Here is a 72089-nt window from a genome sequence, read left to right as displayed (position 1 = left end):
GCTTGCCTCACACTCCATAGCCACAGGCGAGCACCTGGGCATCAGCCAAACAGTGATAAACACTGACTGACCGTGATTGAACGTGATCATGTTGATAGAAGGCTGGAAAATAAATTATTGTTATTTAGAATAACGTTACTATCCGCAGTGTTCCTATTTCATTTGGGCCACTGGCTAAATGATACTAAACGGCACATTTTTTGCAAATTAGGCTACTTCATCAGCTACTAAGCAACCAACGGCAGATCCATGTAGATTAGCAAAGTTACAGCTAGCTGGCTAACCCCAGCTCAGGTTACAGTTAGCTCATTAGCTGCTCCTGCATTGCTCTTGGCGAGTAGAAAAAGATTCGTAAATTTTTTTTTATTGTTGGCTAAATCGATATTGTTGGTGATAGAAAGACAGATACTTCATTGTGATTGCATATTTAAACACAACAAAACTTAGCTGGCAGCAGTCCTCTCCATTGAGAAGCATGATTTAATTATTGTACTATAAAAGGACATTTAAAAAATAGTTGTATATACATTAGAAGAATACAAATAACAGTTACTGCACTTATTTCATGGCAGCAGCAGAGCCGTATCATTGCATTCGTGGCCTGAGTACTACTTGTTTTCAAGGTGAGGTGGGGGGGCGAGGGTTATGGGTTATAGGATTATAGGAAAAAACAGTTCTTCAGTCTGTTGGTTTGTGTGTGTATGATTCTAAGTCTGTCTGAGGGGAGGGTGGAAAACTGGCGGTGTTGAGGATGTGAGGGCGGGTCTCCTCTGATGTTACAGGCCCTAATAATAATACGTAGCTTAGTATCATGGATCACATTAGCTTGTGAAGTAATTTTACAAGTTAGACAACTGAAACATCCACTCAAATAGTATTCTGCTGGCGATAAGATTAACGAGCAGGCAAGCTAAGGACAGGCAGCTAGCTTTATCTAAGCTTTGCTGCATGGATCTGGCGTGGGATGCTCCGTTATATTCCTGATAAAGTAATTTGTAGGAGCAAGACAGCCAAGTCACCAGCCAGATCAGCCTTGGCTTCTGAATTAGCATGAATCACTCAAGACATTATTTTGTCTTGTGGTGCGTTCAATGTGTACTGGGAAGTCGGAATTTCTGAGTTCCCAGGTGGAAATTTCAGCTGGAACACCCCCTGAAGTTGGATTCCCAACTTGGAAAGCCGGAGAAACCTCACTGACCCTGACCTCAAGATTCAATATGTCTGTTCTGTGCATCGTGAAAGCTGTAGTAATATACTGTTTATTAGTACTTCTGTCTTATTTGTCTTATTAAAACAGTCACATACACAGTACTGTCCAACTTCTATCTGGACATGTTGCTATGCTTGTTGTCAGCTAGTATTGCTAACAACAGCTAACCTGGCTTGAACTGGTATTGCGAACAACATCTTGATTTTCTGACTAGTTGTAGTTACTGGAATGCAATCAACTTGGGTATGATGTCATTCCCAGCTCCGACCTCAGCCTTCCAAGGATTTACCAATTAGCTAGTAATCAGGAGTAGAGCAGATGGCAGCTTGGACCTTAGCTGCTGCAGCAACTCATATTTAGCTAGTGTAAACTCCAGCTCCGGGGTTCACAGCGAGCTCGTGGCCAGAGGCAGTGCTGGATCTAACGCCGGAATTCCACTGGATGCGTAGTTTCTATAAACAGAACCACAAAACCAGAGGAGTAGTAGGAAGACATCTCGGTGCACCTCCATGATCAGTATCTCCTCATCCATGGTGTCAACAAGGTGAAATGACGTCTGAAAACCTCTGACCTGTTGACTTCAGGCCTGTCTCCACCCATTATGACGTTTTCAAGGTGTAGTGCAGGGAAATATGATCCGCCGTGAACACTGTGTATTTTTTTTGGAAAATTAACCGGATGTTTTATTGTGTATCTGTGCACGACTTCCTGCCCCGCATGATCTGCTCTGTGCTGAATTGCTGCGTTGTGCTCCGGCGTCCGGCAAAAATGGAAGTCCTGTGTATCTGTTGTGGAGGGCTCCGGAGCGCTGCAGCTGTGACAGAGCCGGAACGCAGCACAGCCGCAGCCGGTGGAAGCACACACATTGACTAGAATTGAAACGTATCGGCTCTGCTGCCGTTGCGGAGCGCAGACGCAACCAACAGGCATCTGGTGGAATTTGAGGGTAACCCATGCAACAGCAGCAACAGAAAGTTTGCTGATTTGGTGGGGACTCAAGGTGGTCGAGAGGGTGGTTCGGAATCAGACCCTCGATTTTGCTATGTCTGAATTCTGGTTGCTACAGGGCCCTAAGTGAAGGTCCTTCTTCACCGGGCCGCAGCTGCATAAAGTATACGAAACACAGCATGTGTGTACTCCTTGCACTGCTTGTGGTGGGTGCCATTTGTTTGCTGGTGTTAGCGGACTCCATTTCTTAGCTAACTCCAGCTAGTGTTGCAAACTATTGGTGCTGTAGCAGAGCTGAAGAGAGTCGAGGCACTCAGGAGCGTGCATAATGTCACATTCTTTGAATTAAAAAAAAATAATGTCTTGAGTCCTTTACATAGAAGTCAGTCCACAGGCTGCTGGAAGCAACAGAGAAAGTCAGGGAAGGTCTCAGTTTTTAAGTTACTTTACAACTTGTTCGCCTCTTCACAATAAAGATCGATTAATACATGTAGAAATTGACATCCAGTACCTTTAACTATGTGACCAAGTGGCACCAGATGTTCTGTGATACGTTTATTATCACCTTTTACCGTCTTCCTCTTGCATCCATTTTAAGAGTCAGTTGATGCACAGCATCATTAGTCCCATCATTGATCTCCCTGCTCACTGCAGCCGAGGCCTGAGGACTGTCTGCTGTCACTGCTGGCACTGACATGTCCCCTTTAAAAGTCAAGGTGAAGCGTCAGTGTCTTGTGTGGGAGGAGAACAAGCTGCTGATCACGAAGCCTGCAATCTCTAAACTGCCTTCAACAGCAGAGGTAAAGCGCGCACGGCTCTCACTTCAATCCCATTTCCCCTGAGAAAGCTTAAGGAGGAAGATTCACATAACAGTTGGAGAAGAAAAGAGGCGATCCAAGTCTGTCATTGAGCACAGTAGAAGTCACTCTGTCCCTGTTTTTACTTTTCCCCACTTGCTGCATCTTAATGTTGAAAGTGACACTAACTTAACCTGTAGATTGTGATGTAAACAGGATTGTTTCTCTATAACTTTCTGCAATATCAAAATGTATCATCTCTGAAATGCTTTTCTCTTTGATTGTTAACAGTGATGATGATTCAGCCAGCAGGGACAGTGAGTTCATTTCAATAACGCTGTGACTTAAAATAATAACCGATAATCCTGATCAGTCATGGACATTCTGTTTATATCCTGTCCATGTATTTGCTCTCATCAGCAAACTAATTAACACTTACCACATCTTTCAAAACTATATGACTTAGTAACTAGTTGATTTGTTTCAGCGTCATGCGACGTAGGCAGCCAGCCAACGTACAACTGCTTACATCACGTTGTGCCTAATAATGACACTCCTGAAAGCAATGGCAGGGAAGTTTAATATTGTGTTGATTTTGGCGCCCCCTGTGGACAAAAGCAACAGTATTTCCTGGATTGAAGACTGCACTTCTTGTGAGCACCACAGCCATGTGTCATAAAGATCTTGATCTGGCATATTTTCAGAAGCAAGTGAAAGAAATAGGCAACTTACAAACTTGTAAACACAGCTGTTTGCAGGATGCATAGTGATAAGATAATGTATCTATTTGAAGTCATGTAAGATAAAGAACTGTAATATGATGATAGTGAACCAAGGTTAACTATGTTTTGGCACTTCATACAAACTTTATACAAACTGCTGGTGCAAGTTTGTCATCGCATTCAATCACAGAAAGCTTTGTGGTGCTTGCTTTGCTCGACAAATGCAGCAAATGTTAGCTACATTCATCGTTAGTCAAAGCATTGGCTAGCTTTGTTTTAGCCGCCAACATTAAGTCATATATTAATGTAAAGATAAAATGGACATATTACAAACCTGTCCAGGAGGAAGAGGGCCAAATCAGGATCAGTTTTGAATCCTTTCAAATCCCGCAATTCTCTCTGTTGAATGACCGACCAAGGTTGACCTTTGTTTTCCGCTGCTCTATCACCGTCCCTGTTAACTGTTTGTTTTTACCTTTAGTTCTTTAGTAAATAATTGTCTTTTTCTTTTGTCTTTTTTTGTATTCTGCCCAATTAGAGCTTTAATTCTCTGCCAGAGCCCGACTAGGCTCAACCCGACCTGCAGGGTTCAGGCCAGACCGGGCTGTAATTTCTCAATATTTCCTCGGGCTTGAATTAGGTCAGGTTCTCACCAATTTACAAATGAACCTATCAGTTCTTGTGCATAAATGGCAGGAGGTGCATTGGACTGAATCATGAGGGAAAGAGGAACTACAAAAGAGAGGGAGAGAAAACTAGAGGCATGAAAAATGAGAGACAAAATGGCTGCAAGGCGCCTTGGTTGGCAGCTGTGAGTGATTTTACAGTAGAAATTTGTGTTTTTAATTGGGCTCGAGCCCAAAATTGCTGCCATGGTTCAGGCTGAGGTCGGCCTTGTAAGGAAACTACAAGTTCATTTAAATTCTGGCTGTTTTTAGGCCTAATCATAGCCTCAGCCCCGGTTTCAGCCATAACCACAAAATATGTAAAAGTAAAATGTTCTAAAGAATGCTCTCCTTCCTTTCAAATGGCTAATGTGAAACACTGTGAAACTTTGCCTGGGAAAATGTAAATATAGGGTCTTCCAGTCTGTGTGCTGTTAATCGTTTTTTCCGATCTTGTGGGGAATGGTACCCAGCGATGGTTTCATTTGCTTGTGTAGGTCATATATCAGGCATCAGAGAATTGAGTCAGTTTCATAATTAGTTAAAAACTCTTTGTAGCTGCTTTAAGAAACTCATAGAAACTATAAACTAGTGTTTATGAAGTTTTACACATAAATTGTGTCTCTGTTGTATATTCTAAAAACTTTCTCGAGTAGAAATCACCTGTCATCATCATCCTATCAGGAAAAATATTCAGAGGTAGATGAGAACATTTTATGTATTCATTAGAGAGTATAGAGGTAACAGGAATTGAAGGGAAAGAGGGACGGGAACTGAAAAGTAACAAAGGTCCCCAGTCAGCTCATACCAGGGATGGTGCGAGTACATGGTCAGCAACTTAAACCCTTAGGCCACCAAACTGCATGTTTGTAACACATCATTTTTACATTATCATCAAGTGTTTTCGTCTATGACAGACTGGAGTTGCTGGAAGCCACACTTATATATAAACCAAATATCAAGAAAGAGTTCCTCTTCATTAAAATACCTGCTCTTCTTATAAAACAATATCCATTATAGTCTTTTATTTTAGATTAATTATAAAGCACTTACAAAGAATGGAGTCTGTTGAGATCCAGGACAGATTAACTCAATCAAGAACGCTACCTAAAATACACATAAAAGTAGGAACACAGTGACCTCTGTCTACTGCTTTCTATGATCAGGCTGGTGAACAAGCCTTCAACAGATTACCGTAATGATTTTCCATGATGAAATTAATTTCATATATTAAATGTATTCATTTAATATAAATGAATATCAGTGAAATCTCTTTTATTAGATTCTGGGACAAACCCAGAATTTTAAAGCAGAGACAAAGATAGATTGTGCTCCAGAAGTAATGAGAGGTTCTTGAAGAAGATCTCACTGTGTGTCCTCAGGATGCAGTTTGAACCTGTATTTTCTTTTATAGCTTACTGTACTACGGAGAGATGTCTTGCTCTGGAGCACGGTTGTTTTTGTTTTGATGGGTGTGACAACATTCAATAACAGTGTCTATTTTTGATGGGTGTGACAACATTCAATAACAGTGTCTATTTTTAAGTATCTAATACTGTAAAAAAAAAAAAGAAAAAAAAAAAAGAAACTGGTGGCACATTCATTATAGTGCTACGACACCACTGAAGACACAAGGATTTTTTATTTTGTTTTATTTTGGAGTGTCGCTGTTTGAAGTGACAGACTGTAACTCTGCTGGGTGATGGATAGTTACTAAAACTTTCCACATGAGTTAGTGAGCCTGTGGTTGGGCATATTTACGACTCTACAGCACCCAGAATCCTAATTTTAAATCTATAGAGAGCTGTAGCAGACAAGGAGTTGTGTGCATCCTGTGAGGTTTACATTATTTATTGGAAATGCCAAATGTTTTTCACGAGTCAAGTGAACTAGCTACTAAACTAGTGTTTGTAAGATTATCAAGTGTGTTTGTATGATGTTTAACTTATTTAAAACTACTCACAAGAAGTGGATAAGAATTTTAAATTAGAGGAATCTGTCTCTTTTTATTATGCAGTATGTCATATATAGCGCAGTAAGTTAATCAGTATAATTATTTAAAAGTAAGTGCAAGAAAGCAATCTATGAAATTAAAAATAGAAATGATTATTATTCATTAGTAATTCATCGCTTATTAAATGTCAATTGCGAAAAGTCTGCTTTTCATTTTCACTGACATAAATACAAAAATGATGATGATTGGATTTTCGCTGGTGTCTGTACTAAACAAGCACATTCCCCTACATCTAGAATATGATTTCTAGGCTGAGGGATCTCTGTAGCACCACAATGCACACTGAATAAATGAGTACATGTGAATCAAGTTCATTATTTTTAGATTTTCTTCATAGAAAATGTCTGATTTTTGTTTTCACCTCTGGTGTGTCCCTGTCCCAGCTGCATTGTCTTTCCTGTTGAAGGACAGCCTGCACTCCTCTCAGCTGAGGGAGATAATGGAAGATGGAGGGAAGCTGCAGGAGTTTTTACTGCCGCTCACAATCCACAACTTCACCCGCCTGTCCTCTGAAAACAGGAAAAAGAGACCAGGTGAGACCAGGTCAGACTGGACTGAAGCCAGATTATACCACACTGGACCAGTTTAGAGTCCTTGTTTGCCAGGCTAGTCCTGGTAAACAAAACACAACAATCTGCTGTTCACTGACTGGAGAGGCTGCTCCAGGTGCTGCTGATGTCTTTCAGTGTCTGTTTCCCAGCGATGGCCCTCTTAATCTCCTCGGGGACCAGAGTCAGCTCTGCTGGGCTGAGTGGAGGCGCTACCTCAATGCCAAAAACTCCCTAAGGTAGATATATCCACCGCATTTCCTGCAGAGAGACAAGGTTATTATGGATTTACTAGCATTTGGATGCAGTTTTAGGCCATGTTTACAGAATAGGTACAACCCCCAAACTTTTTTTTCCAATTGGAAAACAGCAAATGTTTCAAAACTTACAAACAAAGTCACATTCTGACACTACAAATGAATTATTCTTTAGAACCCATGAAAAGACAGCAAGAAGAATAAAATATCTTTCTACACAAATCCCTGTATGTATTTACAAACAGGGATTGTGTGTGTATCAAAGCCTGACATATCTCCTTCCTATAGAGCTCCACTGACGTCCAAAACTATTAAAAACACAACGGTGAGTCACACTGTGGCACTACATGACAGTTTCCTTCATTACTATTAATACACACTTATTTTGACGCAATCCCTCATACACCATCCTGCTGCCGTAAATACTCAGTAAGGCAGCAAATATGGATTAATCTGTAGGTAAAAATAGTAGAAAAACAATGAAAAAAAAACATATTTACTAATATATATTTATACTTTTGTTTATGTTGCAGGCTGCACCAGTTTTCTTTGGCTTCTGCTTGCGCTGAAATTTGATATTTTTTGTCTGGAACTGAAGATGGTGGAGAGCAACAGTGCAGCAGCAACTTTGCTCCACACACTAAAAATAATCGACGTAATAACCGTCACATCACCCATTCATTCGTGGACTCCTGTTTTGAAGCATTTGGGCCGACGCCATCTTGTATTTTAGAACCCGAAGGGACCATATTTGGGTGAGAGGCCGGCACTGTGGAGGAGTGAGGGGTGGATCTGACGGAGGAGCCAAGGATGCTCTCTGCAGACAGCCTGTCACTCAAAGCAGCCCGCCTAATTATGCATAACTTTAAGCCTTAATAAAATGCAAACAGGTGCGTCATGTAAAAATTCACCCCTGTACAGTTGTCATGAATGCTGAAATTAACTAATGAGACCAAAATATTTTTGTACCAGGCGGTAAACGTCTTTATTTCTGCTGTAAAGTTGGGCATTTAATCCCTTTCTTATTAAATCATAATAAAGAGAAAATCCAATTGCCCACTCCTCCGTGAAAAGGACAAAGTCAGAATTAGACATGCTCACTTAATACAGCTCTCCCAGCCCTGCACATTTCTTTTTCAATTTCTATAACTACATAGCTGACAGCCTGCAAGCTTTTGTCTTTGTTTCTTTAACCTGTGGGGTTTGCTTCTTTTGTTACTGTATGTTTTATTTAATCACTATGTCCTGTTTTTCTTGTCTTTATTGTGTACTGTGTCACTGAATAGATCATACAGCACTCTGGTACTCTGGTGGCTTCTGGAGCCAGCTTCAAGCGGTCATTCAAAGAACTGCAAGTTTTGTCATCTGCGTGTTGTCTTCATTTTTCCACCCCCGAGGTTGCCAGTTGCTTTGCTCACTATCAGTGGTGTCAGATTTAATAACAGTTATTATCCACAAGCTGTCAGCCTCATTACCAACTCTACTATCATTGACCCGTTTACACTGTGACTATAGATTGACGCAAGTGGGTTGGTAGTTTAACCACTGACCTCTTAAGTCTCCATAATTTGACTCGCCATGGCTTCCTGTTTGTGTACAGACTCAAAAACTAACACACAGTGTTTTAATTAGTGGGCTATTACCTGCACTGGTCAGTGATCTAATTCTAGTAAAGAATTAAAGCCCTAACTGTCCACAGTTTTCAAAGACAAGTTTGCAATTTAAGTGTTTTAAAAGTGAGTTTTTAATGATGCATTTCAAGGCATCTTTCAGAAAGAGGCTGAGTAAAAGGTGGAGGGAGGGTGGAAGAGGAACTATTGTTGTCCAACCTGAGCAGAACAACCAGCAGCCTCCTCCACCACCTCACTGTCATCGTCACACTTCTTTTTGTGCATCCAGCTGAAAAAACCCTTCTTCTTTTTTTGTCTCCATCTTCTCCTCCTGTGCCTTCGTCTTCATCTCAGCCTTCTCCTCTTTCTCTTTCATCTCCTTCTCACACATTTTGCTTCTCATTTTCTGCAGCTCTGTCTGTCTCTCTTTGGTCCTCTTCCGAAACAAGAAGCCTCTCCTCTTTTTGTTCATTTTCAGACAGAGCTCCTCCAGTTCTGTCTTCTCGTCCTCCATATGGTTTAACTTTGTCCCCCAGCTCTGTTCTTTTTGAGAAAAGTCATTTCTGAACTTCTCCAGTTCCTCCCTCTCGTCATCAATCAGTTTTACTTTTGTCCCCCAGCTCTGTTCTTTTTGAGCCAGGTCATTTCTGAACTTCTCCTCAAGTTCCTCCTTCTCGTCCTCCATTTGTTTAACTTTCATCCCCCAGCCCTGTTGTTTCTCAGCCAGGCCCTTTAAGAACTTCTCCTCCAGTTCCTTCTTCTCATCCTCCATCTCTTCTACTTGTATCTCCATCTATTTAACTTTTGTCCCCCAGCTTTGGCGTTTCTCTGTCAGGTCCTTTGCAAACTCCTCCACAATGTTGTATTTCGTCTGCCACTCTCTCTCGATGTGGAGGAGTTCACATCTTTTGCTCTGCAGCAGGTTTCTGAGCTTCTGACAGAGACTATCATTGTCCTTGCTGAGATCTTGGATTTTAGTGTCCCTCTGGTGGATCTGCTCCTCCATCAGGTTCACTTTCGTTCGTCTATCCATGGCACTGGTCTGTAGCAGACTGTAGTTGTGCTTATAGAAGACTGGAAGTTGTGTCAGTAGCAGGCCGTTGGCTGTCTGTAGCCAAAAACACACTACACAAGGATTTCTTAATTTTTGTTTCATTTTTGAGTGTTGCTATTTGAACTGAGAGACTCTGATGGGTGATGGAAAGTTACTAAAAGTTTCCAAGTGAGTAAGTGAGCCTGTGCTCTGGCATATTTACAACTCTACAGAGACGACGAGTTGTGTATGTCTGTACTGTGGATTTTCCATTATCTATTGGAGATCCCAAATGTTTGTCATGAGACAAATTAAACTAACTCTCCACATCTGGTCTATAAGCCTCATTGACTTTAAAGTCTTCGCATGGTAACCTACAATTTAATTCATTAATTAAACAAGTGTGTTTATGTGGTATTTCACTTAATGAAATGAATAAATTATTGAAAGTGAATAAGATTTTTAAATTAGAGGAATATGCCTCTCTTTATGATATAATACATCACATACAGTACAGTAATTAAGTTGGTAAAATCCTGTACAAGTAAGTATAATTAAGTCATGTTCTGAGGGTTATTATTATCATAATCAATCTGTTGGTTATGTTTTAAATTTCAAAAGCAGTGAGATTTCCCATTGCAAGATCTCAAAAATCCAAGGTCATGGATTTTTTCTTTTATCAACTGTCTAAAACCCCAGAATATTCAAGTTACAATCATATTAAACAAAGAAAAGCAACAAATCCTCACATTTGAGAAACGGAAGCAAAATATTTTTGTCAGTTTTCTTTGCAAATAATTTGTTTAATTTAGCAGTAATTCAGATTGTTGTTAATTTATTTCTGTCAGTTATTAAACAATTGATTTACCAATCACTTCAGCACTAACAATGAGATTTTAAAATAGAATCAGCATTATAGAAACAGTAACAAACTGAAGTGTACGTGCAGATCAAAAGTAATATTGAACTTAGTTCCGGTAGGTGAACCAATCTGTAATAACACAGCGAAGAAGAAAACCTGTAGGTGCAGGTGCTGCATATCAGCAGAGTGCTGTTTGAGTGCCATAGTTTATAATAAATATATTGTTGGTAGTGTCCAGTGGGCTTTGAATGGTCTTGAAAATCGGCAAGTGGAAAACAAATCATGTTCTGCCTCTCAGTTCAGCATCGGGGCACTCGGGTGTTTGGTTTTATTGGTCCTGAATCAATCTGATGTAGCAGGAGTGACCTTGACTTCACAGCTTCATGGTGCAGATCCTCATAAAGGACAGTTTACACGAAGTGGGCGTGAGCACGGGGAGCCGAGATATTGGACGACAACTGCCCCTCTTGTAGGTTAATACCCCCTCAACACTACAGCTGCCCCGTCATTAATTCCCTCTCTCCTGTGACGACTTCTCCTCCATCCAGTCAGACGTGCAACAACGTTGTCTCTGGGGCTTTTCTGCTGTCAACCTTGTTTAAAACAACCACTCGCAGCCTTGTCCTGCAGTGGAATATTAAATTTTAATCACACCAATACAGCCTCATAATTGCATTATGATTGCAAATCACCTAGCGCTATTGTTAGACAGCCATTGATGAATATGTGAAAGTAAGAGCTGCTGGGAGAGTGACAAATGACAGAACTAATGACACTACAGGCTGACTGCAGATTAGCTGCGCGGCCTTATAAGGTCAGGAGGAACTGCAGCAAACTGACGTGACTCACACACACACACACACACACACACACACACTGAACACTGCAAATATCCACAGTGGTAATAGACTGTTTCGTCCTATTTGTACTTGTACACAAGCATGCATTTTGCACATGTGCACGAGCTCTTCCTGGCACTACTGTGTGACCCGCTGCTGGCCTGAGCACAATGACTGGACCCAATACACTGACAGGGGGATAAGTAATAGCTCCACCGTGGCCGCCAGCCTATACAATAATCCCTGCTATTGCCTCCACTGATTTATTGAAAGACAACGACCTTTGGTTCCACTGAGCCCGCTGCCTGGCCCAGCTCCCAATACATGTATTGTTTTCCATTTCAGAGCCACATATTGCCATGGGGAGCCTCTGCGGCCCTGAGCTAGAGTCCCTGTCTTTTCTAAAGATGCTGCTGTGTTAGCTCTTAATATGGTGGTCGCAATATATTACACGACACCTTTGCATTGCTGAGACCTTAATTTGAATTTTGTCAAAACAGTCCAGGAATTACAACACAGTGTAATGTTATTTACAACACACAACCTCAGTGAAAGACACTAATATCCCACAATGGTATTCCATCAAAATTATTGTCGGATGGATTTCCTTTGATTGATGGATAATGTTTTAATTAAAATACGTTTCAATTATCCGAGTTGATGGAGTACAGATATAGTGCCGTGGTAAATCACACAGACGGTGAACTGGACTGATCTCGAGACGAAACTAAATCACCTCGCGGCCGTATTTTGCATCTCAGAGTGTTTGTTAATTTATATTCCATTTCACTTTGTCTGGACAAAATGCTTTATGGAAAGGCAAATATTTCCACCTAAGCCAAAAGTTGCTTCCTGTGCACAGTCCTTCATCAATTGCTTCACGGTGGGTGAAAGTGCTGCCAGGAGCAACCATGCTGATAAAGTAATGTGGCTTCAAGCAGACCTTGATATTAATACTGCAAATATGAGAGTCTGGTGTTGAAATACAAAAGAACGACAAAGCAAGATGTGGAGAAACTGAAATTCTGGCTTAGTCAGTGTGATTTCTGCTCAATTACCTACTTTATTCAAACAGATGAGATTTTGTTGTCGATGAGGTTAAAAGGACACGGAGAGAAAGAGGAGAGTAGAGCTGATAAATGGAAGAAGAAGTACTAACCACTGTGCCACATTGAAAATGTGTCTTAATGATTTACTCAGTATTAATCACAGGACTCTCCTGAACAATTTAACAATATTACAGGTTTATGTTGTGTCTGGCTTTTGAGAAACCATGTCTTTTGTTTGGTGTGGTAGACAGCTTATAATGGCTCTCTTTATGTATTAGTTTGTCATATGAATTCCATTTTTTTCCCCATTAAAGGGTTTTTTGGGGAGTTTTTCCTTATCTGGGTCCAAGGACAGAGGGATGTCGTATGCTGTAAAGCCCTCTGAGGCAAATTGTGACTTGTAATATTGGGCTTTATAAATAATTATATTCAAATGACAGTGAGAGCTTCTTTAGGTTCTGTAACGTGACACATTTCCTGGGGAATCGTGAATACATAGGTCCGTAATAATTCCAAAAGGGACTGAAACTAATCATTCAGATTTGACTGAACTACTTAGACAACAAAAACATTCTTTGAAAACACCACGTTCTTGAGGTCCAATCATGTACCTCCTGCTATGATATCACCCTGCAAGACGAGACATTGAAAATGTTTAAACTTTTACAGACATTTTGCTACAAAAATTCTCAAAAATATTTTTTGACATATATTTAGCGTAAATAAGATAAAACCGAACTACTGGTACAGGGTGACATTTAAAATGTATGTATTTTTTCTGTCAGCGTCTCTACATACCACGAGTCATAGACCCATGAGCCTCAGCCACTGTCGCTACTGTGAAGAAGTAAGTCTGAAGTGTAATTCGGACCTCTAGCATATTCATAATGTTTCATTATCACAACTGTGAACCCAACATCACATCACAGTTGTTAATTTCAAACAAAACTGACTAAAACTCTAAAGGGGAATTAATTTAAGCTGCTGAGTGTTTCATCAGGTTTCCACAAAGCCTTATCTTTAGCTTAAGCTCGCCATTAGCAGCCAGCTCAACACAATTTAAGCTCAGTAACTGGATTTTCTTTTTTTACAGAAATGCCGAGACTGTCCACAAGAGAAATCTCAGTCCTTCCATCTTTCTCTCCCTCATTTCTGTTAACTGTCTAACAAAGGCATTAAATGTCCAAAAACTTATAATACCTAAAAAAGAAAATGGTAGCTTGGTGAAATATCTACAATGATTTATGTTTGTTTTACTAACGAGGACCTCTTTATAGCCATGCAAATAATAACTGTTGTAGTTTTGGTCCACTCATCCCTCTCTTCCTCATATAAAAGCAAAAAGTAACTGCTATCTCTGGCAGATTTGTATCAATTTTGATGGACAATTGCATCAATGTAGGTGCCGGGCCCCTGATGAAGCTATTCTAAAGCCCAGCTACACTGATCCATCACAAAACAGAGAGAAAACAGAAGGAAGATATTTTTGTCTTTTAATTAATTTTCAGATTAACCTGTAATCGTGGATTTGTCCGTCAAAATGGACATAAATCTGGACAGTGGAGTGCTCAATGGTTAAAGACAAACTTTTTAAATTTAAAATAAAAATGATAAAAAATGAACTTTTCAAAAAAGTCTTTGGCAATTAATTTATTATTTCAGTATCTTCATTTAAAATATAATGTTTCCCAATGTGCAAATAGGCCCTTTTTACATTTTTCTTTAACCTCTAACACAAATGTACATATCTTTACAAAATGTAATTCATGTTCAGCTAATCTGAACATCGAGAAGACAAGAAGACGATCAAGCTTGACGATCTAGAGGATGTAAAAGTTGTAACAAGGTTTGCCTAGTAGAACCTGCCGAAGGATCATTGCCAAAGACGGCAGATTTAACGACCAGGTAAGGTAACGTGGAGTTTTAGAAATATTTCAGACCATTAGTCAGAGACGGTCTAAAGTGAAGCCTTTGTTTCTTTACAACAGAGCTATATCAGATCAAATATATATTAGCTATGTATTCCTTTCATTCTCAGTGCATAGCTGCACCGCTATCATTATTATTATTATTTTGTGGCCTGGTCTGCAGCTACTTACTCTTGATGTAGCATAGACTTGCTTTTGTGTTTCACTTGCAAGTTGTTTTAAAGAGCATTGTACAAGAAGACGAGTGTTATGATAGCTTTATTGGTAGTGTAATGAGCGTCTTGTGGGTGTGGTTTAGGCAGGTGGTCGGAGGCAGGGTCAACACTGACGCCACACTTGGGGGTTGGTGGTAATGACACATTAGCCGTTATTAGCCACACCTGGAGGGAGAGCTGAGAGGCCCTTGGGCTGAGCGGACACGCCATGATGGAGACGCCAGAAAGCGTTTGACACCACATATTATCCATGTAAATACACATTCACTCTGAACAACCACAAAGAAGAGCGAGCTGGCCAGCTGAGTGGTCCAATGGAACGGCACCTGAGGGGTGTCCAGCGGAGCTCTCCAGTCTGAGCGAGCTGGTCATGAGGAGCAAGAGCAGTGGCTTGGTGGTGAGTCAACCACACGCACCCCCCCAGATAAGAGAGGTCACAGTCACCCAGAGAAGTCCAGGCACATTTCTCACGTCTAATGCAACACGTAGGGGGAGGCACTACGTTACGCTTGCTAGCCTTGGATGATGAGGTTTCACGAGCCAGGTTTAGCAGCGTATCAATGAGGAACGAGTTTTGTTGGTGAAATAAAATGCTGGAAATAATAAAATGTCACTTTCCTTTGATTATCAATATAGTTGTTAGTGGTCGCTCTTTTCAGAAGTTATTCTCATTTAAAGCCAATGATCATGACTGAACAGAGACAAAGAGCTCCCCCCGATGTACAACTCGCACTAGAGAACATGTTGTGTTGATCAGGTCACAGTGTCAGAAAACACTTGGCAATAGCAAGAATTTTTGTTGTTCAGTTTGGCGGACTTGTTTGAATACCTGACTTCTCTCTTTGTGTTTGTGCATACAGAAGGTTGTACCTTTAACTTTTTATCAAAGAACCAGATATTTTCTGACACAGCTGCTCAAATTTTTACTGATGATTCAACCAGAAGAGTTTTATGTCCATCCGAGCTTTGGAAGCGCTCCAACTGCCAGTCACCTAACATTATTTATGCGAGGGAATGAATATGACTTTACTTCCAGAACCCTGGGCACCTGAAATAACCTCCCCTTCTTTGCCACTCTATGGGAATTATTTAAGGTTTTATGGCTCACCAAAAAAAAGTGGAATGAAAAAGAGAGAGAATATGGAGGAAGAAAGATGGAGTGAGAGTGAAAATCCTCTGTCAGCTTACATATCGAGGTTGTGTTCTCCATCAGTGGGTTTGAGGGATTGAGGAAGGAGAGAGATCCAGTCTGCTGGGCACAAGACCTCAGAGGGGTGACACAGGAGAGCACACACACACACACATACACACACCTCATCTACCTCTATCAACTCACACCTGCAGCTTCTTCGTATATTTGCCCCTTTGCTCTTACTTTCCTGCTGCATCCCTCTACTGCTTTCCTCACTTTGCCTCTCACTCACTCAACTGTTTTGTACTCTTGACTGACTCCGTATTTCCCGACTGTTATTTTAAAATTCATGCACTTCATACAACCAGTTAGGCCGACCCAGGTAGCATACGAAATGTGTTGTTGTTTGTCTGCAGACAGACAACACTTCTGATGCTTAATGCTGAATACTGAACACTGCTTCTGTTTCTCTATGCGGTTGGTAAAGAATGACTGGGTGACTGGGTGACAGGTGAGCAGAGCGCAGCCTCACAGGTTCATTACCGGCTGGCAGAGTGGAGCACTCCAGGGCACGGCGGTTGGAGGTAACGCTTCGGGCCTCCTCATCAACATCCTGTCACCTCCATTTTCATACTCTCAGGCTTGGCACGGCGGCTGACCTGGTTCCCCCCCTCCCCGGGGAAAACTGTCTTCCTGAGCAATAAGCCAGCACCTGGTGGCAAGAAAAACAGTGCGTTTGTTTTGTCACTGAGAAAATAAAGGTGACGTCAGCTGACCTTCACGTGAATTTCATACGCAGTTTGTAATGAACAGCAGGGTACACTGTCTTTCATTGTCTGTTTGTTTGTGCCAAAGGATGTTTCAGCACATTCCAACAGTGAAATGAACCATTTTCAGCCACAGAATAAGTGACACTGCTGGTGTTGTGTATCTGTTATGGCTTTCAGTTTTCATATTGAAAGGTCTCCCTTATATAACTGCTCTATAATGGCTGTAGTCAAATGTTAGAAGATTATTATGAATAGAGCTGCGATGCTTGCATGATATTTGGCACCTGGTACGTAGGAGGGAGAGTTCTGTCACAGTCAGCATCACCGGTGGATTTCAAAACTTATCTTGAAGTTAGAAGAAAAAAAAAAAGTTTTTCTGTTATTTAACTGACCAACATGAACTTGAGGGACACTCACCCCCTTCTTTTCTCAAACCTATATATGTAATACATTTCCTAATTAGATAGATTTTAGTCTTCTGGTGTCTACTTAATGAAGTCAAACAGCGCCAAATCATGGTTAAAAATAAAAAGATATAACGATGTGACTCTTGTTTAATTCCTACTGTATTTGCTCTCATGTTATATGTGAGGTCGTCTGCTGGATATTCATACTAATTAGCGTGGATGACACCAAAATTAGAATTTAGGGAGACTGACAGTTTTTTTTGTCTGTTGCTTTTACACTGCAGGAAAAAAACATGGGAAGTAGGATTTAATTAATCATTTATTGTTTTGACATTGCATTTAGGGATGAAACTGAAAATAATCGATGCAAATTATCTGCATCGAAGCTTCATTCAATCCACATAACTATCCAGCACACTGTTTTCCATGAATGATTATGTCTGTTGCACAATGTGTTTACGCTGTGTACACGTGACCTGCAGAAGTCTCCTCAAAATCATACATACATGATTTGATGACTCCGATTGCAAAATGACAGAGGAGAGAGAAAATAGCAAGGGGTGAAGAGAAGAGACGACAGGAAGTGTCCAAAGTTTGGGATAATTTAAAGGCGAAACAAAACAAAAACTCTGTGCAGTGAGTCTGTGGTTAAACCAAACTAGCCTACCATAATAACATCATGTCAATATTTCAGCACCTCAAGAGAAAGCATCTCGTCAATGGAGCAGACCCGACAGAAGGTATTATTAATGTTAGCCTCCCTCTGGGCTGTCAGCACCTGGAGCTCCCTGCTCAGCCACCAGCTAAAGTCTACCAGATGACGGGAAACACAGGGACCCCCACCAGCGAATTTGCACAAACTGCGGTGACACAAAGCTGTTTTACAGCAGTAAAATGTTGATTTTATTTGAAAAAGAAAACCAATTCCAGTAGTTGTTCATTTCAGAGACCTGTCTTATTTTCTCTTTAATATATTTACTATTGCACTTAAACAAAGCAGAAGTATTTCTTATCCAATTACTGGATTAATTGGTAGAACACTTGATTGTTAAAATAACTGATAGCTGCAGCCCCACAATAGTAAAATTTTAAAATAACTCGTAGAATCCATTTTTACAATCTAATTTAGCGATTGTTTCTGAAATTAACGTCACACAGATCAGGACAGCAGAACCAACAGCACTCAATTTATTTGCGGCCGGGATCCTCAGAGCAGAGGATCCACTGTCTGCTGTGCTAGATGTGACAGTACCCTGAGGGGCATAGGGAAGTAATAATTCAATGAAAATTGGCTATTTAACCAAGATTTGGCAGCATGAGGCACCCACTAGCTCACCTGGTAGAGCAGGCGCCCCATGTACAAAGGCTGTGTCCTTGCCACTCTCTCTTCCCTTTCACACTATAGCTGTCCTATCAAATAAAGGCACAAAGACACAGAAAAAGAGATTTTTCAGCATGGCTGACACCTGTGCAAGGCAATTCATACCAGGCTCAGTGTATTTTATGCACAAAGTTTTCAAACTCTGCATGATGGGAATTAAGGCAGTGAAATCCCACATGCAGAGTGAGAAACACAAAATCGCCAATAAAAACCAGTCAACCAACGCCAGATATTTCCCAGTTCTGTTTTACCCTCATTGCCACCACAAGACAATAAAGTCATGTTTTATGTTACCATAAACATTTGGGCAAATTGTTCCTAAGCCTAAATAAACTAAGCTCAGCGTAACTTAAATCAGGAAGACTTTCTTTATGCTATATCCACTCACAATTCTCTCTCTATCCCACTCCCACCACTTCCACCAATCAGCTGACTATGGGTGTTCCCTCTCCAGGTTAGCCAATCAAACTTTGCCACCGTCTCCTTCAGCCATTCATATTGCTGTTGCCTAACTTTAAATCTGCTGTCCTCTGTAATTCTCTCAGCTGAAATTTTAGATGGAAGCCTCACGTCCTCCTCCACCCCATTCACCTCCAGTCACCTTCTCCAGAGCCCAGGACCAGCTCATCAAAATCCCTAATCTACTAAGTCTTTGCCACCCTCCTGGAATAGATGACGTCACGATGGGGTCTAATTGCCAAAGACTTTTCACCTTTCTCGTACTTACAGTATGTGCACATGTAAATAAATATTCTTCCCTCTCAGAATGAGTCTCTCCTGATTGAACTGATGTCAGTTCATTTTCTTTTTTTCTATTTTAGTTACTGTAAATCTGGTCTTAAATTTAATTCCCATTGGCGTTAAAAAACGTCTTACAAAAGCTTAAATCTAACTTGCCTTAAGCTGTAAGAACCCTGGTAGACTTTTGTAGTGTTTTATCTCTGGATTATACTCTGTCTCTGCACTGTAGCCAGAAAACCTTTTTGTGGAGGGGTAATTTTATATATGGTTTGTGGTCGGCGCCTAACTCCTAGGCCACTGGGTAGACCAATGAAAGCTTACTTTTGTAGACTGTCCTGTCATGAGAAGACACTCCAATTCACAGTATTTTGTGGCTTATTACAAACTGATTTCGTCTCTTGTGGATAAAAGATGATGATAAAGTGATAGATTTATGACAGTGCTCCTCTTAGACCTCTGTTTACTCAACTCTATGCTGTTGTTGGCGTGACAGCATTCAGTTCAGACTTGTGCTGTGTTGGCAGTGTTACATAATGCCTGACTTTGTAAAACTGACTCAGGTACTTATGCAAAAGGACAACAAAATTACCTGCACATTTAAGTAATAAAGTGTATGTTTGAAAGTTGTTATAGTCTCTTCTGTAATCCTATTAACTTTCCCATTACTAGCACGGCCTGATTTTCTTCTTATTGTCCACACAGACTGCAGTTAGGCCTCTTAATTTCAAACTGCAATCAAAGGGAGGTTTTCCAAAGGCTTAACTTCAGAGGCGAAGTCTTTGAGAAGTTCCCCAGACAATTTCACTGCAGTATGAGTGTACTTTTCACTGTTATCTTTGGTTAGAAGAGGTAGGAGAAGGAAGTCATGCAATATCAGTCTGCAATATGTTTAGCTGAGGGTAAGAAATAGCCAGGCTTGTAATTGCTTTGGGACAAGCTAGGATGGTTCCTCTGGCAGTAGGAGATTTTCTTTTGGTCAACCATGAGGGCAATAAGACAGATAAGAAAGAAGGGAGAGAGAGACAGACTTAAGAGGGAGGGAGATTTTCAGATTTTCTGAAGTGTTCAGATGAAATAGAGGCATTATCGTCCCGCGAGGTTACAATGAAAAGCCCACAGTTGGTTGCCCTTCTAAAACTCGGAGGTTTAGGAGAGGAAAACACATACAAGGCTGGGAAGGAAAAAGCGTTTCGATTTCTGAGTGCATTTCTGCTCATGAGCATCCTTTACAACTGTTTGTCCCCAGCTTGTGGCGACTGTCAGACAGCCCTCAGAGGAATCGTGTCGCAGGTTTTTTAGTGTTACTATCAACAGCTTTTCTCTAAACGACTGCACTTCTGTTTCATTACCACTTCTCTACAAGATAAAACCTGCTAAGAGATACAGGAAGAGAGAGTGGGGCACCTGCAGGCACTGATGTGGTCGACTGTCTCCTACAGTGGTTAATGTACGTCACTTGAACTGTCAGGACAGAGCTTGTTTACTGTCTCTAAGGTGTGTCTTTTAATTAATAGCTGTAGGGTGTTCTGTGAGTTTAGCTGTCTGAAGTGGGAATGAGTTTATAAAGGAGGATCAGTAGAAAAGACTCTCTAACTCTGCAGTGGAGATGTGAGTTAGAGCTGAAACAAGCAGTCAATTAATACATTAGCTGATGGCCAGAAAATAATGGATAACTATTTTAATAATTGATTAATCGCTAGTCATTTTTCTACGCAAAATTTGCAAACACTCTTAAGTTTCGGCGTCTTAATTGCAAGTGTTTCCTGCTTGTTTTTCTCCCATGTGATAGTAAACTGAAAAATTTTAGGTTTGAAGCTTTTGGAAATTGTTATGGGTATTTCTCGCTAATTTCTGACATAGCCTTATAGGCTACAAATAATCATCAGATCAATTGATAGGCAGCTAGATCCTGCTCCAAAACAAATATCAGCACATAACAAGACAAGGAGCTGGTAGAAGCCAAAGCAGCTTCCCATTATTCAGATTTGTGAATTTGTAAACAAATGAGCTACAAATAGTCAGAAATCTGACAAGGTTCATCCGCCTTTCAACAGATTCGTTGTGCAGTGAAAAATAAAGCTTGACTGATGTTGCACAGGTGTTATTTTTACCTCACGATCTGATATTGAAGCCTGGCATCTTCCCTGAGATGCAGCGGAGAGAAACTGACGAGCTGAAGTTTGGAGTTGTCTCAAAAGTGTTTGCAAGTTGTCCAAGAGAGCTTTGTCAATAACTTTCTCCTATTTACAAAACTGTATAATCATCTGGACCTCCTCCTGTTGCATGCAAAACCTCCTTTTTAAAAAAAATGATGCAATATGCACCAATGAGACACTTCAGATAAACTTTCCATTCATATGGGCCTCATTCCATTACAACCTCGTGTTTTTGAACAGCAACTCCACCCAGTTGAACAACATGCCTTTGCCTGCCGACTCGTGGTGACTGACAACATGCTTCTTCCACAACCTGTGCAGCGTGGTATCATAGTGCCGTGCTACATCACAGCTGGGTGTGGTCACAAGTACTTCAGAGTGCACCAAACCCAACCCAGCTGTGATGCTGGATCAGTGCAGCTCTGCTGTAGACTTACTCTTTAAAGAAAAATCATGCAATAAGACCCAATAAGCTCCTCTGACATGTAGCCACAGTTAAAACCTCCTGATGCATTTCAATTTTTCATTTCCACCTGTACAGTTGTACCCAGCTTTTGATTAGTCTCAGTTTAGACTTACATTTTAAAGTTTGTGTTCAAATACAATATCATGGTAAAATGAATACTGTATGTCAATTACTCACCTGTGTTACACTGAAAAACTTCTCGCATACCTTCACCATGAGTGAAGAATCCCAAAACAGAGAAAATTCTTGATGAATTGAAGTAAAAGGGGCCACGTTTCACAGCAAGACATCAAAATATTCATTTACAAACTCTCACACAACTCGTGCAGTATAATCCAAGTCTCATCTATCCAGTTGAATGCTCAAACACATTCATTGTCACTAAAACCTTACTATTTGAAACACTTTCACATAAACAGTTGCATCCACTGACGAGTGATACACCTGGATAAGCATGTGTCTTTAAAGTCTGCTCAATGGAACTGGCGAGTAGAGCTCAAATGCACAAGCTTGCTCAGATGCCCAAGTCATTTAAATAGTAAGGTTTTAATAAAGATGCATGTGTTTTACTGATTATACGACTGGATAAATGAGACTTGGACAACACTGCACGAGTTGTGTGAGAGTTTGTAAACTGATTTTTTAAAATAGTTTTGCTGTTGTTTAATGTAGCCCCCTTTACTTCAATTCAGCATGAATTTTCTTTTTTGGATTATTCATTTACAGTGGAGGCATGCAAGAAAAACATTTTCCTCATGAATTCAACGTAACACAGGGTGAGTAAACTGATATAAAAATGATCAGCCTTATTGGCCAACTACAATATGAGAACACATACAAGGAGCTTGACTCAGGATTTAATTTTTTCTAAATGTACAGTGTCCAGAATAATTCACAAGAAGATAGAAATAAACAAACAGTTGAAAAAAAAAAAAACAACGTCAACAAAGCGAAACACAGGTAGGTAAAAATAAACTATAGTGTAAATGACCTGGCATACACTCTTATCGTGTAATATATGGTGTGCGTGACTGGATATAGACTTGTTCTCCTCAAGTGGCGGCAGGTAAATGATCTGGTATGATTCAGGGCAAATTTGGGTTTGTTAGGAGAAGCAACTGTTAATGGGGCTGGTTTGCTAATTAACAGGAAAACAGTAGCTTAAATGACAGGAAACACCTTTTAATGTGTATTGGAAAGCTGTAGGTGTGTCTGATACTGCTTGTAATAGCATAATATAGAATAGAATTTGGTTACATGGTTAAAATATGATATTATTTTGTTGAAAATTATACATAAATACACACACATTAGGAGCTTAATTAGCAGCAGCAAACTATTTAAGAGAATAAGCAATATAGATAATTTCAACAAATTTGAGGATGCTTCTTTTTCCATGTCCAATATAAATCTTATTACATACAGTATTTTTGATCAATAAACTGACAGCAGCACTGCTACACTTGCTTCCCTGTAGATACCAGAGAACTTTATATCTAGAGAGAAGCTTGTTGTAACCCATCTGGTGATTCATTTGTGTTACTCAAAATGTTCTCTTTTTGTTTGGCAGTGTTCCTGGATGCATAATATCCTAATGAGATACAACAATCTTATTAAACCGAACATATTGCTGCCTAGAGGCATCGACTCGACACACTTTTTCATCTCTTTGTTTTAATCTCTTATTTTGTTGTTTTGTTGAGAGTTGGGCAACATATAGAGCAGGTATTTCCATTCTCATATTGAACTCTATTATGTTGTTCTCCAGCTTTCCACATTATAACCGAATGCCCTGAACACCTCCTGTTGCAAAACATTTACTCGGCCCGCTGCTGTGCTCCAGCAAATCATAACAAATGTGCACGACCACATCATCTATAGTAATGCTCCCATTTCTTTGTCTCCTTGTTCTGTGCTTTATTTCCCCAAACACTCATTTTCCAGTTGGGCAGTTAATTGAATTCGGTGCTGGGTGTAAAGTAGTGGGTCCTTAGCCACAGTTGCCTGCTCGCAATGCATGAGGTAGCTGAGGTTAGATTAACTAAAGCTGGGCTCAGATAGAGGAGCCAATGGTGCATAGATACACCCACTGAGTAACTGATCATGATATTTCATGCTGGATGCTCAGAGTTGCTACTGGCTCTTAACATTGATACAGGAGTAAATCAGCTGCTGTGATGTACAAAAGGAGAGTTTAATTCTCATAACTCAGTGAGATGCTTGATTTGCTTGTGGCTATAGTGAAAGAGGATGAATACATGCAGCACGTACAGATGCTTGATAGTCTTAATACACTAAATAATCCTGCTGGGAAGACGGTATGGCTGGAACAAATGTCCCTGACTATCTGCTATGTAGCATCTTCAAAAAAAAAAAAGTCTGCAGCACAGTATTATAGCCAGAATAATCTTGTTCGTCTTTTCAGAGCACCACTTAAAACTTTAAAGTAGTCCATCCCTGACAGATCCGGCCCTGCACGTCCCTTTTCAGTGCAGCACAGTCCTTTTCAAATATTCATCTATATGCATTTTATTTTCATCATCCGAGCTCACGACTAAAACCACAGTGGTGCAAAGAAAACTTAGACAACCCTCCTAGAAGTCAGCAGGCACGCAGAAAGATGCTACATCCGTGCCGACCTTACCGATGGCTCCGATAGTGGCTTTAAAAATAGCCCTGGCTGTCCGCCTCTCCCTCCTCACTTCTCACAACACGCCACTGTCAGTGTGTCGCACCTGCTGTGGTGAGACCATTGCATAACCATCTCCGCTCATGCAGAAGATCAGCGTTTCTCTCCAGCGACACACAGAGCGTGTGTTCTCTAAAGCCTCTAACAGAGACCAGTAAAGGACACCGAAGGTCAACACACACATCAGACGGGACCAAATGCACTTTTTCTGCACAAATGCAGCTATGTAGGGCCCTAAGATCTTTTATCACGCTGTGTTTTATCATGTTTACAAATTTATCTCACTCTTCCAACACTGTGTGACGTCCTCAGCTAAAGGTTAGGATGTCCTGTCGCAGGACAGAGTGCTTTCAGCGAGTACATTTATAGTATCAACATTAAGGGTTTCATGGTGACATAACTTCAGACTTTCTTTCTGGGAAATCAGTAACATCTAAAGCCTGAATTGAAAAGAGATAAAAACCTGACTCCATCTGTGAATGATTGATTTCTTAACTAAATTTACACTTTGATACATTTGATACAACTTATTGTAATGACAGTTCACTCTTTTTCCTTGTGAGCTGCTGATTGTTGAACTAAAACTGAAAAAGAAGATTCATGCCTGTCTTCCAAGGTGTCTACAGGTGTAAGACACTTAAATTTAGTGCTTTTTATGACATTTTCAGGATAACTTTCACCAAATTTGAGATTGATTTTTGGACAAATCATCTATTTCTTATTCAAGCATTGCAGGTAAGTATAAAGGTAAGTAGCAGGGCTGCCCCCAGAAAGTTGGAGATTCAATTCATTAGACATTTTGGTCCCCAGATTTTGCTGCAGAGTGACTACTCCTCACCTTCACACTGCTCTTTGGCACAGACAGCTGCGGACACAGAGGCAGCTGTCTGGAGGAGGACAGACTTTACGCTGTCAGGCTCTGACATAACATTGTCTCCTGCCTTCTGCATAGAAGTGGTAAATTTAGAGCTCACAGCAACTTGTTGTTGCATATTTCCAATCCGTTGTTAGCACAGTTAGCTTGTTTACTATATTACGCGAACGTCACTGTCACACTGAACGTCTTGATGATCCTGGTTTAAACTCTCAAACTCTCTATAACTGAAAGGACAATTCGTCAAATATTTGCATTGAACAGCCAAATCTGTTTCAACTGACATAACTCTGAGTCGATTAGGGTACAGCCCTAGTAAGTAGTATACATGTAGTCCCATGCAGAGGTAGGTTTTATGTAGGAATATTTCATTTATGTTTTTTATCAGGGACCATGTACAGAGAACATTGCTTATTTGAGTGAGATAGAGTTAGATTGGGCTACATTTTACGAACAGGTTTGTGCAAGTATTAAGTAAAAGGTCTAGGCTCAGAGGGAGGAGCGTGAACTCCAATGCAGAAGAAATTAACTTGTTTTGACAAAAATGAACCAAAAAGGGAGAAATAAAGTTAGATGAACTATTTGTGGCAATTCAGACCTCTAAATTTTGAATTTAATAATATTTAATGACTCTGAAGACATGACTTTTATGAACTGAATTCAACACATTTTAAGACTATAAGGATCCTCAGACATCCTGGATGTTTGCCTCTCTAGAGGCAAAGGGTCTACAGTTGAGATTGCAGAGTTGTTATGGAGAGTTGCAGGCAGGCAAGAAAAACAAGCTGAGGATGGTGGCCAGCTGAGTGCTGAATATCTTCATCTTCTTTGACAGTAGGCAGTGAGAGTGCTGTTAAAAGGATGACATTTAGGAGGATAGAGGAAGAATCTGAATATTTATACCAAGCAGCAGCCTCCAGGACTGAAAAACAAAGCTGAAAACTGCAGTTCCTCGAATGGGCCACCTAATGGGCTACTTCCCCGGGCTGGCTCCAAAAGTGAGTCAACCCTCATAGAGCCCCATGTTCAAATGGCCAACATTAGACAGCAAATATTGAGCATAGTGTTAGTTCAGGCAGGACACGATGTCAAGCTCAGCTCACATCCCAGCTACATCAGCTGATCTCAAACCAATCAACTGATGGAGCAGCTGACTCATGAAGGAAGTCAGCTGATAGATCACATGATTCCTTTCTATGTAACCAATTGGTGAATTTCATTCAGGGCGCCCTATTTAAACTGCTCTGGTCTGCCTACTGTTGCTGCTTCCTCTGCAAACTGCTTTGCAACCCGCCTCCACCCCAGCTCCTCCTTTTCCTGCTGTCTGACTTATCTATGTCATTTCTGTTTATCATTGATGCTGCTCTGTTCTGTTCCCGGGGGTCTTTACTGCTGCTCTCCCTGCCTTAAATGCAACACACACCGCCACCATACGCCGCACGTCAAAACGCCCGCCTCCATTATATTCTATGAACAAACCCACACCGGCGCCGGCCGATGCGCCGCGCCGCTCTGCTTCAGCCCACTGCTCTATTTCCAGTGCGGCCAGCGCTGCGAGAAAAGCCTTTTATGTACATCTCCGCCGCCGTAGTATCAACTCCGGTTGTTTTTTTTAAATATTAATAATAATAATAAGACGATTTTGATAAGAATCTCACCCATGAAATCCAAGTTGTTGTTGCCTCAAAGTTTTTCCTCTTCTTCTTCCGTTACTAGCAGTTGGCAACCGTTGGCAACTAGTGTAGGTACAGCCACCTAGCGGGCTGGGGTGGGAAATACACTTTAGTGTTGACGGTGCCGCTGTGCACCGCTGCCAATGTGTGTTGGGGGGTGGCACTTGACGGCCACAGCGCCGTGCTGGCGGCGGTGTGTGTTGCACTTTAGGCTTTCCACGTAGGCGCATGGAAGGGCAGGGAGGTTTGCACTTTCTGCCTCAGGCTTTCCTTATTTGCACGTGGAAGGGCAGAGAGGTTTGTTCTTTCCACCTTAGGCTTTCCACAAAGGTGAGTCAAAGAAGATTTCTGCGTAGGTCTGAGGAAACGTAGAGAGGCCCCAGAACAGAGCCATACCGCCAAATATAATACTGCAAATGGAAATAAAGTTTTCTTTGACTAAAGTGGTTCTGACTGAAATAAACATGGCTGTGAGGTGTCATCATATTCTATGAGTGAGATGCACCACTTACTCCTCCACAGCTCCACCCTCTCATTCAAATAAAGTCACTTCTGGCTCCATAAAACCAAGATGTGAAGAGCTGAATGGCAGTCCACAAACCATTGGATGTAGTCATGCTATGTCGATTATTTTATATGATCAATGCTAGTATGCTTGATCCCACCGCATGAGGATAATACAAAAAGATGCAGGTATCACAGTGTTATACTTTAGATATTAGTTATGGAGAGCATCTCATCAGGTTTTTCCCCCACTGCATTTCAGTGGACCACCTCGGCTGAAAAAAAAGAGCACCTCTAGTAACGGAGGAAATTATTACATTTCAATGAAATATGAAATTAGGCTTGTTAAGTTTGAGGGAAACGAGCAGTGACTCTACATCCCACAGCAGACGCCACACATTTAATGAGTCAGGCGGATGTTTTAACTGTCATCTAGTAACTCTGATAACAAGATGAGGTGCTGATGTATGTCAACTAATGTGGGAGGCAAACTGGTACAAACACACACAGAACACACAAACACGCGCTCCTCGCTTGCTCGTGTGTTCTTGTGGGGTAATAAGAAACCACGGCAACAGCGACTTAAACTAACAATGTACAATTCAACAAGATTTACAAGAAGGGCTTTTCAGCATTCATCAAGAAAAATAAGTCAAATTCTCCGTGCTTTATAGGGAGAACCTGTAATAAAACAGGAAATAATAAATAGCACTTGTGCTTGGATAGCCTGCCTTGAGTTTTAATACTGACTTTAATTGCTCTGATTTACTGAGTTAACTCATCTATAAACTGCCCTAATGTGGCGTTCACACCAACCATTAGCTCTGTCCATTTTAATATGACTGTAAAACATTTTAAATGGTTTAACACTCTCTTACTAAGATCTGGAGAAACACGCTCGACTGTCGAGTCATGAGTAAGCTTTTACTAACAGCTAGTGATGGTATCCTTGTAAATGTCTGTGCAGAGACTGTGATAATAGTATGTTTTGGTAAATCTGAGCATCCACAGAGATTTCTGAGTGGAGTTTATCCACCATAACTGTATAATATGTCATAAGTTTTATTTAAGGGTAGGCCTCACTATTTTATCTGATGAAATATAAAAGTAGCTGGTGAAGAAAAGAACTAAGTACTTACTGAAGAATCTAAAGAATAGTTTTTCACCATTTTTGTCAACATAATCTCACTCTGTGTCAGCTCACTTTCAATTTAGAGGAGCTGCCTCTAAATTGAGTTAAATGACCTTTTTCTCTTCAAACATTTCTTTAAATGCTAACTTTTAATAGGTTTTTAGTCACAGACCAAGGTTTTACTGCAGACCATGAAACCATGAACTTCTCCTTTTACCAGCTTTTTTTATATATCCCTTTTTTCTTTAATTTGACAGTAATTTTAAATTTCTTTTTGGGCTACATAATATTCCTTTTAATGCACACTGAATAACAACTTTCAGAGGGTGTGTCTCATTCAACGCAACAGAGAGCTGTGGAGAGGATTTTGTATGCTGTAAGAACAAACACAATGCACTCAACTGGTTTGATGTGTGACTGTCTGAAATGAGATGGATTTGAAATTGCGATCCAAGACGTCTGCTGCGGATTGTGTGAGCCGTGTTTGCTGTGAGGTGTAGCGAGTCAATTATAGCAGGAGTGCCGGGCACCAGCGCTCAATTTCAATTACTGTTATCACCTGCCTTTTAAGATGTGAGCATCAAGAGGCAACGCGGCCTTCAACCAAACAGAATGGCTTTGTAGGTCGATGCACAGATAGAAAAATGAATGGCTTCGATAGCGAATGGAGCTCTGAAGTGAAGTTAGGAATAAAGGTGGAAGCTTCAAAACCTTTTGTGATCCTTTGCAGTGAGGCTATTAAATTGACTCAAAGTTCAACTCAAACTTTTAGAATGTACTCTCCAAGTTTTGTTTTTACTGTACGCATACATTGAACCTTTCCATTGATGCCCTGCAGAGGAGGACCTGCAGAGAATATTGACTCTGTGGGATGGTAGGTATGGCTGATAGTTTTCTGGGAATGTCATGACCAGAGCCTCTGTATAGCAGTAGCAGGAGTAGCAGCAGTTGCAGTGGCTGAAAGGGTTTATTTAGGAAGAATAAAAATCAGCAATCAGCAAGGTTTTTTCATTTATCTTTGATTTCTGGAGAGATGGGATGGAAATCAGTCACTATATCCTTCAACAGGGCTGCAACTAATCATTGTCGATTAATCTGTCTACCATCTTCTCAAATGAATCGACCAGTTTGGTCTATAAATGTCAGCAAATGGTGGAAAATGTCGATTAGTGTTTCCCAAAAAGATCTAAAATTAAAAATGAGTATCCGTCTATGAATTTAAGGGCATCATAAAGAATGTGGTGATAAAGACATGTTTTTGAATAGTTTGAATAGTTGTTGTTTTATTGTGGCTCTTTGAATTATATGTTGTATATGTTGCATTTTAAATGTGTTTTCATTGGCTCCTACATCGGCCAGGTCTCTCTTGTTAATGAGATTTTCAAGCTCAATGGAACTTTCTAGTTAAATAAAGGTTAAATAAAATAAAATGGGGTATATGAATAACCCGATTTCTCTGTGCTCATGTCAACACCATATCCCAGATATGATTACAACCAGGATAAGTCTCATAAACGGGTTTTTCCTGTAGATGTAAACACACTCATTGGCTTAAATTCCAGGAGGGAATCATCAGGAATCAGACCAGTAAGCAGAACTGACAATGTCACCGGCCTCTATCAATCCTTATCAATTCTTATCCCTAAACTTGAGTTGAGAACTTCTTTGTCACGATGTCTGTAACTATTTTCATGTCCGTTTTTCATTTTAAAACATGCACTGATTCAGACACAAGTTTCAGGAAACCTTTCTGACTGGAGGAGACGACATATCCAAGAGTTCCAAGACCAACAACTCAGCAGTCAGGGATGAAGGTACAGAGTAAGGATGTAGTCAAGAGTGTGGAAAAGAGTGGGGAAGGAGAAATTTAAGGTATTTTATGATATTTCATGGAACCATGTAAAATTTCAACAGGGTCACCGGGATGTCACTATCCATAATTCAGATTCCTCTAAGAGGCAGTGCACAGTGTGAGGGAGAGTTATTGCCGACCAGTTTGCTAACCACAAGCACCATTTTTAATCCATTCTGCTGCTGTTTGAGTTAAACTAGTTGTGTACATTGGATGAAACTTTCCACATTATATAACACATAAAAATGCACTCCAATCCCCTCAAGACTCTCTCCAAACATCCCTGATGAAGACTCTCAAGTCAAAACGCATTGGTTTATCTATGTATTAATAAAGGATTTTTAACTACAGTCAGAGTGCCTCGGATGCATTTTTGGACTGCCTGCCTGTACCATGAACTTTTACACTGAGTGAGTTGGCCAGTTGTTTTTTATCTTTACTCTCTCCAAACATGCTAAAGTAAATTATATACTCACACTAAAATGTTGTTTGACATGGTTTTCCAACAAAATATTGAGAAAAAATTTGAAAAGGAACTGGAAGCAGATTTACTCTTTCTCCCTCATTGAGACATGTATAGCTGCAGACTCATTTCATTCGTAGTGTACACGACATGCCCCTACAAACTGTGCCCACCACTATTACAAGACAAACCCACCAATGCAATGACTATCTGAACGCTGCTACAATGCTACACTGTCGTGAACAAATGAGACCAAATGGAGCAATAATCCACTTCATAATTCATAATACATGAGGATGTGATTCACTTTATAAGTAACTGGATGTAACCCTTCCCTTTCCCCCTATCATAACCTTAACTGCCTCTCTTTTAATGTAATACTTTAAAGCTAACATTGGCTAATCGCTAAGTTAGTATTGGTATAAGTAACGAGATGTAGCCTTCCCATTACTCTTACCCTGACCTTAACCACCTCTCTTTTAACTTAACTTCATATTAGCTAATTGTGAAGTTAGTATTAGTAACGAGATATAGCCTTTCCATTACCCTTACCCTACCCTTAACCACCTCTTTTTTAGCGTAATACTTCGTAGCTAGCTAATCGCTAACTTTGCAGTTTTGTCAAGACTTCCGCTTCTAGGCCAAGAGGTGAAGGGGGCTGATTGTGTATATTTTTCAAACCTTCAACTATATTTTTCATCTTTAGTTGCTGACCCCTGTGTTTTGTCCTTGTCAGATTAAAGCTGTACAAACATATTTCAAGTGTAATGTAGGCTATGACCCAACAATGATATAATTGAATACCTTGAATAAAACTTTATTGTGTTAATTTACCAACACTTTGCCACACTCTGACTCAGGCCCTTTTTTTTTTTTTTTTTTTTTTAAGATAAATGTTTGTTTGTCCTCCTGAGACCCTATATCCTCATATGAGGACATTACATTTTGGGTTCTTCATTCTGCTTAACTAAGGCCTGTTGTCCTCGTTCATGGACACTTTTTTGTGCTATCTAGTGGTAGCAATACAATACACTAATCTACTATGTAGAAACAAGATGACAGCCGACCCCGACACAAACGTGGACAAGGTCCAAAACCTGATTAAATTTAATGGTTGAAACTTGTTTATTTATGATTAGTAACATTTGCAGTTTGATATGCCAACAGATTTCACCAATTTTAGAAACAGTAACAAGCTAAGATGCTGTTAATTAAAAGGTACTTGTGTCTCAGGAGGATATTCAAGTATTAATGTAAACGTCCAAGGAATAAACTGGAGGCTCTGCCTTTTATTTACTGTTGCCATGGTGAATCGTAGTATCGGAGCTCCACTGATGATGGCTTTTCTCAATCACCTTTCTAAACTCAGAGTAAACCTATTCAGATTTGACTGATCAGCTGTTCTGAGTTCAGAGTTTTATCTCAGAGTTCATCAACTCAGAGTTCAGGGTTCTGAAACAGGCCCCAGGTCAGACACTTTAGGGGACATTAACAAAAGAAAAACACATCTCTCTTTAGTGGAGGGGGACTTTAAATTAAAAAGCCACATGCACCTGTTCCTGCTGTCCTCATGGATCTCAAAAATAATGGTGTTAATAATACAGACACTTGTAGAAGACAATGAATGTCATCTAGCAGCTTAAACACTTTAATTGCCTTAAATGTATTCTAGTCACATTTTGAACCTGCATGTACATGTGACAGAAGTCATATCGATGTGAAGGAGGCGTGCATAAAACACACAAGAGGAGATAATATGATCTTTGTAGGGTGCCTAGACCACCTGCAGCCATGACAGCAGCATGGAGCGCCTACAAGATGTGGTGTGAGTAGGCGAGGGGAGAGGTGCAAGTTTTAAAAAACGACAACTGCACTGCATCACTGAGTATGTACTGAGATTCCCCTCTAGTGAGCTCTCCCATCTATTTTATCAAAGCATTGCTATGGTGGAGCTGTGAGATTGTCAAACAGGCAGACAAGGAAAAAAAAACAGTTAAAACAAAATAACCACGAGGTCAGTGTTTGTGCCAACATAAGACAGGACAATATGTCTTTATCTGACTGCTCTGGTTGTAAACTGACACAGATATGAGATATGAGAGGCATTCATAATAACACACCACTGTTGTATCTCTCTTTCTCTAACCCTAACGCCTCCATTCCCACTAGCTCCACTATTTCAAACAGAAAATAAAATCCTTGGGCAAAATAACAATCAATATGTAAATACAGTTTCTTGCCCACCAAACAGAGCTGTAACTGGGAGCTTCATTTCCCAGCTACAGTATGAATGTCACAAATACCTCCAACATTTTCATCACTTTTACAGTTTGGGTTTGCGGAGAACCATGAAATGAGGAGGATTTGCCAAAGTAGGAATTTAAATTCGAACCCATGCAGCCCGGGAATGATATATTTTCAAACAGATCTCCTGATCTTTCATGTCTTGATCTCTTAACCACTAGGGGGTCTTGCAAAATGTTGCTGTCTGAATGAAGGTAGTCCATGTAACTCTCCAGGCAATTCTCTTTTTGACTCTTAAACAGAACTAATAGAATGTGACTGCTCAGGTATAATGTGGGCAAAGTTGTATAAATGTTCTCAGCAGGCACCGTGAAGTTAACATAAAAATTGTCATAACTGGCAGAAAATAAGGAGCTTTGGTGAAGGGGACAAACAATTTATCTGTCCAATGATGTGGTGAAGGCGACAAGAGGGAGTGTGGTGATTATTTCAGATTAGCTCAGTTATTGCACTCATCCATCAGCATTGAGGAGCTGTGTTTTAACTTTTCCTTTTCTTGTCAGCCGACAAAACAGATATTAATGCTGGCTCAAGGTGAAGTACTGGCTGAGTCAAGCTCCACTTTTTTTTTTTTTATTAATTGGCCCTCAGTGATGTACACATGAAAGAAAAGTTACTTTGCCAAATGTATCACGACTTCAAAGCTACCTTGACTAAAAAACAGCTTACATGCATGACTTTAAATGTTGGGTTGACAGACCTAAGAGCAGGTGCCACAAGGTCAATTCATACTGAATTCAGCTGACATGGCATCAATGTGAATAATGAATATTCCTGATTAAGGCTGTACTCAAATCCAAGTCAACTTTTAGTTGCCAGTTTGGGCCAAACTTTTGAATATTTATGGCATAAAAATGTACATCCTATTCACAGTTCCTGGTGTCTTTGACCAGCACTGTGTTACTTACTAAGGTAAGGTAAGATAACAAGATAATCCTTCATTCATCCCACAGCAGGGATAATAACCAAGTGGTTGACATTGGGGAACATTCGTTGTCCTGCTTGGAAACAGGAAAAGAACATGTTGTCTACTATGTGAAGCCACATGACTCGATACCACTCAATAACAACTCTGTAGTCGTCCGACTTCCTCCTTTGCTCCCGTTATAATTACTACGGCCATGAGAGACAAAGCTACATTTACAGCTACAGCTGTAAATGTAGCTGTAAATGTAGCTTTGTCTCTCATGGCTGCATTTACAGCTACAGCTTTGTCCCTTGAAAACTTGAAAACCAAGTGGTTAAAATTGTGGATTGTTTGCAGTCCTGCTTGGAAACAGGAAATGTACATGTTGTCTCCCATGTGAAAGTCAGATGTTCTGAAGACACAACACCTGATGCCGACAAGAACTTTGCCACTCTACAACAACTCTATCGTCATCCGACTTCCTATGCTACTGTAATAATTACTACAGCTAGACTAAAGCTTTGTTAATTGAAAACGTTTTGCAGACAAACTCCTGCACACTTGAAAAAAATGAATTTACTGTGATGTTTCGGTAACTAGACCTTCATCTGGCAAACAGTTTTGTAACAAAGAGAAGCCCTCTATAGGAAGTAACTGTGAGTTTGCAATCAGCCATATACCCCACATGCAGTGGAAGGGTTTGAATACCAGTCATCAATTTACTATGTGACAATCTACAATATTATACTTGGAGATTAGGGCTGGGCTATGTGGACAAAAATTCATATCTCTCGGTATTTTCAGGCTGAATGGCGATACATGATATATATCTCTTCTACGAAATGGGCTACATGTTCAGTTGCAAGCTGATCCACAGCTAAAGTCCCCTGTTAATGTTGCTGCATGTGTTTTTCACAGCAGGGCAGGTAAAAGAAGTTTACCTGTTGGAGGTGAGCTGTTTGCAGAGGTGCAGTAAGAGCCTGTTGTCTGTAGCACTTCATCAACATCTCACTGTGGCTGTTTCTGCTTTTACTCTCCTCCCTTACTTATTATTAGACTTGTCTTAATTGAAGAAAAGCAGCAAACACAATTCCCCTAATTCAGTGATAAACATGTCTCATTTCCTATAGATTCTTCACAATAAAAGTCCCCCTTTATTTTATGTATTGTGAAGCAGCAAAATAAAGAAATGCTGGGTTTTCGAGCAGCAGCTTCACACAACTTCTAATACGACTGATAGCAAACATGAGACAGTAAAATAAAGCAGATATCTAAAGTACAAACAGGACACAGGAGAGAAACTAAACTCCAAACCACAGAGATTCAGTTAGAAGCTACTAAAGTACTGAGAGCTGAACGCCTTTCTCTCTGGTCTCCTGCAGACAGAGGTGAGCAGAGTCTCGCAAAACACATGCTTCTTTGAGGGGGAAAAGGGGGTCGTCGGGTGATGTTCTGTGGTTGGCGAGATGTCACTGCCACCCGCTTGAGGGCAGGCATCCCAGCTTTTGGACCTACTCTGGAGAAGATCCATCTCTGACTTTTGGGAGGACAATCTTGTGCAGACACAGGTCACACATCAAACTGCTCTGCACTCCTTGTCATCACTTCTCTCTAAATCTATAACAGTTAAGTTTACAGTCAGATAATTTTTAAACAAGACAAGGCTTGTAAAAGTTTATAGCCCAGCATGTTGTTGAGCTGTATTGTTCTGCATACAATAACCCGAGTGCCTGTGTGCTCACACACTGAAGAATATCAAACGTACTAAGAGGTACAGACACAAGGACACCTTCTTCAAATCTTATTAAGGTAAAAGCATGTCCGACCTTGAATGCTATTATCAGCAGTAATACAGTAATAAAGTATTGTAATAAAAATGGATCAACTTTTAACCCGCGGTATTTCTTTTCCAAAATGCTTCCATTCTTAAATGGCAATTTACATCTCAACTGCGCAGCCAAATATTTTGTAGTCTGAGTGAACAAAGCAAATGCAAAACCTGTAAATGAAAACTAGTGGCTGAATCACACCAGCAATATAGAGCAGTGTGCATCAGGTGGAGCATCAATTGAAGAAGAAGCATTGCAGAGTCCAGTAACAATGCTTTGGCTCTTTAAACACCAACACAACACGCCCAAATGGCTGCATATGATGGATATTCCCTCTTTGCCACTGCTCACAGGTCAGCTGGTCAGACTCTTCAGAGGGCCACTGAGACATAAAACTGTTAAACTCTGAAAAACAACCGATCAGTTGGCATTGTGTTTTCTCCACCTCAGTGATGCACTTTATAGAGGATTTGTTCCAATAAGTATATACCACACAATCTAACGACCATATGATAATAACATCAGCAAATTTAAATAAACCTGATTTTTATGATGAACCATCTGCAGTTCTGAATTTAAATCAAACTACATTTAAGATGAGAAGTCCTGGAAAAAGAGTGATATGTTACCACGGAGTAATGATTTAGAAATGACAGGAAAGCCCTTCAACCATGATCAAAGCCTCCTCAACTGATGATTTGATGTTTGTATTAATACTGATAATAGACAATAATTCTGTTTAAATACCCTCTTACACATTCATATAATATTCATATGAATATTATATGCATATATTGTTCAAAAAACAATATGCAGGTTTTTTTCTTTTTACCAAATTTAATCTTGATCATAAAAACCATTTACATCATCATCATCATCTTTTTTGTTTTTTTTTTGTTTGTTTTTTTGTTTAGCAAAATGCCGGCGTTTTTTTTAATAAGGCAAAAATACAATTAATTAATTAAAAAATAAAATACTAAATGTAAAGTGCCTTTTTTAGGGGGTTTATCGCAGTTTGATATATGTCAATAATTACTTTGATCTAGATGCATTTTTATTTTTCTGTGCAGTGTCACATTTTTAAAATAATCTAGTTTTTACCCACATGCACATTTTTGTATATTTCACATAAATATGAATACTATAGACAGATTATTGACAACAATAATTTAATTTTAATTTTTAATTTAATTTCAATTTAATTTTTATTTTAATTTAATTTTAATTCAATTTTAATTTCATTTAATTTCATTTAATTTAATTCAATTCTTAATTTTATTTCTTTTATTTTATATACTTTATTAATCCCCCTGAGGGGAAATTCAATTTTTTCACTCCGTTGTCATTAACACACAGGTCCGAAATACACACACATGCACAAACAGGACCTATACATGCACAAAGTGGAGAGACGTCAGAGTGAGGGGGCTGCCATGGGCAGGCGCCCCTAGCAGTTGGGGGGTTTGGTGCCTTGCTCAAGGGCACCTTGGCAGTGGCCCGAAGATGAACTGGCACCTCTCCAGCCACCAGTCCACGCTCCATATTTGGTCCGGAGGGGGACCAAGTCCCTATGGACTGAGCTACTGCCACAGAAGGCTATCAGGCAAGTACTGAAAAAGGATTAAACACTTTTTCCAAAGCTAAAGATAGAGTGAGCCATCTAACTTCCTTCCTTCTCTACTGAGAGTTACACATGTGCAATGCCGACTGGACACTCGCAAGAAAATGGCGGTGGGTAAAGTTTATGGGCTGAAGTGCAATCAAACATTTCAATTATCCTGGAAACAGGAGTTTAGTCTGGTGGCAATAGAGGATGCGGGCGTAACTCCAACTATTTATTGGGCAGTTTGCTGCAAGTTTTAGAGGAAAGTGGATAAAATTGAGTCGTTTCTCAAAACAGTTAACTTAAGCATTTGTTGTTATTTGATAATTACTAATAAATAAAACAATCTGTATAGGAGCAAGTGAAAATTGACTTTGGAAAAGCAGATGTCTGACCCACCTGCCTGACTGGGAAAGTGCTAAACAAAACATGAACACTAACCCTTGTGTACAGCTGGGATTTACACAAACACTTTAGGACACAGTTGCCACACTGGAGGTCCATCTATGTAAGTAGCTGTTACACAGTAATATGTTCAGGGAGAGAAAATATCTGCTTGAACCAAGTAACAAACAAATGTGTATGTGCATAAGCCAAAAATAAAAGGAGCATATATTTTGTGAAAAGTGAACATTACAGGGTTGTTTTGTACCCACCAGTGTTGCCAGTACTTTGGTATCACTCCTCACTGACAGCAGCTCCCAAATGCCCAGAATAAATACTGGATGGCGCACCAGTACGACTAATTCTCCTGAATAATTCTAAATAAACAAGTGAAATGGGATCTGGGTTTGCTCTGTGTGATCCTCCAAATTCTAGCAGCACAACAAAAGCTAATCTTGCCAGCCTGTCAGCCCATGCTGCACCGTCTATTACAGACCTGGGGATCACACATAACTCTAACCACTGTTTCAGTGATCAGGTCATGAGGGTTCAGTCGTCTCTCCTGCAGCCCAGGAACATCTCAGAATAAAATCTTGTCTGTCCTTTACAGGCTTTGAGAGGGTTATCAGTGTCTTGATCTCATCTCCTGGGCTACTGTAAACTCTAGTTTGACCTCAGTCAGAGTTTGTTCTCCTGTCTAGTGCTGAATGCAGCTGCAGGGTCTTATTGCAAACTCTAAAAGTTGGACTTTTCTTTTTTTCTGGATGCTGATTCATTTTGGAATTAAGAGGGCTCTAACTTTAAGAAACACTGTCGTCAAGTCTCATCATAGTAGGCTTTCTGTTGTCTCTCCTATATATACCAATCAACCAAAACATTAAAACCACTGACAGGTGAAGTGAGTAACATTGATCGTCTCGCCACAGTGCAACGTTCTGTTGGGAAACCTTGGGTCCTGGCATTCATGTGGATACCATCTGACACGCTCCACCCACCCAACACTGTTACAGATCAAGTACACCCCCTCGTGACAACGGCACTCCCCGATCGCAGTGGCAGCCCCAGCAGGACTATGCCCAACACCACACTGTGAAAACTGCTCAGGAATGGCCTGAAGAACATGACTAAAGGCGCTGACCTCTAAACATCCCAGATCCAAATCCAATTGAGCATCCGTGGGACATGGCGGTATCCCAGAGATCATTTGTCCATGCCTTGACGGGTCAGAGTAATGTAATGGTGTTTGGGTGGGTGTCAAGTGGCATCCACATGCCAGGATCCAATAGGGCTGCCCCAGACTAAGAATATTCCTCATTGATCAATAGTCGACATTTAGGGCCATTAGTCGACTAGTCGTCCGCATGTTTACGATATTAATGTAATTCTTAAATGATATATTTTGGGCGGGGCAACACAATGGTTTGAGTTGAAGGTGTGAGAAAGAATAGTATCAGTAACATTGTTAACACTGCTACATTACAGAGAAATACCAAACCGTACTAATGAACCTTCATTAATATAGGCCTATATTTTATCTACAAGTGCACGTCACACACTGAGCGAGCCGCCTGTTAATGACGCTGTGGGCTAATGGGCATGTAGCTACTTCCATGTTTCAGATGATACGTCATGTTTGTAGTCGACCAATGAAGATGAGTTTACATATCACCTTGGGTTCGTCCTTCACTTTCTCAAAATGAACCCACACTTTGGATTTCCTGCCCGACATGTTATTAACTAGTCTGTGGAATAACCGCAGGTACCAGCCCTGGAAATTAACGTGACTCCTGTCTGACTGCTGAGCCTTGCCACTTCCTGTGTCTGACCTTTCATTACACTACATTCCTACATGGTCCAGTCATACAGGTCTGGATTTATTTTGACAAGGCACAGCTCCATATAGAGTTTCACAAATTGTTTTATCTTTTGTTTGTTTTATTTGTTTGTTCTGGGACTAAGCGACCAATGAAATCTTGCCAACTAATGACCTCTCTGGTCGACTAGCATTCAGTCGATTGGGGGCAGCCCTAAAGGACTCCCAGCAGAACATTTCACTGTAACAAGATGATCAATGTTACTCACTTCATCAGTTATTGGTTTCAATGTTTCGGCTGATCAGTGTATATCTTTAATTTCACCACTTTGAGTCTTCATTTAGACTTTTTCGCTGCTTTTATTTACTCGAGCACTGTACTTAATCTCATTGATTGGCTTGTCTGAGCTGCTACGGTACAGTAAGACACAGATAAAGAGCTTAGATGCAAACATCTGATTCAGGGAACTCCAAGATAAACATCACTACACTCTTTTTTTTTCCACAGCAGGATATCTTGTTTATGCTCAGCAGATCTGAAATTATTGATATTCCCTCAGAATACATACAGCCAATTACTTTGCAAATGGTTATATTTGCTACTAATGAATGGCTGGTGCTGGCACAGTCGCCATATTTACTGATATCAATCATAGTGGAGTTGTGAAGTTGGAAACTCACTGGTGCCAAATGAGTTAGTTATTAATCTGTGGTTTCTATCTTTTATAGTTATTTTAACTAGTCAGTATTGAAGAGTTTCCAAATCTTGTTTTTGTGGAAACCATCTAACTGGTTTGCCAATTTAAATCTAATTAAAAGAAGTTGAGACAGTAAAGTTCCTGTATTCATGGTTTTGCTGACCTGGAAAGGACAAAGCCCCAAGTTCATTAAAAAAAACAAACTCACACACACTGAAATGTACCCAGACTCTCTCTCACACAGGCAGAACTGCACCAATGATTTCAAAATGTCTGGGTAATTGATTGGATGACAAGTCTGCCGCTAATGGAGAATAAATATGATTAGCAAAAATGGTTTCACTCATATCAGTCATTAACATGAAACAAAGAGTTGATCCTCATCAAAGCAATTTACTGTGGAGCTGTAGTTGTCAGAATTCAGTGAAATGGAAAAGTTAGAATATTAATATTAGAATATCAGTGGGGCTTTTTCCATTTCATCCACCAGAGGACTGATAAACCACAGTGAGGACAAGAGTGTCATTATTGTAAGCCAAGTGATTTCAGTTACACACTTGTAGTTCAAACAGCTTCGATGAACAGTTCTATGGAAAACTAAGAGCCAGAGCTTCAACTCAAGGCTTGATTACTTCCACTGATTGCTTGGTAAGTTTGCTATTTAAAAGGGTACAGAAAACACCACTCTGAGCTGCAGAAATCACAGCCCGGTCCCCAGAGGAAAATGTTCCCATTGTACGTTTCTGTGAACCATGGATACATTACGTTTCATAGTATCATATCAATGTTTCTGAAGTGTATCAGCTCAGTTTGTTATATGGATCTGACGGGGATAGTGGATAGCGTGTCACCACTGTTCAAGACAAACAGACAATAAAACCATCTCAGTCAGGATCACTCTCATCATAGATTTGACCATGTATTGCAACAAATGGAATTTCAGTTATGCTTGGCCCTGATGGCTCCACTCTTAAGACGCTCCCTGGATCAGACAAGCAGCGTGCTAAACCAAAACAGGGTGCCCAATGGAGAAACCCCCCAGGGTGTGCAAGAGTACGCCCAAAGCAAGACATAAATTATTTTTAACACCTAAGCCATGTTAGGCCTGAATTAGGAAGGTGGAGGCTGGGGTGGAGGAGGCGAAGCTTTACAAGCAGCAGCGGTGTGTGGCAGCATTGGTGTAGCAGGGATCAGTGAGTAGGAGGCCATATTGTGAGAATGGGCTGTGATTGGTGTGTGACTGATTAGAAGCAATGATCCAATTAGCTGGCTGTCAGCTGGTTACAGCTGGGATGTATGACTTCCATGTCCTGCATGAACTGAGCTAACTAAGCTTCATTTGTTCAGTCACCACTGTGTTTTCAGCAGCTTTTTAGCCACTAAATGTGGGTGTTATTTTAGTAACCTGTAGCTGTGTTTCCAGCTGGGACAGTGCCATGAAAAAAGGGTAATTACTCCAAAACATGATCTTTTCCAAACTATATCCAAGTGGTTTTTGTGCCTAAACCTAACCACATGTTAACCACAGCTTTCTTAATACCTAAAGAAGCATAGTTTCAACGTATCTGCTGTATAATAACGTACAAATGTAAGGTATCCACGGTTTACTAACATATTCTTACTCCGACCTTGTCACATATTGACATTGGTTTCCACATCCACATACAACGTGCAAGGTACCCTGGGTGCATTGGTTGCTGATGTTCTGGTACACTGCGTCAACTCTGCCTGTTACATGCATTGCCATCTTTCAAGATACGCATCCGTTATCACAGGAAATTTTATGTTTACATACAGTCTCTCTCTTAATAGACACACTACATCAGCACAATGCCGTGAATTGATGTTTTTTTTCCTTCAACAACAAACACACATGGTTGGGTTTGGGGAACAAAAACACATGGTTAGGTTTAGGGGGAAAAAAGAGGGTTTGGCTTTAGAATCTTATGGGACACAAACGCCGCTCTCTTGGGTGAAAGTCATGGTTTGTTGGACCCATCCACCACCCCTCCCACCCGGACACCACCATAACTTTTGTCTTTGTCTCGCCGTGTTTCCCTGACGCCGCTGGGCACCATAGAACTTTAACGGCAACCCACCATGTACCAAGCCGACGTTAAAGGATGCCTTTATTCATTGGTTTCTGACACCGCAGGTCAGTGCCCAAGTGCCGGATTTCGATGACTTTGGAGTTAGACCAGGCTCCGTTTGCAGAAACGTGCAATAACAAGATTTATTCTGGTAACTGGGTTGGAACTCATCAATACTGTTGATATTCAACCTGTTTGAACCCAGTCTCCTTAAAATTATAATCTTATCTATACTAGTAATTTGCAACAAAAAATACATTTATAAAGAAAAGTAATGGCACCTGGATTATTTCTTTAAATCAATATTTTTAATAAAAAATATATACAAAATCACTACGTGTTCATATTGAATACGTCTGCATATTTCATCTGTTTCCCCTACAACATCTGCTCTCACAATACAAACTAAAGCCTGACAGTTTTTATGAATATGTTTAGACATTAGCAGTAGTTATTTAGGAAAGTGAAATAATGTAATCTTGGGTGAAAATGGTAGAAGTCAACGGTAACATGAGACAGGAAATGTTTTCTCTTTCACTTCTCAACCAAGACCACCATCTTTCTCTAACCCTAAACAAAGTGTTGTAACCACACATCGGAGGCAGAATGCAAACCCACTTTGTTCAGTACTCTGGAGCACAAAATCATGTTACTTCAACTGGAAAACACGTTGCCAGTGAACACAATTCAGACACCTAATACATTTCCTTCAAAAAATATTCGGCAAACCATTTAGCATATAAACATCACTTAAAGGAGACAGGGTTTCCCAGTGAGTCATGTTTTAATATTTATACTGTCTCTTATCGTGTCATGTTTCTGATTTCCTAACTTAAATTATGCCTGTAACGTAACCTTTGCAATTACAAAGCAGTTGATGCTCCAAATATCTCATGTAAATATGTAAATACAACATGAAGACACATATGTAAATCTGCATAGTATAACAAAACCTAAGGGCTTTCCTTCCCACCACAACTAATCATGCCAATCTCCCATAATGCATCATTAATTGAACCCATTCGGCCTCGTCTCTCCTGGCGTGGACAGTAACAGACAGATACCTCAGCTCGGGGATCAATGGGACTATTTGACAACTGGGAGTCCAAATGGAAATTTGATGACCTGTGTGGGTGTCAGCCAGCTGCAGCAGTAATTGGACCTGCCTGCCAATCATTGTGAAGTGACGACGCAGCTTTGGAGTCCTGCCTGTGCAGTGTCGATGCGCCAAGATGGTGGATCGGGAACGTTGGTCAGTGTCAGGCTAACAGAACAGGTGCTGAGTCTGCTGATTTAGCATGTTTCATGTAATAGCTGCACAATGGGCTCATTATAGGTAATGATACAGGTTTTTTCATTATGAACAGATCATTATATTTGGCTAGATATTAACCCAAGGTCCAAATTAATCTGAGCTGCAAATACCAACAAAATATAGAGATGATCTTTTATGGTAATTCAGTACAATCCTGCTATTTATTTGCTTTTTTTCATCTTAGTTTAATTTTTACATTGAAAGAGTTGTTTGAGTTGTTGAATTGCTCCTCCTGCCAATACTAGCTGAAAGAAATCATTTTCTACCTTATTTCCGATGTTAAGAGATGGGGGTCAAAATTTAATTGTCCTCGTTCCTTCCATAATGGGCATCTTAAAAATTCAGCCACAACTAATATGAGCCTTTTTAACATGCAATCACCTCTTGTGTTATTATTCCTCCACTGAAGCTCAGCCGGGAAACACTATCTAGGGATACACAAAGAAGAAATTTTGCACTAAAAGACTGTAACCTTGGAAAATACCCACTTGATATGACTATCTTAGATGTTAGATAGTGCCTCATATTAGCTCTGGCTGAAATTCAGGATGCACTTTTGCATAAAATGAAGACTGAGGATTTTGTCTCCCATCTCTTACATTAAAGATGTGCTCAGAAAGATTCAGAAAGAATTTTATCCAAACTGTTAAACATCTTAAATAGACTTTATCTGCTTTTATCTACAATTTGTGAAGATATACAACATTTAGATATAGTGAAATATTCAAATCCAATATGCAGGGTTTTTTAAATGACATTAAATTAAGTTTTCTAAGTGTCTTGTCAGTAATTTTGTTACATATTTGCATCTAATGTGATATCTTGTCTATTTTGACTAGACAACACATTATCTGGGCCGTAATTGACCTTTCGCCCTTTGTGACGGTCCAACAAGCTGTTGCAGTAAACATGGAGCCCACACTGTAACTAACTGCACTCCCTGAAGAAACATCATCATGTTTTTGGGAAAATGAAAGAGTGATTCCACAGAGAAGCAGACAGAGGGGTCTACAGTCTGTGTTTGAAGGATATATCCAGGATGTCAAACTGACTCAGCAGCAACAACAGGTTAAAAAGACAAAGATAGTTAGAAGCTAAAGCCGAACTATAGGCTACAGATCACAGTGTAAAGTGAACCACCACATCACTGCTGATCACCATAGAAGACAATGAATATAAAGGGAAACTTTGCTGATATTGAACCAGCTGTGTGGCATCACAGTGTGTGCAGATGAACAGTGTTTGGCTTCATTCTCATGCCACCGCCAGCACCCGGACCCCCGCCGCCTGACAGGCAGGGATCTCTGGGTGAAGTCAAACAACGTTTATCAGCACACACTGTGATGACACACAGCTGGTTGAATATCAGCAAAGTTTCCCTGCTTCCCTTCACTGGTTCCTGTACAGCAGGGTCGGCCTTTTTTTCACTGTTCTAATCATTAAAAAGCAAAAGCAGCATGTGTATACATTCAGTAGGCTATATCTTCAGTAGCTAGCTAGCTAACCCTTCACTTTTCAGGGTCTGATTTTGGTTTTGGAACAGGGAAGAAACATTTATCTTTTTCCAACCTCTCCAGGTAACGAGTATCATTAATACACGATGTGCCCCAGGCTCAACATTTAGCTACAAATCCACAAAAACAGCCTGAAAATGAAGGAAATCTGAAACGATTGTATTAGAGTCAATGGAGCACAGCTGTGTTGTTGTCGGACCCTGGTCTGAGTTGGCCCGATGTTATGTTATAATTGGCCAGTCTGCATCTGGGAGCGGGATTTAGCAAAGGGTCAATTACCCTTGAGGATACTCCTGTCATCCTCTAAAATATTTCTCATAATTTTGACATTAAGAACTTTAACTAAGAACTTTTTTAGACTAAATGTCTTGCACTGTCTTTTGGGGAAAAATAGAATAAAATGGAATTGTATTCTCCACCAGAATCACGTACCCAACAGTGCAGAGGTGAAACAGCAAAATGTAGGGAGCGAGAGACTCACAGAAAGAATAATTTAACAGTTAAATAAACAATCAAATAAATGGGACTCAGAAGTTCACAGGTTTTGATGGCTGACTAGTCAAAAAAAAATCTTGGGGCTCTGCTGTTTTTTGGTTTGTTTGTTTGTTTTTGTTTACAGTAAAACTAGAATCCTGGCTACAGCCCGGCGCATTGCAACAGCTCCTCTCCAATTTCAGCAATTCAGCAAGTCCGCAGCAAGTCACCAGTATACCAGACATGCACAGGCAAGGGGAATAATTGACAAAAACACTATTTCACTGACCCAGTTTCTCCACCATGCACCAAAAATAGAGCCCTTATTGTTTTTGCACATTATCTTCATCTCCTTCCTCATCTGCTCGCCCTTCATCTCCTTCATATCTCCCACCCTCAACCATCACTAATGTGCACAGTCATGCAGCGAGTGGTGCTAAAGTTGCTGCAGCTTTGATGCAGCTTTATGTCTGACAGAGCACATGCTATGTAGCAGCAGTTATCTGAGGACACCGCCAGCAGTGCTGCTATCTGAGTAACAGTCAGGAAGCTGCCATCGATAAGATCCCATCAGCCCCTGTGAGGAAGACTCGCTTCACGGATGATCACACTCCTTTACTTTCATTCATGACTCAAAGGTTTTGAGTAAGATAACAGTTAACGGGTGAAACTCACTTGTGTCCATCACTTTCTAGCCCATTCTATCATACGGCGTTGTATATTATCCATATTTTAAGTCGCACTTCCCTTTTATTGGACACGTCTAGCGATTTATGGTGTGGCCTTTTGATTAAATATCCTTGTTATGTGATGTTGGCTGAAGATCAAAGCCTACTAAAAACAGAGGCACTGTGGTTTGAAGACAAATTGGTTTTGGAGCAAACAGAACGGGTCAGTAGCTCTTGGGCTGGAAATCTTTCATTGACTTGGTCCTCGTATCAGTCAGAAGTGAGCTGTCTGTGCATAAGAGTGTGACTTTTATTTGGGAAAGGGGGAGAGATAATGTTGTGAGTCTTAACAGTGAATTTTAAGTTGCAGTTCTGTACCAAATGGTTTGCTCACCCAGCCTCAAAGCAAGATTAGAGAAAGTTCAAGTACTACAGAACTACACTGGAATAAATGGCAACACACCAGCAGAAAGGCATGTGCCATCACTAAAAAGCTGTAGTTGTCTTGTGTGTGTTGTGTTTACTGATATTTAAAGCTGGGAGTACACCATACTATCTGAGCAAGTTTCTGACATGATTCACAACTCATTTAGAGTCTGACTGAATTTCAGCTTCGTCGGGCGTTGTTTTTCTGCACAGTGTACAGTTAGGAGAGGGAACAAGCGATCATGGCTGGATCCACTGCTCCTGACTGGCTGTTAGACTTTCACTAGCCATCCGCAGGCTCCCACACAGTTGAAGGAGAGCGAACAAGTGATTCTCCAAGATCAGTGGCTTTTTTTCTCACTGTGCCTGCATGAAATAGCAAAAACAGCATCTCAAAGCACCATGATAACACGTCATGCAGCTTCTGCAGTGATTCAGACGCTGCACCGGTCTGTCGTGGTGAAGAGGGAGCTGAGCCATGAGGCGAAGCTTTCAATTTACTGGTCCATTTACGTCCCAACCCTCACCTATGGTCATGAGCTCTGAGTAATGACCGAAAGAATGAGATCGCTGATACAAGCAGCCGAAATGAGTTTGAGGTGGCTGGGCTCAGCCTTAGAGATAGAGTAAGGAGCTCAGACATCCGGAGAGAGCTCGGAGTACAACCGCTGTTTCTTTGCATCGAAAGGGGTCAGTTGAGGTGGTTCAGGTATCTGATCAGGATGCCTCCTGGGTGCCTCCTGCTGGAGGTGTTTCGGCCACGTCCCACTGGTAGGAGGCCCTGGGGCAGACCCAGAACACGCTGGAGGGATAACATATCTCATCTGGCCTGGGAACGCCTTGGGGTCCCTCAGGAGGGGCTGGAGAGCGTTGCTGGGGAGAGGGATGTTTTGGGTGCTTTTCTCGACCTGCTGCCCCTGTGACCTGGCCTCGGATAAGCGGATGAAAATAGATGGATGGGTGGACATCCACTTTATTGCCCACTTAATTTTGGTGATTGTCAAGTGGTGGTGGAATTATATTATTATATTATTATATATTATACATCCATGGTCTTATCGTGATGGCAGATGGAGACATGAAATACAATACTTTTCAATGTATGAAATATTCATTCATTGTGCATTCATTGGTCTAGCTGTAGAGACCAAAATATAAGCCAATGAATCGAGAGAATATTTGACAGATTCACCAGCAATGAAAATAGTTGTAGCCTTACACTAGTCCCCCCCTTTTTTTTATAAAATGTCAATCACCACCTAGACTGCAAATCCACCAGCACTATTCCAGAGTTTCACAAGACTCTCAAGAGACGACCAAAATAGCCCAACATTATCCAGAGCCTCCATCAGGACACTCAAATCTGCTGTAGCGAAAGCCTTCCTCACCAACACACAGTCACATAGAGAATACTCTGTCATCTTCCAAAGAGACTCAATCGCAGTGCCACTCAGAGGGAGCTCAGTAGTATCCTGACACCTGCCTTGCCCCTTCAACTTAAAACACTGTCCAGCCCATACGCAGGAGTTTTGTCCAGTGCTGGAGCTGTGTAGAGTGAACCCAACTACTTCTACTTGCCACTGCTTCTCCATCTACACTACCTCCTTCCCCAGCAGAGAGCTGGCACTCACGTCCCCAGAGCCAGCTTTTGTGGTCAGCCTTCACCTGCCTCATGACTGACAACCACTTAATTACATCTAGTCCTTTAAATGATCTCACGTATTTTTTTATCCCCGCTTAAAAAATTAGATCCAAATGAAGATGTCGTCACAGATGGACTATCCCCAAGAATCAACCACCATAACTCACGTCAGGAGCTAATGCCCAAGAGCCATAAGTTGCAATTTATCTAATGACAACAAAGTAACTCCAGAAAACAAACTAGATTGAAGTCAAGAGGAAACCCCCCCACCCAAAACAACCTCACCATCTCTAACGCCACCTCTTCTAATGTGTGTCTTTCGAAAAATCATTGTTTCATGAAGTGGCTTTAAAAGGATCTAAAGTGGAATTTGATTGGGAGCAGTGTCACCTTCATTGCCATGCCAATCACATTGATCATGGTGATGGCTGATTATTCATGTCACCCAAATGTGCCTAACAAGATGGTGGCGAGCAGCAGACCCAGACTCCAGTCTTCGTTGATGTCACAGCCACTTGTCTTTTTATCCGCTGGTAAAGCTGATCACTATTGATTGGAGTGTGAACACATGTAAAACAGGTTTTGTCAAAGCTCTCACCTCCCAGTCATAAAGACTTTTTTTTATCAATGAAGGCTTACAGTGTATACACCTACCCACTCCCACACAGTTCAACTGTAAGGGTATGTATTTAGGAAGTGTGCTTGGCATGTAGAAAACATTAAACCAAAAGATGTAGACAGAAAAATCTACTATAGTGATTAGTTTCAACCATCTTGTCCAAAAACAGAACTGGTCAGTACCAATATGTAAATGTGTCAGCTCCAATCTAATGCAGACCTGCAATACTAATACCTCCATAACACCTTTAAAGGTCTGATGACAGTTTCTATATAAATACCCGTTAATGCCAACCTGCAAAGGAGACACAGAATGGATCTTTCAATTCAAAAATAGTCTCACTTTGTCTTTGTCTCACCTGTGCAAATGTAGTCTAAAGTGAGTCACATTAACGTCAGAGGAAGCGACACACTATGACTGACCTTCACATGAGTATCCATCCAGTCTGTGAAAGTCTGTTATACTGTAAAGTGGTTTCCACGGTAACAAAAGCAAATGCATTCCTGCATCTTTCCTGAATAACTTATCATCTCCTTTTCCTCAGCTGTGTTTTTTTCTTTCTCTTATAATGTGGAAAACATTTGGAAGTAGCACCTCTCCAAAGACACGATTACTATGATCTTACAAAAAAAGAAAAAACATAAAGATTTTTAAGATAAAATTACGCATTAAGAGAGTTTTTGGGGAAACACATTGGTCAAGCTACAGATAGATATTTATTAGTTCTTATGGAAATTCATTGTGAGCAGAACAGCAATCGTCAGACAAATACATAACTATAACACCAACAACAGGGTGCCTCTTCCTATTATAGACCTATTCACCACATATCATTAAAGTGATCTACATCAGTGGTTCCCAACTGGTCCAGCCACAGGGTCCAGCTTTCTCATTAGTCATTAATTCAAGGTCCACACAGTTTAATATATTCAGCATCAAACTTGAATTTAGCCATGTCGTGGAGCTACTTTACTGTCTGCCAAGTATCTGTCCATTTTATACTCACTCTACAGCAAGAAATGGCACTTCAACATAAAAGCTCTGTGTCAGAAATTCACTGTTCTTAAAAATAAAGTGTGTTTTTCACAATCTTGACACATTTGCGGTCTAGTCAGAATGGACCTGGGACCCAATTTTGGACCAGGACCTACTAGATGGAACCACTGCTCTACATAATATAAGGTGCAGCATCCTCACCCACAGAGGTTCAGCTAGTTCACAGTTTGTCCACCAGTGCACTACTGGCAGGCATGAATGATGTGCCATTCACATTGATTGAGACGGCTGGTGCCCTCTACCTTCTGGCTGATGGAAACAGCTCATACACTAAATACGGGATGTGTGTGTAGTTGGATTTAGGCATGGTAGGATATGAAAATTTCACGTCACAATTATCCTGGCCAAAATAATTTGGCTTCACAATATTATTCTGATATTCATTAAAATATGCTTAAAACTCTTAAAATGACACTAAAACATACTTGAATCCCTTTACTTAAATTTTGTTGAGAAACAAATGTTTCGGGCAGCTGTGGCTCAGAGGTGAGTCATCTACCAGTCAGAAGATTGGCGGTTTGATCCCCGGCTCCTCCGATCTGCATGTCGAAATATCCTTGGGCAAGATACTGAACCCCAAATTGCTCTCGATGACTGTTCCATTGGTGTGTGAGAGCTTATGATTGGTAACTGAGTGGCACCATATATGGTAGCCTCAACCACTTCTGTGCGAACGGGTGAATGTGTCGTAGTGTAAAAGCACTCTGAGTGGTCAGAAGACTAGAAAGGTGCCATACAAGTTCAGTCCAGTTTCCATTTATTGCATTACAATTAGGACAACATCTTTTGCTATGGAATATTCTTTCTGGTGACAAACTATCTCAAAAAGTCAGGCTTCTCAACTATTTGAAATAGCACCCTATCTTTCAGTATGAAATCTGCAAATGATTGATGATGATCCTTTGCATTTTTTGAGGTTGGTTTGTATGCATCCTGTTTCTGTAGAGTGTCTTTTATTGTTGGTCATGATGTCGTAGGTTATGTTCAATAGGAGCTGTAGTTGTTTGTACTGTATGTCCCCAAAGCAATCACTGTTAAACTTTTTGAATTGCAAAGGTTTCCATTTCAATGGATGGATGTAAATTTATCTTAGCCAGGGTTACAGCGGTGCACGGCATGAAATATTCACATTTTTGAAGACAGTGATCACTAGTGTATTGTCATTAAATCCATGCTACTCTGTACAGTATCAGGGTCTACAATGTACAAGAAAGTCAAAACATTCCTGCCCTTGAGCTAGTTCAGTAATGTACTGGAGAGGTTTCTGTCAAACTAGAAGTGATGATTGAACAGTAACACTCATGTACTGCGTTGACAGTGACAACTGAGCAAGGAGATTTTCTGTCTGGTGATTTATAGAGACGGAGGCTGGACTGACAGAGTCCCTACGACAGGAACGGAAGGGAACAAACATCAATAATGTCCAGTGCCAACTTCTGGCATGGGTGGTCTCGACCAGTGTAGGTTACTCTCTTAAAGCTGGACTATTCACTCAGCTTTCTGTATAGATGCTTTGCTTTGCTAACCTCTCTCCTTATGGGGCTACATAACAAAAAACATCACTAAAGACATTAAAGCCAACCGTATAGTTAAAAATTCTGTTAAGAGATATTCAGTTTTTCAAGAAAAAAACATTTGGTCGCTGGGCTAAAACTTGTCACTTGAGATGACAACTTCATCCCAGGAAGCAGCACCTCAGTCTTTAACATGTAAAGCTAGGGGAACTGAGGTTACTGGTTCTTTTCTGCAACTTCAGCAACAGTTTGAACTACCTCAAGAACACTTCTTTTATTTACAAACTTTTCTCTTTATTCTCTAATGTTGTCTAATATCCCCTACTCTTGCTGAACCCATATAATTCCACACTAAGGGAGAAACTAGCTCTGGTTTGTTTGTATTTCTTTAAACCAATCACAATCATCTCGGGCGGAACTAAGCCCAGGATGCAGCAACAGTGCCTTTGCAAAATAGTGTTGGTAGGAAACCTGTTTTGGTGGCACATTTGCATGTAGGGAGGCAAGCCCCGGCATTTAAGTGGCTAAATCCCTATGAAAGAAAATGCCACATTAAATTAAAAGATGTTTTAATGTGTGGGTTGCAAGCTCGGAAGTTGTTGTTGTTGTTTCAGCCAGACTTAAAATTAAGAATGAATATACGTTTAGCTATGCGAGACAGGTTTCTTGTATCGAAGGGGATTTTGAAAATGTAACAAGCTTTCTGTGTGTTATCCTCAGAAATAGGCTGCCAATAACAGTCTTAAACCCACAATCTACATCCTGTGAATGAGACTAAATATTCCCAAACTCAGATATCTTCCCATTTCAGTTCTTCCTTCTAAAATCCACTTGTTCCACCAGTTTGAACAACATCCAACCTAAATGGGATAGTGATTTGACAACAAAAAGGATGTGACTGTCTTAACTTGCAATACACAAAATTCTCCACAGATTACATGTGACAGAACAAGACGGATCATAGCTGATCACCTCTATGCTTAAAATGTCAGAGACAAGGGGAATTATATACGTCTCTTTTGGCAATTTAAAATAAATTACATATATATCACTTATTTGGAACTGCGTAGACAAGGAGCTTGGTGGTTCAAAATTAAAAAAAGATCCTGGGCTTTTTCTGATAGATATACCCTCTAAGGATGTGTCACTTCTCTCTGAAATTGAAACTGCTGGAAAAAGTATCACATTTGGCAAGAAAATGTACTGTGTTAAAAAGGATCAAGGAGACCCCTCCTACTGTTACTTTGTGGTACAAAGAGATCTTTAATGTATCATCGCATGAGAGGATCCGCTCTGTGCTTCAATGTAATGATCAGACATCTTGGAACATTTGGAGGAAACTCTTTGACTTTCTGCCTGTAGTGAGTGTTAAATTATTGTTAAGGAACTTTGTGTCTTGAACTGGAAACTTGGACACACCGACTTGACCTAAGGAGAGGTCTAAGGTGACACTGTCAACAGGGAATGGACCTGAACTACTGGATCTATAGTGCGACCGGGCCGTATTCACAAACATTCTGAGAATACTCTCAGAGAGCTCCTAACTTAGCCTCAAAACATTTAGTAAGGAGTCCTAGCTTAGGAGTGATTGAGGAAAGTTCTCAGAGCAACTCTGAGCAAGGAAGGGACAGAAACTTTTATCGTGAGGAGGTGTGGTTGACCCTGTTGCTAGGTATGGTGCACTCTTTTAACAGATGTGATTGGTTGTCACAGACACGTCCTTTTGTGAGCCTGCAAGGTGAGGACATCCAATGGAAAAGAAATGAACTGCTGACTGTGAAAGGGTTGTTACTGTTTGTGTGATCACTTGGAAGGTTGAGACAGACCCAAGTCATCACTGCTGCATTTTTCCCATTTTCCAAACATCTGTCGTTATAGCGTTAGATGGGAAATGTGTGCATATCCCTACTGAGATCAACCGCACATATTATCCCTGAATTATCTAATCTGTAGCATTTCATTCACTCACTGTCATCCAGTGTTTGGTGAGTTTTTCTCCGACCTCTTTGTGCATCCACCATTTTCTCCTTCGCTTAAGTAACACTTAAGCCTCTTAAAAGTCCTCCTTCCTGCTCCTAACAGTTTTTCACCTTAGGAGCTCTTTTAAGGTCTAAGATGCTCTGTGAAAACCTTTAATCTTTACAAGGGCCTAGTCTTAACTTTAAGGGGAAAGTCTTAGAAAACACTGCAGTTCTAGGAATTTTCTCAGGATTTCGTCACTAGGAGCAACTCTTTGTACTAGAAAGCTTTGCGAGTACTCATTCTGAAGTCGTCAAATACCGCCACTTGGTCTTTGATATCTGTGTGAGACACCAACAAAAAACAGGCATCCTTTCACTGCAGTATGATACACTGTTGGGCTGCATCAGTTAATAACAGGACCGGAAGGCATCAGTTTGAAAGGTCACCGGATAACAATGTAATTTAATCACCTGGAAAGTCTCTATAGGGCGGATGGGAGGGGTGGATGAGTTCAACAACACCAGACTTTTACCCATGAGGCTGGTGTTTGCTTCCCATATGAATGTAGAGCCAAACCATGATGCTTCTTTTCTAAACCTAGCCATGTGCGTTTGTTGCACAATGAAATAAGCATGTATACAAGGTGCTTAACTGACATGAGTTAGTTCTGAAAAGACTGTATGCATCTAACAAGCTGCAACTGTATGTTTCCTGCGTATTTTGAAAAGACAAAATGCATGTAACAGACATAAACTGACACAGCATCCCAGAACGTCAACAACAGACACACCCAGGATACTTTGCGCGTAATATGTAGACATGAAAGTCTGCTTACCAAGCGAAGATATGTTATGAGCCGGGAGTGAGAACATGTTTGATATGTTATAGAAAGTGGGCGTTTTGGTTGTTGTTTGGTCAGCCTTTATGTTGTCTTTTTTTTATTGTTATTGTTCTACACTGTTTCCTTCCTGTGCAAGTTTCTAATTGTGTATTTATGTAATGTTGTATGTTGTAGTGGTGGTGCAGTGGTTAGCATTGTCACCTCACAGCAAGAGGGTTCCTGGTTCAAACCCGGGGTGGGGGAGTCACTCTGTGTCAGTGTGGGTTTACTCCAGGTACTCCAGCTTCCTCCCACAGTCCAAAGACATGCAGGTTTAACTGGTGACTCTAAACTGGCCGTAGGTGTGAATGTAAGCATGAATGGTTGTCTGTCTCTATGTGTCAGCCCTGTGATAGTCTGGCGACCTGTCCAGGGTGTACCCCGCCTCTCACCCTGTGTAAGCTGGGATAGGCTCCAGCACCCCCGTGACCCCCAACAGGATAAGCAGTTACAAAAAATGAATGAATGTATGTTGTAGTGTTTATTTCATATTATTTAATTTAATCATAACTGCAAAAAGTAATACCCTTTCTAATTTAATTTCTGTTGAGATATTTGAACACTGATCTGATTGTAAAGCTCCCATTGTGATATTTATTGTTGTAAATTGTGTGAGGGTGTCGGTGTGAGGGATGTGGGACTGTAGCAGAATACAACAAGAGGCACAGTGTACTGCTTCGAGCAGAGCAGCATCGAGTACATAAGGAGGAAGGATGGTTTGAGATGCAGAGAGGAGCATGCGATGAATAAACTTCAGCTATGGCAATAAAAATGGTCCTTTAATCGGAGTTTGTGACATCCTGTTAATCCTGTTTGCTTTTAATTTCAGAGTTTTAAATAATTTCATTGTTAGAACTGTTGCGCTGATGGTTGACAGTTGGGGGAAATCGCCTGAGTGCTATTTCGAGCAACAGTCACTTGACAGCTCTGTGGCAACTGTGTGGAAATGGAGCTCAAGGCATGCAGCATTAATTGAATAGAAATACACTTTCTATGTGCCTCTGACTCAGATATTTCACCGGAGGAGGAATATATGGTTAGTGGGGAAGAGAGATGGTGGAAAGTCTGCTTAAAAAAATAAAGTTATACCATTCTAACTCGCACATTCAGAAATTAAACTGAGCAATTATTTTCGTGTTGGCCTTTTCACCATGTGCTAATAGCAGCTGTCACAGAAAGCTACATACGGGAGTGTTGGGAATTTTATTTTCCATCTTATCTGCTAATGAGTTAAAGAGGGACTTTGATCTCACACTGTAGATTCCTCGCAAAAGATTAAAATGCAAATTACTTAAAGGGGAACAGTTACCACGAGTATCAGAGAAAATTTTCATTATGCTCAGATAGAGAAATTGGTGAGATTAATTCTGAGCTAAAGCACACAGATGGTGGGCTTAAAGGAGCAGTTTGTGGATTTTCAACCTCGCTCCCCTTGTGAGTCATACATGGATTGCATATCTATAATGTCCAAAGCTCTTGCCACACACTCACTTCATCCACCTGTAGCACTCTTAGCAATTTACTTCCACCATGCACGTACATATTGGATGCCTGAAGAGAGAAGATAGTTCGAGAACTGCAGGGGGGATTTGGTAGTTTTGTTCTTTCTCCTCACCACAGCTTAGTCTGCTATCAGAGCTGAGGAATGAATTTTGGACAGTCATGCAATTTCCAGGCATGCAGACATTATGGATTTCTACACATTTTATAACATGTTGTCAGAGTCAAAGCAGATTTGCCTGAGCCACAGTCCACCACAGAGGGAAGGAGACGAGGTGAAGCAGAGGAGACTGGGATGTCGAAGTGTGGTTGACTATTTCAGATTTCTTAAAATTGCAGCTTTCAAACCCAGCTTCTACTTCAACAAGTGGAAGTTGGGTTTCTCAGTGTATTATTTACTTCCTTTCCCAGAGTTAGATGAGAAGATCGATAGGATCCATGTCTGCATGTTAAGTACAAAAATCCTCCCATCAAAACTTCTGAAGCTTACCATTTGTATCTTGTTTATAAACAGAAATGGAAAAACAAGTTGTGGTTTTCAGGGGAGTTGCATGCCATTACTATTTCTTAGGGAACAACAGTTGGGCGTAGTGACTCCCCACAGTCTTGCCATCACGCTGAGGTTGCCAGGCAACCTGCACTATAGAGTTGCTAAGTGGAAGGAGCTGCTGGTTATACTAGTATTTTTGCCCACTCTGAATTCCCATTTCAAACTGAGCTTTAATAATGGTTTCGTTTTACCCTGTCATAAGACAACCTACACATGACACACTTGTCCAAACACTCACTTAAATACAAAACAAACAAACAGACACATGGAACAGGAGCCAATCAGAGGCACAAACCAGAGCTGCAAATTCAAAATGCTTCATCTTTGCAGTTGTGAACAGACATGACACTATAGTTGCCAAATTGTAACGGGCAGCACGGTGGTACGGTGGTTAGCATTGTTGCCTCACAGCAAGAGGGGTCCTGGTTCAAACCCGGGGTGGGGGAGCCCTTTTGTGCGGAGTTTGTATGTTCTCAGTGTGGGTTTTCTCTGGATACTCCGGCCTCCTCCCACAGTCCAAAGACATGCAGGTTAATTGGTGACTTTAAATTTCAACGTTGTCGCATGGATAAGGCTTTCTGCATAGGCCTGAGGAAAGGCAGAGAGGCCCCAGAACAGAGGCATACTGCAAATGGAAATAAATTTTTCTTGACTAAAGTGTTCCTGACTGTAATAGTAGTTGTGCTGGGCATACGGATTAAGTGTTGTTCGTCAAGAAGTTGTTACACTGCACAAATTCCCATGAAATCAAAGAATTGTTTTTACTTTCCTACTTGTGTTTGGATCAAACAAAAAAGTTAGATTGTTGTAGTAACTGAGCTGAAGGTGTTGGAAGGCTGATTTCTGAACATTAGAGAAACCCAGGACAGCTGTTTCCCACTGCTTCCAGTTCATATGCCAAACTCGGACTAATTGCCTCCCCACTGTAGCTCCAGACTCCAGACATGCAGACTTTGGAGCAAAAGAAAGTGGATATTTCCCAAAATCTTGAACCATTCCTTTAAGAAAAATATGGTAAATAACCCCCGAAAGCAATAACAGTTGTGTTATTACTCTTGTAAAGGAAACCAATTTAAAAATACACTAATTTTCCTGTTAGATTAAACTGGATTTGATGCCTAGTCCTACATTTGAGCCACAAAGTCTTATTGTCCTTGAAGCGACAACCGACTCCAGAACTTTGTCCTTTAGTTGAGCACTGCTTCTTTCAGGGCCACATAAGATACATATGCTTTGTTTACTGCGTGATGTTTTGCTTACTCAAAGACGTTATTCTGCCCTTGGCTGTAGGAGGCTTTATGCCCCATTACTCCTGTTTACAGGGGATGTAAATTGGTCGAGTTCCTGGATCCACAGACACAGTTTGGCAACACCTCTGACCACATCTGGTCCTCTGACAAGAATGCCAGCTATCTTAGATAATAACCTGTGAATCACTTTCTCATACTGTGTGACTCACGCAGGGGAGTCTGGGGGTGAGAGCTGAGATAGTGTCAACTGTGTAATTGTGTATGATTTCAGCTTATAGATGACAGAAAAGAAAAATGTTCCACTCACGTCCAGCAACAATCGCACAGTCACATGAATATCTATAAATTGTCCTTTCCTTCAAAGTGCCTGGCAGGGCTGTGGCACATGGCAGGCGCTACACACTTTCATCTTGTCACGTTTGCTCATTATGGGAGAGCGACACACCAGCTGTGACTGGATTCCCTCTCTTACCCAAGGCTGTAGACTGACTCGCCTGCCTCTCCCTCCTCAATCACGCAAAACAAATGAAGAAGCATTTCCTAACAAACGAACAAGGAAGAGAGAGACTTGGAGGGAAACAACAAAGCCGAGAACACAGTGTCAGGTGAATAAATGATATAATCATGGGTAACAAATTTCTCCTGGCCCTTGGGCTCGGAGCCAGTGTATTTCTCTCTGCGTTATGATCGCTGGTGCACGGAGAGCAGACCTGCTCCTCTGATATATTTCCTCCTCGGTGAGGGTGTTGGCCAGAGTGGATCACAGAGGGTTTCATAAAAGCACAGAGTAATGAGAAAGAGAATAGGGTCGAGGCCTCCAGATACACAGCATTTCATATTCAAGGACAAAAGACAAATTGATTTCTGCGTCTTTCAGTTTATGAATAGAACATCTGGTTATAGATAGACATGTCAGCAACCGTCATTGACCTGCGAGGTTCATTCATTCATCTTCTAACCGCTTCATCCTCTTCGGGCGAGAGGCAGGGTACACCCTGGACAGGTCGCCAGACTATCGCAGGGCTGACACATAGAGACAAACAACCATTCACGCTCACATTCACACCTATGGACAATTTAGAGTTATCAATTAACCTAGTCCCCAATCTTTGGACTGTGGGAGGAAGCCGGAGTACCCGGAGAGAAGCCACGCTGACACGGGGAGAACATGCAAACTTCGCGCAGAAGGGCTCCCACACCCAGGATTGAACCGGCAACCCTCTTGTTGTGAGGCGACAGTGCTAACCACCACACCACCGTGCCGCCCCCTGTGAGGTTCATTATTCAGAATTGTACTGAAAAATAATAAACAACAACAAAAACGTCCTTAAAACACATTGCCAGAAGAAAATATTGCACCCGAAAGTGTTTGAGGATTTGTTATACAGCAGGCTATATACCAGCAGAAGAGCACTTGTGACATAAAGTCTGATGAAGTCTCTGCTGGGCTCTTTGAGAATCCAACAAAAGTGTTTTTCTGCTTTGTTTTGATGAACAACATGCGCTTCGTTCAGAGTCTCTGAATAGAGTGGCTGAATTTGAACATCAGACAAAAGCAGAGGCAAGACTGCTCGATCACTGCTATGACAGAGCTTGTTGAGCCCAAAATATTAAAAAGGGGTGTTTTTCGAATTTCGTTGAATTGTTATTAAAGTCTTTATCTTGTAATCTTTTCATATTGTGTTTGTTTAAAGCTGCTCTGATCAATATTTTCATGCTAACAAAGGATCAAATTACTATGTTTAATACAAAAGGTGCTGCTCACAGTGATGAACTCAAAGATAATCATAACCCAACTGTGCAGCTCCTCCTCAGCTTTTTGGAGCTTTATATCGTGTTTTAGTTCATTTGATTGGTTTTATAGCCCGCGACTTCACTGTTTGGATTAAGTCTCACTGCTCTCATCAGCATCGATTTCAGCCACAGCAGGAACAGAAACCCACTGTATGCTGCCTGCACAGCACCCAACAAAACACAGACTAAGTTTAAAACTAGCTTGTTAATCACAGTGGAGAATTTAGAAGATAAAGATACAGATATGTGGCTCAGGAGTTGGTGGAGAACAAAACAGAGCTAAAAGGAGAGTGAATAAAGGACTTACAATCATCAGCTTTAACATTGCTCTGTCTCTGCTCAATGTCTAAATAAGCTGTTTGCCATAGGTTTTAACAGGTAAGCTGTGTGTAAAGCTTTTGCTTTGCCCTCTAGTGGCCAAAACTAAATAAATTCATTCAAGTCTAAAGTTAATAGGAAATCTTTGTTAAGTTTATAGGTTGTATTAGCCAAGCTGTACAGTTTTTATTTACTTAACCACAGACAATTTCAACCAAACAAACAAGAACACCAGTTGTTTTTAGAGTCATTGCTGCATCTGCCAGCCGCTTTTCAGCCACCAAACGAGGGTGTTTTTTAGTAACCCACTGCTTTCAAAAGGGGATATTTCCCCCAAAACCAGGTACTGTAAGCCAAAACATGATCAAGTGGTTTTTGTGCCTGAACCTAACCACGTTAACCACAGTGTTTTGTTGAGTTTCAACATATCCGCTACATAATAACATACGGCAGAAATGTACAATGCCAACATTTTGTCTGGTGACTGAGTTATTTAATAATCACCAGCATTTTGAGGGGTTTTTTTCAGGCATTTTCTCTTTTTATGGCTAGTGCAGCTTAAGATAGACAGGAAAGGTAGGAGAGGGAAGGGTAATGAAACGCGGCTAAGGTTGGAATCAAACCTATAGGCCGCCGCAACAGCCTCTGCCTATATGGTGCACACACTCTAGGTGAGCTAGAAGTTGCCCAAGCATTTAGAAATTTCGAGTAATTTGTCGCTTCATCAATTATGAGAATTTGATTCTTTTTATTGTCATATATGATTCTAAATTCAATATCTCTGTGTTTTGAACTTGGTTTGACAAACCAACCAAATGGGCATTTTTTCTTTATTTAACAGCAACATTTAACAGACTGAAAAAGGAACTGATTTCTCAGAAACATAAACGGCAGATTACTTTATAATTAAAAGAATCATTGGTTAGAGCCCTGATTAGCACGATCATCAAAAGCCATAAAGAAGATTGAAGAGGAAAACAGGAACTACTACTTTTCAAAGTTAACTGCTGGCTGCTACACATTTCTGCACTCATGCAGAAGACATGTTATTATGTTTTAGTCAAGGTCAACTGTGTTTATAGAGCACAAACAAGGTTTGAACCAAAGGTCGTTACAACAAGCATAAACACAAGGGAAAAGTACTTAGACACATACATAAATACATGGTGCACCCATACACACACATTTACATACATACATACATGCAGAGAGACATTTATGTGGATAAATGCAGAACACAAATTATGTCAAGGATCAAGGCAGGGTTAACAAGATGAGTAAAAGTGGGTCTCAAGACACCTTTTAAATGTGACAACAGATTCAGCTTTTGTTATGTTTTCAGAAAGAATAAACCAGAGTGTTGTAGCAGCTGACTGACTCCTTGATCTGTAGATCTGAGGGGCCTAGCTGTACTGTATGGGGGTAAAAGCTGTGTAATATAGCTCTGGGTTAGACCTTTAAACACAAACAGGAGTAGCTTGTAAGGAATTCTCTAATGAACGAGGAGCCAGCGCAGAGATGCTATTCCAGGTGTAATATGGTTTTACATAGGAGTCTGGCTGCAGCATTACGTACCAGTTGTAAGAAGTGAACGCAGACCTGGCTGACACCAAAATACAGGGAGCTGCACTAATCAAGTCCTACTATTTTCTCATTATTCCCTTCTTTTGATTTATGTCCTGAGGTTAATTTTTTAACAGTGAGGCATCGGCCCTCTAAAACACCTGCTGAATAAATGATGGCAGTGACGCTTGTGTTTTTGAGTTGAGTTGAGTTGAAGCATATACCATTGGTTCACAGTGTGTCTGACAGGACTGCATTTTCTGTGCTGCTGAGTGGGAACAGAGGTGTGAGAGATCAGAATATCTAATATTACAATCTTATTTTTCTATAGTATACATACACAGTGATTTCATTGTTAATATTCCTCTGTTTATACATTCATAGAACAGTCGGGCAAACTAATACAATAACATTACATGCATTATCCTTTTGTATTATCAGAAACACAGAGTTGGTTTAATATAAATGTTAATGCGTCAGGAATTATTATATACTTCTGTTTTATTTAGGAATTACTTCTAAAACAAGAAATGATGACCACAGTTGCCTATTACACCACGTCCGAGTCTAAATTGGAAGACAGATTGCCATTACGTAATTCACATTTGCTTTACATATTTTCATTGGTCCATTAAAATGGTTATTTCCCACAGAATCCATTAGGCACGTTTAACATATGTAAGAATGTGTTTTAATATTGAAAATTATATTATGCTATGAAGATGAGGCTGCAACAATAAACCCCAGGGCTGTTTTAATAGACGTCTGTGAGACTGAAAAAATAATTTTATTTCTTATTTATAAATGCATAGAGTTGAGACATCTGCTAAACAACATTTATAATGCCTGTAAGCTTTTAGACTATGTATAGACTTTCTCACAGTATCTGATGTATGTGCCGCTGCATTTGTTGTACTTAAAGAACGAGTCCCTGTGCTGGTGCCATGTCCCTGCGAGGGAGTAATGGACGTGTAATCAGATTATGAAGCATCTCCGTGTCCTTTCAACCTACAACAGATGTAGACATGTCCAGGAAAATCAGTTCTCCATTTCAGCCATTGGGCCCGAAACTCCTTTGATCTTATTGTCTGATGAAATACACACCTTCAAAGGCTCACATATTTTCCATCAGGGAGAAACTGCGATTCAAGGAAATGAAAAGAAACTTTTCTTATTACGTGTCTCCACAAACGCTGGCCACATTGTACCGTATACAGCACTGCATGTTCTGTTAAAAAAACATCTCAGCTACAAGATGTTCAATAAATCTGATGCCTGAAGGAACTAAATTTAATCTGCCCGAGTGAACATAATCTAATTACACCAAGACAGTGTTTGTGCTGTATCTTTCTATTTATCTCTACCTTACAGGTCTGTGTGATCGTTTAAATGATACATGCATAGATAGCTAATTTATTTATATATCTACAATGTTAGAAAGAGTTGTTGCGGCTTTCCAGTTAAGATAAAGTCAAAACGTTTCCTGTGGGTTTCAACACATTACAGCCTAAAGATGCCATATCTTGTCTACTTGATGGAGCTTAAGGCAGAGCAGACACTAATGGGCTGGGGTAATGCATTCGTGAGGTCATTCAATTAACATCTCGGGTTGATGTCTGCTGTTGATTCCAGCTGCTACAGTGTGCTGCAGGAAGACAAAAAGATGTCGTCTAAGCTCCCTTTTCTTTCCAACCAGGAGTCATTTTAAAGATGTCCTGTGCATTGTTCCTACTTGCAAATCACTTGGTTATGTTGTATTTCATAATATTCATACAGAAACACTAATTTTGAATATTAAAGGACAGGACAGTAAGAAACAAACAGTAGTGTTAATAGGTTGGGGGTTTTAGGCTTAGGCTTTAAAACTAATGGACGTAGCTACTGTGATGCCACCCATTGGTTTGTGGAATTGAGTTTGACCTTTCACCCTCGCCATTTCATGTTTTTGGAAGCAGAAGTGACCATATATGACTAAAAAGCTGGCACTGTGGAGGAGCAAGGGATGGATCGGACTGAGAAGCCACAGCCACTATCAGCAGACAGCCTGTCACTCAAAGCGACTCGCCCTTCATTATGTGTAACTTTAAGCCTTAATAAAAGGCAACCTAGGGTGTTATTAAAAAAAAAATTCACCCCCTGTACAGTTGTCATGAATGGGGAAATTAGCTAAAGAGACCAAAACCAACGTTTATTTCTGCTGTAAAGTTGGGCATTTTAACATCAGTGTCTTTGGGGAATGACTGGCTCCTGGAGCCAGCCTCTAGTGGCCGTTCAAAGAACTGCAGTTTTTGGCACTTTTGTATTGGCTTCATTTTTCAGCCCAAGATGTTGCCACTTGTGCTCTTTTTCCATTGTCATTCTTGACCGCACTGAGTAAAACCATGTGCACTGATTTGTTTTTCCACTGTTTAGACACCTGAGCCATGCCAAGCCGCAATAGAAGTAGTCTCTGAAGTAGGTCCAAATGCCAGGCCACCCACCCTCAAGCAGGTAGCGATGACTTCCCGCAGACAGATATCACATACTTAGAAAGCTTTTTTTTTTTTTTAGTTTTTAGTTTAGTGTCTTCATTTTCCTGACACAATTTTCCTACTAGCTCCTTGACTATGTACTTTTCTAAAGCAGGGTGAAGAAGAAGAGAGTGAAGGCTCTGTCAATGTAACCTGTTAAGGTCTTCACTGTGCTCTTATTTTGCGAGACTGGTTTTAGTTTGTATTTAAATAATACTAATCTAAACTTTAAAGACAATTTAATTCCATTTTCTTTGCAGAAATGAATTAAATATTGAGATATAGAGCTACTGTACGTTGAAACGTTTTCTTACACCCCTTAAAATCAGAAGGCTTTGGCATCCCCCTTGAAGCTTTGGGGAACTCCCAGCTTGGGAAACAGTATAGCTCTAACCATAATCCAGTTCATTGACTGACAAACTGAAAAAGAATCTGCAACTATTCTGATAACTGAATTATCATTTCAGTCATTGTGTAAAGCAAAAAGACAAACATTTGCTGCTTTTTAAATGTTCGAATCTGATGCTTTTCTTTGTCCTACATGACAGTAAACAAAATATCTTTGTATTTTTGGACTGGAAAAACATTTGAAGACATCACCTTGAGCTGTGGGAAACAATACAATGATTTTTTTTATTTTTTTTTACCAGTCCTGACATATTATAGATAGATACAAAGTGATTAATCATCTAATCAAGAAAATAATCTGCAGATTACGCAGTAATGCAAATTATAAGTAGTTATGGCCCTGGTGAATGTAACATTGACATAATATCAAGAGAAAAAAGTTGATATGTTCTGTTGTGCTATTGAAAGGTTTTGTAGTGTTACAATATTAATATGGTTTGTTCTGAAAGCGTCCCCCTTCTGTTGCAAGACAAATTTAAGAGAAATCTAATATCTGAGGTAAATCTAATCTAATATGGCAAATATGTTAATAAACAGTGCCCTACTTACACATCCAGCAGACACAGAGCAACATTAGCATTCATTTGGAGTCTTGCGTCTGGCTGCCTGATTAATGTAAGTTCAATATTTACTCTTCTTTTAGCTCTGTTAGGAGAATATCTGGCACTTTAGCTGCTAAATACTTATTGTTGGCCAGCTAGTTGCAAACTTTGTCTGCCTGCTGTTTAGTGCTGTTCAGGTAGTGTGCAAAGGGTTTACTTAGCTAAAAACAGCTGATAGAAACATTGATGGGACTGATGACAAAAACAATAAAGCAGTAAAATTAAAACAATGAGATGAACAATGCTAAAATGCTCTATGAGTGACCCTTTTCACATTACACAGTCATTTCATCAGGTGTTAATACAGAAATATTGATTGATAGGCAAAATTGTGAGAGAACTTTCTGAAAGACTAACAAGTCACATTTCTAAATGAGCAAGGCGAGGAATTATTACTCTCCCTACCTTAGGCTTTCCATGTAGGCGCATGGAAAGGCAGGGAAGTTTGTTCTCTCTACCTTAGGCTTTCCATGTAGGCACATGGAAGGGCAGGGAAGTTTGCACTCTCTACCTTAGGCTTTCCATGTAGGCGCATGGAAGGGCAGGGAGGTTTGTTCTCTCTACCTTAGGCTTTCCATGTAGGCTCATGAAAGCTGCTTTCCACATCAGCACGTGGGAAAGGCAGAGAGGTCTCAAAACAGAGCTATACTGCCAATTGAAATTGTAGTTTTGTGAATTTCTGCATGAAGTTCAGCCATGTTACATACCCATATACCACATGGACATCCACACCCACACCTACACTACTACCAGCAATGGCAGTCGGGGTGAGTACTGAACTTTCAAGGCTACCGGCCGAATTACATCGTTACTACAGTGCACCATTTCATGTTAAATCCACCTGTGCCATATTTCAGCACCTAAGAGCACACCGGGGTGATAAGGCCAGGTTTAGACAGGAAGCATAAGCACCACGAAGTGTCCTGAAGCGGGAAAGCCGTCTGTGGAACTTTGTGGCCAACTTCGTGGCTTCAGGACACTTTGAGCTTGAGACAACAGACAACTGTTGATACAGAAATATTGATTGATATGCAAAATTGTGGGAGAACTTTCTGAAAGACTAACAAGTCACATTTCTAAATGACCAAGGAGAGGAATTATTGCATCAAGGGAATGTCATACACTACTGTCCTAACAGTGGTTAAACATTTTAGTAATCTGTAGTAATGATACTGTACCCTCCAACACACAGATCCCTACAACTTATGCCAACCATATACCATAATTTCCAAGACTGTTCTTGGATACAAACCATAGGTGTTCAAACAACCATATCAGGTACTGTCTTGCTGAAATATAACCCTAGGGTCCAAGGACAGAGTGTCTCATAGCACAGAGACTGTACAGCCCCTTGAGGCAAATTGTGATTGGTGATATTGGGCTCTATAATGCATGGTGAAACTATTTTGTGCTGCCTGTGTGCACAACCGGAGAGGATGGAGGACAGGGAGAGTGCCCAGACCTCTCAGCACAAAGAGAAGCTATGGTGGCATGTCAATCTAGATAATTAGTGCTTACACTGAGGGAATGAGACTTTAATCAGCAGAGCTCTGTGTTGATCATCAGTGTTCAGCGTTGCACAGAGTACCATCAGTCTGTTAATGAAGTCACTGACCCACACTGGCCTGTTGGCTGAAGGCAACAAAAGCATATACATTCATGGGGACACGCTCTGTTCTTAATTTGATCATATTGTCCATCATACATATACACAGATTTCAGATGATTCAGATGATTCCCTGACATTCCTTGTAGCAATTCCAGTTTTCACTTGTGAATCCTGTGATATATCTAAACATCAAATAGATAGATTAGAACAAAAATTTTGTACAGATATTCATGGTGTCCAGATGATGTATTCTAAAGACCTATGTGATCCTCTGACTTCTCTAGCACTACCATGAGGGCACCAATTGTTGTTTTGATTAAATGTCTTGACAACTATTGTATGGATTGCTATGACATTTGTTACAACCATTCATTTTCCTTTCAGGATGAAGTTTAACAAATTTGGTCCAATATTTTGATCTATAACAACATACCTGCAAAACTAATGGCATTCCCAGCCACCTGAGCTGTACTTTGTTCTTTGTAAATTACCAAATGTTAGCATGCTAACTAAGATGTGTTAGCATTTAGCTCAAACTAAGTGTTAGCATAATTATAGATGCTCTGTTTTGATTTTTCACATCCAATGTATTTTTAAAGTTTGTCTACCATATCTGTGCATGACAAGTCTGACGGTTAAGGCAAGGGAAAGATCGTCGTTATGGTTAGTAAAGAGACAAAAATTACATTAAGCACAGCGTTAGTTCAGGCAGGACATGATGTCAAGCTCAGCTCACATCCCAGCTACATCAGTTGATCTCAAACAGCCCAACTAACTGATGGAGCAGCTGACTGATGGAAGGGAGTCAGCTGATAGATCACATGATTACTTTCTATGCAACCAATTGGCGAATCTCATGTTGCTGCTTCCTCTGCAAGCCACTTTGCAACCCACCTCCACCCCAGCTCCTCCTTTTCATGTTGTGTCTAACTAATCAATGTCACTTCTGTTTGTCATTGATGCTGCTCTGTTCTGTTCCCGGGGGTCTTCGCTGCTGCTCTCCCTGCCTTAGGCTTTCCATGTAGGCGCATGGAAGGGCAGAGGGGTTTGTTCTCTCTGCCTCAGGCTTTCCTCGTTTGATCATGGAAGGGCAGAGAGGTGTACACTCTCTACCTTAGGCTTTCCATGTAGGCGTGTAGAAGAGGCTCTCTGCATAGGCCTAGGAAAGGCAGAGAGGCCCTAAAACAGAGCCATACCACCAAATGTAATACTGCGAATAGAAATAAAGTTTTCTTTGACTAAAGTGTTCCTGACTGAAATTGTAGTTTTGTGAATTTCTGCATAAAATTTAGCCATGTCACATACCCATTAACCACATGGACATCCACACCCACACCTACACTACTACCTGCATTGGTATTAGGGGTGAGTACTGAACTTTCAAGGCTACCGGCTGAATTACATCGTTACTACAGAGCACCGTTTCATGTTAAATCCACCTGTGCCAAATTTCAGCACCTAAGAGCACACCTGGGTGATAAGGCCAGGTTTAGACAGGAAGCATAAGCACCAAAAAGTGTCCCACAGCCAGAAAGCTGCCTGTGGATCTTTGTGGCCAATTTTGTGGCTTCAGGGCCCTTTGAGCTTGAGACAACAGAGGTTTGCAGAGCCGCAGGGTTCAGACAGGAGGAAGAAGCGCTGCAAAGTGCCTCAAAGCTGGGAAGCTGCTCAGAGTTCTGTCTGCTTTGCGGCGAGCTGAAACAATCGATCGTTTCGGTCTATCTGGTCTGGGTTTTTTTTTCTGTTTTATTGTTAGAGACTTAACTCTATGTGTGATTAGAAAAGAGCAGAGTAGTACAGGAGAATGACTTGTTGGCTCCAGCTTGTTCAAAAATGACATTTTTGTTATTATAAAAAGAGTTAAGTACCAAAAAGGCACAGCTGGGTACTGCTACTGAATTTGAGGTACCAGCACCGTTGCTGGCATCAGTTCAAATGTGAGTGGTACCAAACCCTAATAGGCATTAGATATAACTCATTAGATGTGTATTTGTCAAATATGGACGTAATTCCTTGGAATACTGAGCTTGTATGCTTCTGAAAAATATAAACACATGCAGTGCAGATCTTTGATTACAGTCTCACTTGAACAAAGAGAATCACAGACAGAGAGAAAAAACAGAGAGAGAACTTTTGAGAGGCACACATCCTCCAACTTCAAGTTTGTTTGCTGGCATTAAATGCAGAGCTTGTGGATAGGATGTGGTCATGACGGCAGCTGTGTGGATCTGAGAATGCCAAGCCATCACTCTCTTTTTGAAGCCAAGTGTGAAATGGGCTTTAAATCACTTTTACCCCAAGCAGTCACATTATTGATGGCAGCCTCTGAATCCCATGAAAGAGGGAGTCTTATCGGTTTAGCACAAATGCTGCAAATTAGTTAAGTAATTATTATGGCTTTAGCTTTTATAAACGCAGCTAACCACAAATCCTCTCAAAGACACGCATGCACAGAAATTAAATATTTTAGGAATGCCTTGGTGAATGGAACAGACCAGAGGGCACCTTCCACAATCCAGTCTGATTCATGTGAAATTTATCGCTTCGTTTCTACAATGCAAGAACAAAGACACTGAGAGCGCCCAATTCATTATGAGAGGCTGGTTCATTTTGTGATATTGTTTCATTAGACACAAATGGATGGAGAACAAACTAACTATGTGTTGTTGACGCCTGGAGCCTTCATGTATGATTTACTGCTTCATCGTGAAAAAGATCCCAAACTCTTAAAAAATAAAAAGTTGGCCCTTCTGGACTTGTAAACATCAACATGCCAGAGCTAGATGGGGTACAGTTAGCCTATACTGAGATATGGGGCAGCACTCGTGGGACTGGATGACCTGCTCCAATCTAGATCGTTTCCCATCTGAGCCTCACCGACCTTCAGTTTGTCCGAGCTGTGCGGGGGCTCTGTGCAGCAGAGAGGAGAGGGCAACGTCACGGGGGTATTGCTTCTTTGATTACAGGTGCTGGACAAATATCACAGCACTATCACACCAGTGAAGCGCTGCCAGGTTCAGTGCCAGCCGGGGTTGGTGTACTATCAGCCCCCAGCAGCTACAATTCATCTTCGCTCAGTGTTTTTCTCTGGGAGATACAAAATGACATCGTTTCCCACTCTCATCTCATCTCATTCTCCGGAAGCTGTCTCCGCTGTGATGAATCATTTCATCTTCTGTTCATCGCTGGATGGTAGAGAGACACAGCAGCAGGCGTTTCCAAGCTGAATGTATTGCATACTCATTTTTACAGGCCTTAGACAGTGAATCAAAACATCCAATATTAACATTTCCTGTCTGCACGAAAGATGATTATGGACCCATCACCGCCTCCCTGTACCCACATGCTGCACACTCAATGTTTCCCTTATTATCTTGCTTTGTTCTAATACTGTAAATAATAATCCCCCTTGTTTTAGTCTCTCAAAAACACATAAACAAAAGTGGAAGTATCTGATTAAACTACAGTGTGCGCTCTAATGTAAGCTGCAATCGTTAGCTTGTCTTGCTTACTAGCTTTCTACCTACAGTAGTAACAGATGGTTACTTCCAAGCCCAAGAGTTAGTACATCATTACCTACATACGTACATTTATTTGTGGGGTCACATCTTGCCCCTTGAGCAGAAGCCCCTTTGTTACTAAAATGATGCCGGGGGCAACCTTTTGCATTGTATCTTGATGCAAAAGGGGTTGGCAGTTAGGTTTAGGCAACAAAATTCTGTGGTTATGGTTAGTAAAAGATCATGGATGTCGCTGTGACGCCCCTCCCACTGTCTTGGAGGATGTTCCTGCCAACCTCATCAGGCACTTGGCTGACATGGGAGGGTTGTTGCTTTGATCAAGCTCACCTGGGCCTGTCATGTTTTCATTAGTTCTCTCCCTTCCTACAGCAGACGTCCACCCTGCATCATTGCTTTTTGGTTTTGCACCTTCAGCACCTCCGCAGCACATCTAACACACATCCATGCATGGCTTTCATTACTGACTTCGCTGACCTACACGCTCTATTATTCATCTAAGTCAATCTTAGTTTAATAAATTCTGGTTATTTTAATGAAATCTTTTGTGTGGACTCCCTACTTGTCACATTTACCGAGCCAGTTTGTGACATGCTAAAAACAAAGGCAACAAAACTATTTGGTTACGGCAAGTAAAATTTTGTGGATGCTGTTACAAATCACCCGCCTTTGAGTGCCACAAACAGAGCAATCAGTGTTGCTGTTTGTTAGTCTTAATCACTGATCTTCTAGGTCAGAATTCAGTGTTTGTTGGACTTTCACACTCTTTAAACTATGTCCGTTGCTCTGAGTGTCTAGAAATGACGCAGACGGGTTTATATTGGAGCTGGCGTCTCATAGCACGTCTCATACAGACTAAACTGTCCTCGGAAAGGGGCATACCTGGCACCCTGAGAGGGAGACCAGGCTGTAAAAAGAGCCCCGTTTGCAACTCACTGGATTTTAAAGTTGTGATGGTCACAGCCCCGCATGGTAATGTTTCCCCAATCCACACTCTTTAGACTCATTAATTCGTTATCTACACAGGTTACTTTCAATTATGGTCATCCATACCTGAACGCAGTTGGTTTAATTTAGAATCTGTCTATTTGCTTTTTCTAGCATTGTAGGGTTACACAGGCAAATTGTTTGATATTAATCATCTTTTTCTTTGTCTTTGAGTTACGGTGGCTGTTTGGGGAGGTCCCCTCCTGGTGGAGCACAAAGCGTGGCTGAAGGCTGAGGACTCTTAAATCCTGGAGCCAACACATTGGACCAAGCCATGTGCTGCCATGTCATAGGGGGGGATTTGGGTTTAGTTCGATTTGCTTTGTGTTTAGTTGTAGTCGCTGTCTACTTTGGTTACTCCTTGTGTATTATTTGGTTTGGCCAAGCCACTACATATGCTCCCTCATGTGTCATTTTGACAGGTCAGTCTGTTCAGTTAATACCTTGTTTAGTTAATATATTGAGTATAGTTATGTTATGCTGACCTCTTTTAAAGGCCTAGTAATTAATTTCTTGGTTTGTAATTTTTTGTGCATTGTTTGGGTAAATATAAAACCATGATTTTGTCAACAACTCCTGTGCCCTTGTTGCCTCACTGCAACATAACGTAACGTAACACTAGTTGGGTGACAACCTGCCAATGTTACCCAACTAGTGGTACGTTTTACAAACACATCAGGTATTCATGCTAACGCTTTTTCTCTTGTAACGTTAAATATGAACAAGTCAGCTAGGGAGCCAAACAAGGTTGTGACAGAACAAATAGTCTGATCTTAACAGGTTTCCTAATCACAATAACAACACTGCACTGCAACATAATACCAACGCTCGTTTACTGTCACTGT

The sequence above is a fragment of the Epinephelus moara genome, chromosome 5, assembly GCF_006386435.1.
Source record: "Epinephelus moara isolate mb chromosome 5, YSFRI_EMoa_1.0, whole genome shotgun sequence".
NCBI classification, from domain to species: Eukaryota; Metazoa; Chordata; class Actinopteri; order Perciformes; family Serranidae; genus Epinephelus; species Epinephelus moara.
The sequence above is the reverse complement of the archived record's forward strand: the minus strand, read 5'-3'. Positions refer to the sequence as shown.